The following is a 72089-nucleotide window of genomic DNA, read 5'->3' on the forward strand; positions in this document are numbered from 1 at the left end:
TCATGGGAGTTGCTGATTTATTTTCACTTTTTTCTTTATATAAGATAGAGGGAATGGGGGAGAGAGAAATGTAGTATAAAATATAGATGCTGTAGTCCTGGGCTTCACAGCTGGTCATGAACTATGTTTGTAAAAACAGACATTTTCATGCACTAATTATTGTATATCTCTTTTGCTTTTTTTCACATCACACATAAATTATGTACTTTAGCCAGTGACATAACTCAAAATTTTATATTTTCCAAGTATATGTTATTGTTGCCCACTGTTCTAGTCAAAGCCACAGTTCCTCAATGATCAGAAAAGATGGTTCTAAATTTCTTCTTATTTTCCAAATAAGTTTCCTGCTCCCTATGCATACACAACACAATTTTCCCTAGTAATAAAGATCAATTAACACTGTAGATTCATATTGATTTGTTGTTTAATCTGGAAGAGAAATGGCAAAGAGTACCTTTCAGTTTGTAATTATGATTGGGTTCATTACTGGGTTCCCTGATGGGTAGAGACTTCTTGGGGTAAATATGACTTACAAGTTCAACTGCAAGGTGATGGAAGCAATAAACAAACATTTCTCATGTAGATTATTAGGTTTAATGATGAGAGAGCCCACTTCTATATCAACTATTATTTTCAGGACTCAGGTTTCTAATTATGGGGAAACAGTTACGTTGACTCCTGATTTTAAAGAAATGTCACAATTTATAGGCTGCACTCCCGATATAACAGGTTCATATGGGCCACCTGTTATCACAACTGAGTCCTTTGAAGGTCACCAGATTGTTCTTTCAAATGAGTTGATTCTGATTGATGAGACACATGACAAAAACAGTGAATTCCATGCACGCAAATATATTGCATAATTTTTTTGCTATAAATTCCCTGGTAAGTAATGTCATGTGCATACATCAAAATGAATATACTATTCTATGAACCTATGCATGGTAGTACACAAAGAAGTGTTGGATCTAAAAAAGATATATGTATACCTAATGATAATTGTGTCATTGAGAAGATAATCACTACTGTGATGGGAGTGTGTGCTAATGTAATCTGCCACAAGGATGCAGGTTGATCCTGCCTGTGGAATTGTGCCAGGCTAAGGATTTGCTTGGCATTTCTACAAAGATATCCTGAATTCAATCAGTAATCACTAAGTCAATCATGGAATATACATTCTGTCATCCATCCACCTGCTTAATGTTGTTTTTTTTTTTATGTTTAAAGAGAGAGAGAGAGAAAGAGAGAGAGAAATTTTTTAATATTTATTTTTTAGTTTTCGGCAGACACAACTTCTTTGTTTGTATGTGGTGCTGAGCATCGAACCCGGGCGGTGCATGCCAGGAGAGCACGCTACCTCTTGAGCCACATCCCCAGACCTTAATGGTCTTTTTTTAACATCCTAATCCATAACATATCTGTCCACTTATTTGCTCAAGCTAAAAATCAGATAGACATGCTTTACTCATTACTTTATTTTATTATGTATATTGTATTAGCAACAAAGTTTTAAAAATTATATTCAAAATGTCTAATCGAATCTTTCCCTTTTCTTCCTTTTCTAACTCACAACCTACTCCATAGATTGTTGTAATGCTCCTTTCACCACAGAGATACTTTCCTGTATAAGTGTGCATTTTCCAGCCCCTTCCCTCTCCACACTTCACCAAGCTTCTTTCCCCAACAAAATACAAATATGTCACTAACTTCATTTTAAATGTATCTACTTTACTTTAGGGCTGATTACAGCTTTAAAAAACCCACTAAAATCAATCCTGGCCCTTTCTTTCACTCATGTCATGTATGTCCCTTCCATGTTTTTTGGCATCTAACCCCATTGCTCTACACTACTGAGTGTCTTGAGAGTCCACAGATAATATATTATATGTTTCTGGTATAATGTCCCATACATTGTGATTTTTCATTGTACTCCAGGACACATTCGATTAGGTATAATGAATACAATTTTAAATTAGAGAAAAAAAATACAATCAGAAATAATAGATATATTTAATCTACAATATACTACTTATCTTCAAAATGAGGAACCCCAAGAATGTTTTGTAGCCTTATTCAATTTGTCAAAATAATAGCTTATATTAGTAATTTTTCTGCCTAAATATTTATTTCTTCTCATTTAGTCAATTACTATGTATTTTTAAGTGTCAGAAATTCTATAACCTCACAAATACAAAACTAATACTGTGCAGAATTAGTCACAGTCACATAAAATGTATAGATATTTATTTTTAAGCAAAGGTATTAAATGCAAAAAAAATGGTTCTTACAGTCTCAGTATTAGACATAAATTGATCATCTGAGAAGCACATAGTAATGCTGATAAAAAGGTATATAATATATATGTATATATGTATATACACCCCCCACACACACATATAATGCTATTTATTTTCACACCTTGTGTACACAATATGATATTTAGTATCCGGTCACCTTGTGTAAAAGGTTTTGTTTTGTCTGGTCTTGCTTTTCCTCCCATTGATTAGAAGGGTATGGAAGCAGAACTTCTTGTCACTTCACTGGAAACTGTCTGGATAGCAATGGAGTGTATCATAAATCAATTCTATCAGGCAAACCACTCACAACCAAAGTCAATATCACAGTATGAAGTATGCGTAACAGAACTCAGATTGAATAAACTTCAACTCTTGCTTCATCAGAGAACTTCAGTATTTTTTTAAACACTTACAATAATATGAAGAAGCTGTAGGTATATAATTTTTATCTATAATTAACAAGGCATGTAACTGGTAAACATATTTTTTAAAGTGAAAGTAGACAAATTAATTGACCACATTCTTAAAATTTTAGCCATTTTTGAAGATGTGTATCATGCCTAGATGAAAGTTCTAAATATGAATTATTTAGTACCATGACCCACTAATAGGTCCAAGTTTTTTTTAATTATGTTAACTATTTTGAATTGTATATCGTATATATTTTACCTATTATAGACATTTTCATATACAATATATTAATTTCCCCACATATTCTTTATTTAGTTCATATCCTTGAATTATTTGATTTCTCTATAAAAATCTAAATTTGAACACAGGCCATTTTATTTTGTCATAGTTTATATTTTAAATATGCACATAAAAATTGAATGGAGAAATATGGGTCTTGCATGAGAAATAAAGTTGAAATGATTCAATAACACATACTTTTTATATATATATACAAATTGTGTATTACATAAATTTTAAACATAAAATAGTGATTAGTACAATATACCAGTCACCCAATTCAACATCAGCTAGTTATTTGTCATTTTCATTTATTCTGTGCTTCCACTTACTTCCCATCTGAGCTCCATTTTATTTACTTCTGGGTTAGGTTAGATTACAGGTATTGTATGTAATAAATATTAATTGTATGGTTTTGACAAATACACCCATAATACCTTATTGCTGTTAAGCATAGAATATTTATAATCTGTGTTCCTACACAGGCGACTTTTTCTATCTCTAGATGTAAGTTACTGTTAAGTGTCTGAAATTCTATAATCTTACAAATATAAAACTAATACTATACAGAAGTAGTAACAGTGACATAAAATGTATAGACATTTATTTTCAAGCAAAGGTATTTAATGATTTTCTAACCATAGGTTCATTTTGTCTGAAATCATGCAATGTATATGATTTTGGTACAGCTGTCTCAGCACACAGAGCTTTTGAAATTCAACCTGGGTTATGTGCTTCAGTAATATGATTTTTGGTATTGTTGAACAGTATTTTATTGTGTGAGTACATGACACTTTGTTCATGCACTTCAGTATTGAAAAACCTTTGGGTTATTTCCTGATTTGGACCATTAAGATTATAGGGTCTATTAACATTTTTAAACATGTACCTGTTCTACTCAGTTCAGTTTCTTCAAGTAATGTTAAGAAGTTTTCATTTGTAAAGCATTATTACTATCATTTATTCAATGATTTAAATATTTTAGGCACATAGAAAAAGAGAAAAGAAAGATCATAATTCTAAAGAGTAAAAATTTGATCATTACAATTGCTATGATGATTAAGTAATACATAATTCTAGAATCAGAATCACACAAAGATTTATACAAAATAGGTTAGTTAGTAGAGACACAAAGGCAAAATGTTTTTATCCACTTGTTTGGAAGGGTATTTTTTTTTAATAGCAAAGTTTCTTATTCTTGACTTCTTGTCTTTAAATAGATGTTCAATAAACTATGTTACTGCTGAATAGTTCTTAAAGCCAGGACAGGACTTTGTATATCATTAAGAAGGTTCCTACTATAATAGACTAACTCTGATTGCCTTAAACTTATAAGAGCCAATGGTGAAGTTGCTCAAAAATATAATGATTTTTATATTACTAGTTCTATTCTGTTCCTCCTGCTCCTGATTTTTCAATTTTTACTACTTGTATTGTAATTTATATTACTTTTATTATTGATATAATTGTTATTATTGATATCTAACTACATTATGTTATATAATTGTTATTTTTGTTTTCATTATAAACCAGTAGTCTTGAATGTTTATTGAGAAAAATATTAAATTTCAAGTGCTCTGTGAAACTAAGAACATATACAAATATGATTTCAAATTTAAAAAAAACAGCAATATAATATTCAGCCTTCAAATGTCATTTGCTCTTGGCCAATGCTTTTGGCATATTCAAAATAAGACAATAATATATAAATAATATAATAAATATTATAATATACATTATAATATATATGAAAGGCTATTGTAACAATTAAAATTATATTAAGGATTTTTTATGTTCAAGAAAAAATTTTGAAAATTATGCTAGATGTACTAAAAAATATGATGTAGCTACTAAAATGATATGTGGAGATATATTATTAATATGAAAATGTGTGTTTCTAAATTTAACTCATGACATTTACTGACTGAAAAAGTATCTGTAAACAAAAAAGGTACAATTCATAATATTATTTAGAAGTTAATGAAAATAAAAAATCTAAACAAAAGATCCATCAAGTGTATTGATTGTGACAGAGTGCAACCTCTCTTGACAGATTATGGGAGTCACAAAATGTTACAGTCAAGACAAAATGTTCACAATAAGAAGAAATTAACCAAGTCAATAAAAGTTAGGAGAAGAGCTTTTCATATAAACCCATCACTTATCTTAAGCTTGTGATGCTATAAGGGGTTTGCCTGGATGTCCTATTTAATAAAGTAAGGCCTTGGTATAAGGAGACTAAAGAGGAAATTAGAACCAAGCTGGTCATATTGGACTACAAAAAGGATTTTGGATTTGATTATAAGTAAAATGTATAGCTGTTAAGGTCTGTAAACAAGTCTGGATGGCGCCTGGCATTTTGCCAGAGGGAGTGGTTAAAGTTAAGGTCTGTAAACAAGTCTGGAAGGTGGCTGGCATTTTGCCAGAGGGAGTGGTTTGTGAAGTAAGGCCAGGGAGCCATTAAGTGTCGAGATTCCTTATTGGTTGACTGCTGTATCTAGTTTATGTTAATTAAGATAAGCTGGGTGGAATGTATATATACTCCTCCTGTCCTACAATAAACGGCTCCCACTCCTGCTGTATCAATCTACACAAGTTCTTCCTCACCCCCCCCCACCCCCCGCTATTTTGCTGCAGCCTGACTGCGGCATATAGCAATCCAAAATTTTTAGTCTAAGAGAAACATGATCAATATTCTTTTTCAAAGCTTATCTCTTACATGAGAGAGAATAGAATTAGAGTAGTGGATTAGGGAGGGTCAAGAGTGGACTCAGGCATAGTGAAGGAGATGAAAGTGACCCAAACAACAGGGCAGAAACAATAAACAAGACATTTTGTGGGTACATATGAGAAGACATGGTGATAGGTTGGATTTGGGGAATGAAGCAATGACAGACCTTTTTTTTTTTTAATTCCAATATTAAAACTAAACAGCATATAACTACATGTTATATTAATAGAATGTTGAATCATTATACATGAAAGTGTTAATAGAGCAATTACTGTTTTTACTCTTTATGCATTTTAAATAACATTTTTCAAAAATCAGTTCTGAGCATTCCAATCTGATTTTCCATGTTGGTAATGCATGTAACCCAAGCTGTACATTACTCCTATCCCAAGGTTTTGATTGGTGAATTTTGGTTTTGTTGCATATGTTTAATTAAGACTTTTCATTAGCACTAATTAGTCTAACTGAATGTTCTTAACTCTGCCTACAGAGTTGAGAATGGGTTAGACTGGAAATACAATATCTATGCTCAAGAGAAAAGAATACAGATACCACTGTACCATTTCTGACTCTAAGTTTATGAAAGTCTCTGTTTTATTTATTATTTTTGTCTCCAGTATATAACATGTTGAATTGCAATTACTGCAGAGGCAACATAAAGGTATCTGGTTCCATCGGTGTTAAAGCAAATAACAGTATTTTATTCTTTCTATTGCTGAATAGTATTCCATTGTATGAATGTACATTTTTTTCTATATTCATCATCAAGATGAGCATTAGATAGTGTACCTTTTTTGACTTTTATGAGTAGTGATGTAATAAACATGGAAATGCAGCTTTCTCCCCCATATCTATTTCATTTCTTTTGAATATATGCCCAGTAGTGGAATTGCTGGATTCTATGCTAATTCCTTCTTCAATTTTCTGAGAAAAAAAAAGTTGTCCAAAATGGGTATAGTAATTTGCATTCCCACAGTGTGCCAAAATTCCCTTTTTTCTGCATTCTCACCACCACCTATTATTCATAGACTTTTTGGTATTATTCTTACTGGGGTAGGCTGTTATATCATTGTGGTTTTGATTTACATTCCCTTGATGTTTACTTGTGTTGATCATATTTCATGTACCTGTTAGAAACTTGCACATCACATATATTATTTTTAATAATGTCTATAGTCATTGCCTATTTTTAATTGAGTTATTTGTGTTGTTTGTTATTTAGTGTTAGGGTTTCCTTTTATATTCTAGCTATTAATTTTTTCTTCCAATATGTAGGCTGACTCTGTATTCAGTTGAGTGTTTCCTTTGATGTGCAGAAATTTTTAGTTTGAAATAATATTATTTGTCTATTTTTTTTTCTTTCATTTCATATGCTGTTGTCTTTTTCCAAAAAAAAAAAAAAATTCTTGTCCATTCCAATGTCCTAATGTACTTCTTCTATGTTTTCTTCTAGTAGTTTCATAGTTTCAGGTCTTAATTTAACTATTCAATCATTTTGAATTGATCTTTTCAAGTGGTGAAAGAGGGAGTCTAGTTTCTGTGTGTGGATATTCAGTTTTTCTAACACCATTTAATAAAAAAGACTGTCCTTTTTGGGCTGGGATTGTGACTTAGTGGTAGCATGTGTGAGGTACTGGGTTCAATTCTCAGCACCTCATATAAATAAAATAAAATAAAATAAAGTTAATTGAATGTGTATATATATATATATATATATATATATATTAAAGACAGTCTTTTCTTCAGTGCATATTCTTAGCACATTTGTCAAAAATAAGTTGTCTTCAGATGCATGGATTTACTTCCAGGCTTTCTATTCTAGTCTTTTGGTCTATGTTTCTGTTTTAATCCCAATAAGATGCCATTTTGATTACTACAGCTTTAAAGCATGTTTTGAAGCCAAGTAATATAGTGCATCTATACTTTTTGAGTCTATGAGACAGTTAAGTTTTTAAGACCATTATATGACAAATTCCAAGGGATTCAAAGTTCCCTTTGAATTTTGTACATGGGCTTAATTCATTTGGGTGCATATGGATTTTCAGTTTTCCCAGCACCATTTGTTGAAGAGGCTATCTTTGCTCCAATGTATGTTTTTGGCACCTTTCTATAGCATGAGATAACTGTATTTACGTGGGTTTGTCTCTGTGCCCTCTTTCTGTACCATTGGTATAAAAATCTATTTTGGTGACAATACCATGCCATTTTTGTTACTCTTGCTTTGTGGTATAGTTTAAGGTCTGGTATATGGAAGAAAAAGTAGGTTCAAATCTTTATCATGTCAGATTAGGTCCTGACTTCCTTAACAAGACTACTATAGCTCGAGAAATAAAATCAAGAGTCAATAAATGGGATGGACTCAAGCTGAAAAGCTTCTTCTCAGCAAAAGAAATCATCAGTGTGGTGAAGAAAGAGCCTAAACTTGGGATCAGAATTTTATCACACACACACACATTAGATAGAGCACAAATCTCTAGATATATAAAGAACTCAAAAAACTTAACACCAAAAAAAAAAAAAAAACAAATAACCCTATCAATAAATGGTCTAAGGAACTAAACAGATAATTATCAGAAAATAATATACAATTGATTAACAAAAACATAAAAAATGTTCAATATCTCTAGCAATTAGAGAAATGCAAATTAAACTATTCTATCATTTCATCTCACGCCAGACAGAATGGCAGCTATTAAGAATATAAGCAACAAGAAGTATTGAGGAGGATGGCGGGGGGAAAGGCACACGCATACATTGCTGGTGGGACTGCAATTTGTTGCAACCAATCTGGAAAGCAGTATGGAGATTCCTTGGAAAATTTGGAATGGAACCACCATTTGACCCAGCTATCTCATTCCTCGGTTTATGCCTAAAGGATTTAAAAACAGCATACTACAGGGATACAGTCATGTCAATATTTATAGCAGCACAATTCACAATTGCAAAATTATGGAACCAAGCTAGATGCCCTTCAGTAGATGAATGGACAAAGAAACAGTGCCATATATACAAAATGTAATATTACTCAGCATTAAAATAGAATAAAATCATGACATTTACATGTAAATAGATCGAGTTGGAGAATGTCATGCTAAGTGAAGTAAGCCAATCCTCCAAACCCAAAGGCCAAATGTTTTCTCTGATTTCTAGATGCTGAACCATAAAGGAGGTGGGGGGACCATGGGAGAAATGGAGGAACTTTGGATAGAACAAAGAAGAAGGGAGAGAAGGAAGGGGCATGTGATTAGGAAAGATGTTGGAATGAGATGAACATCATTACCCAAATATACGTATGAAGAAATGAATGATGTGACTATACCTTGTGTAAAATAAGAAACATGAAAAATTGTGCTCTATATGTATACTATGAATTGAAATGCACTCTCCTGACATGTATAACAAATGAGAATAAATAAATATATAAAAAAGTTCCCTTTAAGGACAAATAATGCAAAGATTTTCATCTAAAGCAAAATATATGAAAAGGAAATGAATGCTATAAAAATGATTAAGTGAACAAAATAACAACTAAATTGCAAAAAATTGTTAAAGGTCATATATTCCATAATATTGACCATTTTGAATATTTGGAAGCCCCAGATACAAGCAGAGCCTTCATACAACAACCAAATATTCTCCATAGCTTAGTCTCAAAGTATGTGGGACACAGGTCAGGAGACAGAGTCTCCTTGAGTCTATAAATATATATAGCCTACCAGAATTTGAGTTTGAACCATTAATATCCAGAAAAGCTCATATGTACTCAGACTCTACATTAATTAAAGGTGTGACTGACCATTTGTGGAATCAACAATGTCTTTAAATTTATGATATAATGCCAAAGCTCTGATGTTAAGGCATGGCAAAACCTAATCCTTCTTTGATAATAGACAAAGATATCTAATACTGGGGGATGGCCAGGCAGTCCACTCTTCACATAGTCTCAACAACTGGCTATCTACTTGTGATAAAGGTAGAGAAAAACTTCCTCCCTTGTCTTCAAAAAATTAAATTAAATTAAATTAAAAAACTTTAGCTAACACTTCTGTTGGCAGTAGGGCTGGAACTTTATCTTGATACACAAGATCAACTCCTGATCAGAAGACAGAAACTGGCACTAGCACTAGCTGTACCGGCCTGAAAGAAAGAGAAAGCATTCCTGCTTACTTTGACACACATTCATCATTCTACCAAAAACTATGACACGTCAAGAAAAAGGATAAATAATAGAAATTGCCATAGGTAAAATATCAATATAATAATTACACCCACCAATGAAATAATTTTTGGAATTACTATACAAACGCTGGTTCTGTACGAACATTATGATTTTTATGTTTAAAAATTTAGTGAGCTAGATGGACAGAATGAATTTGCAAAGAGATGGAAATTACAAAACTGTGCTAGAAAGAAACTCTAAAATTTAAGTCCATGTAAAACACACACACACACACACACACACACACACACACCTTGAGAAAAGAGGATGGACTTTTTTGGTAAGCTTAACAGAAATACTCAAGATAGCAGAGCAAATAATCAAATATTTAAAGAAAGGTTAATGATCAAAAATGAAAATATAAAAAAGTGAAAAAAAAATACAACAAAAACAATTATTCAACAAAAGACTAGACAAGACACCACTGAGAAAAATGCTATGGTTAATTTTCTAAAACTAATGAATTACCAACATACCAGAAATACATAATTCAGTGATCCTCAAGGAAAATAACAGGAAATAAAATGCACCTAAGCTCATCATAGTCAAAGTGCCCGGAATAATTAAAAGAAAAAGGGGGAAAAAAACATGCTTGAATATAGCAAAAAAAAAAATTTAAAAAATGGGCAATGGACAGAAGACAAAATGTGTCATTTCCTTCTTTCTTCTAATTATTTAAAGACATCCAACATCCTAAAGCAGCAATTATAATGCTGTATTCTTATTATTTAATATTTATATCTATAACTTTATCTTCATAATTAATATCTCAATAATAAAGTTACAAAGTATGTGTGTTCTAAAAATATTTCTGTATATAAATTTCAACAACTGGAAGAATTCAAAAGTAGAAAGATAAATTGAATTATCTTATTCTTGCCGATTCAGAATCCTGAGTCCAGAATTGCATAGGCCTCTTATAATACTGAATGCTATTCTTGTATTTATGAACATATTATTTTTAATAACAACATAGAAACCCCTGATGTAAGTCAATTGCTTCAGTTGTTACAAAACAGAACAAAAAAGCATCTATTTCTACATTGAGTAGAAACTTGGGTGACTTACACAAGTGAATGAGAAAGAAATATGTAGATTCTACTTGGAAACTTTCTAGAGCTTTGAATAATATTGAATTTGGGTGATTTCTACCAAAAGTTCAGATAATTTTTTCTCAGCTATTGTTTATCAAGAATAATTTTGGCTTCAAAATTAAGTTCTCGCACATAACCAATATTTCACTATTTAAAAAGAAGCATAACTCTAAATCAGTTAAGTCAACTACCATTATCATATTAATGAATGTTTGTTAAGCAGGTTCATGAAATAGGTGCTATAATTATGCTCAAACTGGAGACTTGGAAAAGAAAAGAAGAACACTATTTCATTTCACTTTATTGCCTTCATTGGTATCGCTTATTTCTGCTGAGTTTTCTGCAATATTTTGTTATATTATTTTCTTTGAGTTCCAGTTTCTGCAAAACTTTATTTCATTCATTGCTCAGACATTTCCCCTAATATTTCATGTGTATATGACTCACATTAATGTGAGTTTACATGCTCAAAATACATACCAAACAACATATTGCAAACATTTATCTCTACCAACACAGATTTCTATAATGTGTTCGTAGAGCTAAATTTGTTAGCCCTGGCTATATACCTTTACCAATATTTGTCCTTAAAATATGTTAAAATTGTTGTCCCTATGATGTTTTATTAATATTTATATATCCTATAGTTGCCAGGAGGACTTTGAAGGGGTAAATTCCTCAGGTTCCTCTTGACTATGGATCATACAGATTTTAATTGACTTCAGATATACTATGTTGATAAAATTAGTACCATAAACATATTTAATTGTTAAATACAGTAGTTTTAATTTTGGTTAATTTAATATTTAATGATAATCAATGTTTTAGCAACTTTAAGATCATTTTACTGTCGATTCCATAACATTAAAATATTTGATGGATCTATAGCTTAAATAATTTGATCTATGGCTTAATAATTTCTGATTTTGTGTGTGTGTGTGTGTGTGTATATATATATATATATGTATATATATATATATATACATATATATATATATATATACATACATACATAGTTATAGGTAGACACAATATCTTTTTAAAAAAAATTTTTGAGGATCAAACCCAGTGCCTCATGCATGCTAGGTGAGCGTTCTATCGCTGAGCCACAACCCCAGCCCTGATTGGGTATATTTTATATTTGAGAAAGACTTCAAAGAAAAGTAAACTTTTATATAATAGATAAAAACATAAATAAATCTATGTTGTAAAATATTAGTCTGTGGAATCACAATCTGAACACTTGCTACTATTTAGTGTATTTATTACCTTCATTGTTAAAATAAATTAATAAAAGTGAAGAAATATTTCTTTTCAGCCTGATATATATATATATATATTTATATATATATATATTCTTCCCTTAATATTTGTAAAATAAAACAGAAACCAGGCCCATATTATAAAATCAGAAATTATTAATTTTTATATTTATAAAACAAATTAACCACAACCTTTATTAAATCAAAATGATTTATTTCTAACACATTTAGAATCTGCTTTTACAAAATTTATAAGACACAAGTAAAGATAGATATATAACAATTCTTTACTGACAGTAATGGTTCAACTGCATTAATAAAAGGACATTTACTTTTAATATTTCCTCCTTCACTATTGTGTAGCAGTGACTCTGACATGCTTTTAATTTAGAATTTTTATACCATGAATATTTTATTAAAATTTCATGTGAAATTTCAGCAGCATCTTCAAGCAAGTTGTCTTAAAATATCAGCATTGAAACACTTTTAAGTTGATTCCATTACTAGGGAACAATTTTGTAGGTAAAGTTGCTTCACAAGGATACAAAGAAAAACTTCAGGGAACTGGAAGAATTTGAAGCCAAGCTGTTTTCTAGTTTTTACTTGTAAGTTTAGAATCCACGGCTTGCCTCACATTGCACTCTGCACCACTGATAGTATCCAGCCACCGCTTCAATTATTTTTGTTCAGACTCCCTAGGCCTATTTAAATGCACTTCATCACAGTGCAGTAATCTCTCATAGTTCTTCCTCGTTAAAACATGTCAAAAAATCAGAATAAGGATACACACTTTGAATGTCATCACTCTTATATAAAACTAGTAAAGGAATAAAGCAAAAATCAATTTTCCAACAAAAAGAATTCAAAAAAGAACTGGGCCATCATTATGACCCAGTTCTCTGTATTTAGTAATTTCTAACATCAAGATTATTACCTAGTAAGTTATTTTCCTAGCATGTGCTATTTGCCTAGCATGTCTGAAGCATTGGGTTCGACTCTCAGCACCACATAAAAATAAGCAAAATAAAGGTTCATTGACAACTAAAATATATATATTAAAAAAATATGCCAGGCACAGTGGCATACACCATTCAACTGTGAGCAAAAATGTTGTCAATGTCTTATTGTGACTCTCCATAAAAAACACTGTGCTAACAATCAATTCTTAATTTACAGTTTAAAAAATTATGACTCTATGATTGCAATTACTCTGAGCAATAATGTTTTCCTCAATATAATAGTATTGAAAATTTCAGTAATATCCTGTTCTTAGGCTTTGGATATAGAGCTATAAGTACATTGTAGCCCGGACTTATTTTAAAGCTATTCTCGTTGAGTTCACTTGAAGATCAGCACAATACATTTGGCATGCATTTCAACATTCTTCCATTGTTCTACAATTTTCTGGTATTCATTTGTCACACTGACAGAAACCAGTTTAAAATTTAAATCCATATCCCTCCTGAATCCTGTAAGAGAGTTTGTAGGCCAAAGCCCACACAGTGACTGATGATGCTGCTGTCAGGTGCCAGTAGAGGCAGCGGAATTGCTCAACAAGTTTCTTAACACGATAAACAATAAGGCAGATTACAGAAAAACAAATGACTTATCATAAGGTGGCTTCCATGGCATTCTTCATATTTGTCCCCTAAAGTCATTTCCACAAATAAAGTATTTCAAATGTAGGAAATATTGCTACAAATAGATTCATATTTAATTCTCTTCTTCATTTGGTTTAATCTTTTAAATAAACCATGTCCAACTGAAATACAAAATAAATGATTATTTTAAAAGACTTCTATAAACAAGTTGCTTTTCTGTATCAAAGATAGAGATTGATGGGATTTGACTTTGGGCTAACTTTACTGTGAGTTTATTCATCATTATGACCTAGTTCTTTGTATTTATTAATTTCTAACATCAAGACTATTACCTAGTAAGTTATTTTCCTCTAAGCCAGGGTCTCTCAAAGTCTGAGCTATGGAGGAATATTGTTGTTTATTTTCATATCAACACAAGCCATACAGAACTGTACATTATTCACACAGACTTTAATTTTTCCCTAACTAAATTTTTAAGTCTATAATAACAGTCACAAAAATTATGCACCTTAAAGAGCTCCATTAAGGATGTTCCCTAAGCACATCATGCTCTTATGTGCACTCTGTCTCTCATGCTATAATATATGCATATACAGGTTAAACTCTTAAAAAATGCACTTTTTATCTGATCTAAAGGGCTCTATCATTTAACAAACAATTTGACCAACTCACCCATGTTAGTATCATCTATGAAAAATTAAATTTACAACATAACATTCATGCTTTCATACCTGTTATGTTTGTCTATTTAATGAAGCATAGCCACTAGACAAAAAAATTAAGAATTTATATTCCTGAATCTTCTAGAAGTGTCTGACATAATATTTAAATGTACACCAAACCATATTTCCAGGGGAGTTCTAAAGATAAGCTTACTTATTAATGAGAATATAATGTTTTAATACAAATTAGAAAAGCAGATTAGCTTAATGTTTGATACATTGTCTCTTCATTTACTACATAATATTTATAGTATCTTAGATAATATGAAAACTGTGAGTTTAGATACTAATAATTCACAGGAATTTTCATGAAGAATAAGGTAAAAAGTTATAAAAAATCTAGGTTGATATTGGATCATAACCAATGCTTTACAGAAAAGAAATGAAGCAAATGATTATTGAAAGCTTGTTTGGGGAGTAAAACTTAAATGGGACAATTGGTTGTTAATGAATATTAGAAGCACATTTTCAACTTATTCATAAATACATTATAATTGCAAAGAAAAAATGTCATGATTAGAAGTCCAATTTGTGAACCGAATTTATCTGAAGAAACTTCATCTTTATTAAATATCTTGTAGACTGCTTGACCTAGCTGACCAAAATGTGATTCTGGAGAGAAGAAATACTGTAGATCAAGAACCCAAATTAGGGGATGGATGGGATTATGGCTCAGTGGCAGAGCACTTGCCTAAAATATGTGAGGCATTGGGTTTGATTCTCAGAACCACATAAAAATAAACAAAATAAAGGTTCATTGACAACTAAAAGTATTTTTAAAAAATCAAAATTATGCCAGGTATAGTGGCTCACACCTATACTCCCAGTGGCTCAGGAGCCTGAGGCAGGAGGATCCTAAGGTCAAAGTCAGGCTCAGCAAAAGGAAGCACTAAGAAAGTCAGTGAGATCCTGTCATTAAATAAAATACAAAATAGGACTACAGATATGGCTCAATGGTTGGGTGCCCCTGAGTTCAATCCTGGTACCACCCCCCCACACTCCCCCCGCAAATAAGAAAGAACCAAAATTATCTTGAGGTATTCTAGGACCTTTATTAGACATTTACCTTCATTTTTGTAGCTGGCCTAACATTTTCAGGACTATGATGTAAATTTCTCAGAGTGTAACAGTAGGCTTAAAACACATCTAGCCTTCACGAACCCTAACACTAAGAGTACTGACAGAAAGCATCAGATGTAGGAGAGATTTCTCCACCTTGCTGCAGCCTGCCTACCTGGTGTTTCTTCCCAAGTAACTGGCAAATGTAATGATTTATGATTTTATTTTATTCTGTGACTTTGAAAGTTTTGTGTCACTTCTTCCACAGTGGAACATGTCATTGAGGTTAAATTGAATATATGTTTCCAAGGCCATAGTAAATTTTGCTTTACTTAGAATAAACAATTTTTTCATTTGTTTTAAAAAAGAGTTGTTATTTTACATCAAGAAATTACATCAATCACCTAACGTGAATATGTAACAAGTACTTGTACTCTTTGATGTTGTCTGCAAATGTCCTGTGAGTTGTTAAAAGCAGGGCTAAAGACTTGGTACTTCTGGTCCCTTTGGCCTTCCTCTCCTTTGGTCTGTGTCACCTTGGATTCAAGGAGCAAGAACTGATGGCATAAACATCTCATAATGAACCAAAGCTGCCATGAGGAAACAGCAACTCTCTCATTGAGGACAAGGCCCTCTGTATCAAGGCTGAGATAATGACGAACAGACAACAGCTGGTCAAGATCACCTGCATTGGCCACTGTGAAAATGTTCCAGCTGTATAGCCCTGAACCCTTGCTCTCCTTTCCATTTCTATAAAAATTCAAAGTCATTTCAGCACCTTAAAGACAGGGCCAAGGACATGGGTCCCTTGTCTTTCCAATGTATGTACACTGGTTTACATTCTTTTCATGATTTTCAGCCTTAATGTTTTTGTTTGGTTTTTGGATTTTGTTGGATACCCAGTCAGACCTTTAGCCTGGAACTTTTGTAAAAATTATATACATAAAACCAATTCATTGAGTTAACAAAATCCCATAATGTAATGTCTCTGATGAAAAAAAGCTTAATTATATGAAATAATTTTTTAAGACAAAGAGATATATAATCTGGAACACATATCCAAAACATATGACAAGGATTTCAAAGGCCAAATGGCTGTGAAGTTTTGTTGCCACATTTGACAGTTAATGTTCCTAAAAATAATGTCACAGCTAGAAATATGTGAGAACTTCATCAAAAAGCATGCCATCCTTGTCCATGAAATTGTTACACCATACATAAAAAATAGCTTCATTAAGTCAATAAGAAAAGAGACAAATTTGCTTTTGCAATAGAAATAACATAAATATAACTGCATTTTCCATACCTCAGATCAAGTCCACCCAGTGTTGACACAGTGAAAATCCATTATTTCCTTTGGCTATTATACCAAGAATTCAAAACACAACATTGCCTAGGCGAATTTTCTATTCTCACCTCACCTACAATTATTTTTTATTTTAATTAAAGTTAAATATATTTTATTACTTTTACCAGCTCAATATTATTGATTTTGACTTTTCGTTTATTCTCACATCTTTGAATTTAGTTATCAGTTCGTTCCTTCAAATGTTTCCTGCTTCCAAATCCTTCTTTTTATTACTTTTATTTCTGTAATAACTTATGAATTTATGATCTTGTTACTATTTTATTGTAAAATTATCTTCTGTATTTTCCCAGTCTCTTGTCTACCCACATTAATATTTGACCCAACTGCTACTGAAGTAATTATCATGTATTAATCATTCTGGGCATACCCCTGCTCAAATATTTTATTGATCTTGCTTTGTTATGGGACTTAGGTCTGAAAGCTCATTCCATGGAAAACCAATGTCCAAGAGATGAGTTTGGGGAGAAAGAAGGTCTCTAGTCAGTGGCCAAATAGTGGAAAAGCAGGAGATCTGGTTGCAAATTCACTTCTCAAACTCAGAAAGTTGAAGAGCCACAGAAATAGGGTAGGAATGATGAAGAAGGAACATACATGTCTTTTCTGGGAATAGGTGGAGGTCTTCCAGGAAGGTGCCACCATTTTTTCTCCTTTCACAGTCTGGTGTTTCTAGTCATAGCAGCTAAAAGGTGTATTTTTAATCTAGAGAAAGAGGAGAGATACTTGGCAAGACCAGGTTAAATCAGCTCCATATAATAATTCTGGGCAAAATGTTTCTGGAGGATTGACATATCTACAAAAAGTTAGGAGCAGATATAAAAAGCAAAAGTTAAGGCAGTGGATGAAACACAACATGGAGGAGAGAGACCAAATCTTTTTATCCCATTCTTGTCACTCATCAGACATTAGCAGGCCCAAGTAAAGAATCAGTTTTTTTTTTTTTTTTTTTTTTTTTTCAGAAAAAGTGGGCTTCAACTTCCTGAAAGATAACCTTGGCAAACATCATCATCTTAATCCACATGTCAGAGGTGTTATCTACAGGAAAGCCAGTAGGAGAATAATGATGTACTGCCTAGTGTGTGACCTCTATTTTCTGTGACTAATAAGTCAACTAAGAGCAAGTGATGTTAGAGGGCTTATTTAGGTTTTTCCTTGGTAACACCTTAACAAGGAAATATGGTTTAAACATTTCCACTAACCTTTAAGAATGTCCAAATCAGGCCTTTAAGAAGCTGTGCAATGAAATGTGTATTCTCACAAATGAAAGCCATGGGATAACAGCAGGATTTAGGATTAGAAACAGTTGAAATTAATCTAGGGAAGTATCAGTTATTCAGTTGCCAATTTTGCTATTTTTCTCTATATTAATTTTCTTTCATGTCATTTTATTGTCAGATTTTGACTTACGTTAGGAATTCTTTTTATAAGAAAGAACAAGATTTCTTTGAGCACACTGACTTTTATTATTATTTATAAATTATTTAAGATTATTAAAGACAATATGTTAGCTTCCCAGAATGCTAGGGGGCGTTGAATGTTAATAAGGACTATATCAAAAAGGGAGTGATTTCTTGTATGTTAGAATTCCATGCTGGCTGAACATTTCTGGAAGCATGAAATGTTGGTGTTGGTAAACACTACCTCATGAATATTTTCATGTTTCTCCATGGTCAGGGCTTTCAGAGCAAGGTCACTGGTATCTACATTTAGGAACAATTTGATGACAAGCAGGTCTTGGGTGTCAGAGAGTGTGCTTTACTTCAAAGGTATGCGAATTGTCCTCTCCCTTGGATCATTTGCCTACATTCTAAGAAATGAATCCTGAATCACTGCTTTATAATTAAGGCAGTGACATGCAGTTAGAGACTTCATACTCATCCCCCTCACCCCACCCCGTCTAGAATTGATTTGTTTACATTTCAGAGCAAACTAAGTCTCCTCCACTTAGGCTCCAGAGAAATAATAGCCAGTCAGATGTCCCGGCTGCCCTGCATAAGCTTTAAGTTTCATAATTCTAGGATCTATTTCCTCTGGTGCCTTCCCTGCATGCACAGCTGACATTTCAATCTCACTGTGCTCCCTGTGGAATACAGGGACATTCTAAGTTTACTTCACAAGGTCTCTTCTTGATCTAGAACTGTGGTGCCTTTATTAATTACAGATAGATACAGAGGTTATATATATATGATATATATCATATATGTGTGTGTATGTGTGTATACACACATATATATATACACTCTATATATACACAAATACTATATGCATGTATGTTGCTATGTATACATGCCTCCATATTTATATTTGTATATATATGTGTGTCTATTTTGTATATACATACACAAATGTATGTATGCATGTGTATATATATTTGTGTGTATATATATATATAATCATATATGAAATTGTGATGAGATATTATATTAACTCTTTTACATCCAGAATAATATCTGATTTAACAGGTAGTAAGAAGATCATACTGATGAAACAAAAAATTCTAGGTCCTGAAACATAGAAAGCATACAACAGAGGCTGCTGGAACAATTAGGGAAATAAATGTGAGTTTGACTCACAACAACAGGAAATTCAACTTGTTCAATTTTGAAAAAGAAACATTTCTAAATGTTTTGTCCTTAAATTAGGTTAGGTGTAGTTTATATTGAAAAAAATAAATTGTTTCATATATATATACACACATATACACACACACACACACATATATATATATATATATATATATATGTATGTATATGTATATGTGTGTGTGTGTATATATATATATATATTTTTTCCCTTTTATAGTGACGTCTATATGCATCTGCCTTCTACAGATGTTTCCTGGTCTTCATGCCACTTATGAAGGTAGTAGTTTGTAGTAATTAAATATGTTGAATTAAATAGTTTTTAGGATTCAGGAGGCAGGAGAATAGGGAAGGAATACAAGCAAAAGTCTTTAGTCTTAGTGTTCAAACTAAAGCAAGTAACTGTGATTATAATGTTAATTTTTAAGTAATAGTCTGTCCTATTTTAAGCAGTAGTTTCACTGCTGACCTATACACCACACTTTCTCTTTCTCAAAGAAAACCCTTATTAAAACTGCAAACAGAGAATACTCCAGCAAAGTAGTAGTGGAGGAGAAATTAGAGAATGATGTGGGATTCTTCTCAAGTCTTAAACATGATGCCACTGCATAAAGGTCTAGTCCCCATTAGGCTAGCATTTGGGACAGTGTTTTGTGGGATTTCTTTGGTTAATCTTGGTCTTAAAAAAAAGAGTGGTTTATAGAAAATCGATCATGTCCTCCACCTTTTTTCAGTTGGTTAGGTACTTGAGCCACAGAAAGTCTGAGATAACTTGGAGAAAATTGTGTGACACCATATATGACCTTCATACACCTCACTGGGGAACAAATAAAATAATTTGGCATGAACAAGAAATGAATGACCTCTGTGTGCCATTTCTCTCAACCACTGTCTTTCCTGTGCCATGCATGCGATGGCTGAAAGTGCTGTTGTGCATCCCTTTTAATCCATGTTGCCTCCTGCATCTTTAAAAGAACTGCAAGTTCAGCAACGGCAGGATCCCAAATGTGCATAATTAACATCAGTAGAGGTTAATTACAGCTGCCCATAAAGCTTCATTAAAATCTAGCAGAGAATAAAACCAATCTGAATATTTTATTATTTTATAAATCACAATTATCTAGTCAGGGTAGTCAATGTACAATAGGGCTGGACTCTTCTTCTGCAAAAGTATTTTTGAAGCTGTGGTCTAGTTCGTATTCATAGCAGCACAACTTAACTAAGACTCATACAGCTTCAATGTTCACTCCTTTAGATGATAGTGCATTCACTGAATATAATGTTAAAAAAGTAAAAGGAAAATATGCATTCTACTTTCTTTTTAGGCTTATTGGTGACCAAAATTGAATTAATCATAATTTGTGTTCAGAGTTACATTAGTGGCAGTGCACATGTGCCCTTTTTATGTATCTATTTGTTTTAACACTGAAGAAAGTTGATAATCATCTAGTAACTAGAATTTTAACTATAAAATATATCAGTTTATGTGATCCTCAAAGGGAGAATTTTCAAATATTTCAAAGTTATGTTCAATAGTGGATTGTAAAAGACTGAGCTTTAAATTTTAACCCTCACTGAGAAAAACAAAGATAAAATATTTCAATTAAGGAATGTCTTAGAAAGTTTTCTTAGACAAAGCAGCATACATTGGATTATTGATAATTAATGCTAGATTATAGGATATTTTGAAGTAGTAGGAAGAAGTAAATACTAAGTAGCATGAAATAATTAGTATTTGTAAGACTATATCATAGAAATTTTTCACATCCAGATAGTAGCTATTTCCTAGGTTCAAATTTTTCGATAATGCTTTCTAAAATATATGTTGGGTTACATGGACCTTGCAGGATGAATAGAGTAAGCTCTTTTCCAGCCCATTTTTTTTTTTACCAGCTCCTAGTCATTTTCTTTTAGTAAAATAAAGCTAACACAAGTATTATAAAAATCCTTTTATTTGTTTCAGCTAATAACAGTAATTAAGTCACTTTTGGTTTAGTCATAGACATTCTAAGTATGGTATTGTAAAAATGCCTATAATCTCAGTACATACAACTTTTTGTAATTTGATTTTGCAACACCATACAACAAGAGGAGTCTATTTCTCAATATCTTGAATGTGGCATTGGCCACAAAATTCAGCACAGCTTAACTAGTAATTGGTACAATACTTGTACATGATGTAAGCAGAGATGTGATATGTACCTATGCATTATGATTTGACATCTTCCCTGGTCCTTGAAATTCTGTGATCACCTCATGTGAAAACCCCAGAAAAACCTGCTGGGGACTGACCCAGTTACTTCCATTAACTCTTCTGAGATCCAACCAACCACCACATGTGTATATACATAGGAACACAGCCTGTCAGCTGACTACAAATGCAAGCGTAGTGAGTTAAAGGCAAGTTATGCAAGCTTAGTCCCACGTAAGTTATCATTCTGCAGATTCATGTGCAAATACATGGTTATTGCTTCAACATATATATTTAAGAAGTGTTTTGTTTTTGTTTGGTTTTAGTTTAGCAAAGACTAATATATATTATGCTATATGTGTACCACAATGAAATAAAGAAAAGTCTTCCAGTGTTATGCAAATTTTTACACATTTTTGCATTTGAATACGATAGATGGATATATAATTTAAGTTACTAACATTATGTAAGAAATCAATTGATAGTTTGGAAGATGAAAGAATGCATAATGAAAGAAATGAAGTCCTCAGTGAGGTCATATTATTAGAGTAGTGTTTTCACAGACTCTGGAAGCATTTCAATTACAGACTTCTTTTGTAAATATATATTATTTTACTTTATTTTTATTTTTTGATCATCTTTACTTGCAACAAAAGAATAGAATGGTAACTAATACAAAAGAGTTAGTTCCTTAAACAGGAATTTTCTTTTTTTACCTGAAGAAAAATATAACTTAAAAGAACTAGAATCTGAAAATCCATTCATGGCCTATGTCAGAAAAAAATGCTCCTTGGAAAAATATGTCATCAGAACTTTCCATGATTGCTTAAGCTGGTATTAAAGTGTTTAGAAACATGAAGGCTTCAGGCATATTGCCAAGTGTCCAATATAAGGTGCATTCCAAAATATGGAGATACATTGAGCAGTAAACTGAAAAGCTTTGCAAAAAAACTTTTGAGAAGTTCAGTGGAAATTCTCAAAATATCTTTGCTTTGAATAAAAATACCCACCTAGCTGGCAACTTTCCTAGATGCTACAATGAATCGAAGATAAATTCAGTCTTTACCAAAACCACAAGAACCTTAACAAATTCAGTTCATGATTCAAATTGTCTCTTCTTACTGTCTTAGGAGAAGAATCATTGAATTATTCCTGATGGAAGATAAAACAATTAGCTTTCATACTTCTTTATATATATGATCCAAATTTAATAAAATAATTACCAAGCTTGAAAATAAATGGGAATGCATAACCTGCAAAGGAATAAGCAACAAAACAAAAATAACAGAATCTGTCTCTGAGATGTTTCAGATAATGAAATTACCAGATGAGAAATTAAAATTCCTAACATTAATATGAGTAAGAGAAAATATTCAAGAAATATAATAAATCTAAGCAGGTCAAATGTAACATATTCCCCCCCCCACACACACACACGATAAGCAAATTATTAAAAGTCAATACAAGACAAGGAAGCCCTTGAAATAGAGGTGAGGAAATGAAGGGAAAAAGGTGGTAAGACAGTGTAAAGGAGGGAAGAGAGAGACAATTTGGAGGGCTGCTGCCTTTTCCTTTCTTAGGGTTGGATTGACTGAATCTGAGCCCTGTTCTGCATCAGAGCAGAAACAATATATGGCTCCATTTGCCTCTCTTCTTGGGGGTCAATGTGGAAAACAGCATTCTTATTTTCTACCATGGCAGGGGATACATGAGTCTATGTCAATTCAGAAGACTATATGCTATCCATTTGCTGGAAGGCTATTTTCTGAAATATGAAGTTGTATTTAGGAATTTCTCTCTCTCCTCTTCTACTGACTGATGCTGTTTATTCAGTTCTGTCAAGAGAAAAGATCTCTTTTTCCTATTAGAGCTCCCTAACATTGTGGAGAGTAGGGTGATCTTTTTGGAAACCAAACTTCAATCATTAGCTTAAAGCTTGAGAGATTTTTAGTGCCATGAGATGGTTCTTTAGGGTTTCAGAACTATGGAGTATTACCAAAATTTTCTGGATGGAATAAATATGGGGTAAGCATGACCTCCTGATGAGGGCACTGGATTTACTGTACAGTTTGGATTTTAAATGTACTCAAAATTCCATGAATGAAAGACTTGGTCCTCAGCTTGGAATCACTAGAAGATGATAGAAATCTCTAAGAGGTGGGACTTAGTGGAAGGTCTTAGGTCACTATAGGCATTTCCTTCAAAGGGACGGGATGGTGGGAATCTGATTCCTTCCCATTTCTTTTTCATCTGTCACCATAAGTAAACAGTTTCACCATGTCCTCATGTCCTGTTGCCTTGCCATAGGCCCAAAGTAACAAGGCCAATGGGGCCAATAGATCATGGAGTAAAACCACTGAAACTGTTAGTCAAGATAATTTTTCTTCATTTATAAGTAGATTATCTCATATATTTTATTCAAGTTAAAACTGTACCAACAGACTGATATTCATGAACTCGTGAAGAGCTTCCTTATCAATTCACAATCATATCAATCTTAGTTTGACTTCAAGCTCATCACCTGTGGAATCTGATCTGGCCACAGAGGGAGTCCACACATTCATTGCCTTCCACTTCAGTTACACTACATTTACCATATTCTGCTACTGATCTTGTGATACTCCAAAATATTAAGCCCATATTGAGATGCAATATCCGTCTTGTCCAATTCTTCCCATTCATCTTTTTGTGAAGTTTAAAATCTATCTTTGATCCTAAGCTCAAACCAGCAATTTTCCAAGACCCTGTCTCAAAAAACACAACAAAATGGGCTTGAGTGTGGGCTGAGTGGCTGGATGCTCCTGGCTTTAATCCCTTGTACCACCCCCTCAAAATGGAAAGCTGTTTCATTTGCCTGTCTATACAAATCCTAAAAAAATGAGATTGAATAGCAGTATTCTGGATGTCCCTTGAATATTACAGTTTCAGTTAGGTGGTCTTCAGCTGTATTGAGGCAGACTTCCTTGGGTATCAGAAAGTATGCATAATTATTCTATATCTGTATGTCATATAATATAGCTCACAGAAGTTATTACAGAGTTAAAAATGGAAGCTATTAGAAACCCTGACCATTCCAGAGCCATATTTAAAGAAAACCTTAGATCCTGACTGTGAAATTCCTATAAGTAGCCTTTGGGTATCCTTCATGTGTCCTTTGGGGAAAACGAGTCTATTCCATGCCTTGTGTAATGTGTACACATTTTCAGTGTTTTAATGCTACCATTATCTTCAAAAGAATGAGAAGAAGCCCACCTGGATTGGTCTAATATTAAATGAGTTTTTATGAAAAAAAAAACAACAAACCTCAATGACTATTCTGATGGTAATGATATGAGATTCTAAGAAGACAGTTCTTCATGTCAAATGAGACTGTAAAAAGCTATCACATAAAATAGAAAATTCAAGCATCCTTTATAAGTCTTGTTCATTGATTATAACCAGTGAGACAATACAGAAAAAAGCAGATGTTATTGGCCCAATAATAACAAACTCTTCTACTGAAGAGGAAGACTCTTCATCAAAAAGAAAATAAATCTTATGTTACAAACACAAAGGCTTAACCAAATATAAAACAGAATCTTTGGTAAGGTATACAGTGTGACTTCTGTTGGTCCTGCTGCCATTCTGCCTTTGTCACCATATGACTCAGTACCATTCTAGCACATGACTATTTTGAGCTTGTTCAGGAATGCAAAGAAATGATGTTAATCATGAACTACTTGGAATATGTTCTGCTAGCGTGCAACAATGGATATAAGATGAGTCAAATAAGTTGTATTTACCAAATGGAAAATATTTTGCTTACTTCAGAATGAAAAAAAACCTGCCTTGTTATGCTAGTACTTTATTGTGAGATGTGAATGATGCTCAAAAGTTGTGTCATAAATTTTAAAAGTGCTAAACATTTTGTACATGTTCCATTCATGTAGCAATAGTGTTTTGTTAAGATTTATGGCTCCAGTATAAAATATGTTACCATCATTGTAGAAAAAAATCTAAATAACATGTCTATTTCACATTTCAACAAAGAAAGTCTTTAAAGCAGTCATGGAAAGAAGTCAAAAATAGAACCAAAACCAACAATAACATACAGCTGACCTCTGGGCAGAAATGGTGGAAGAAAGATTATTTTGGCTATTGCCAAAGTAGAATTCCCTCACCAGCCAAAAGATCCTCTAAGACCAAGAGGGGCTTGAATAGGGCTGGGGATGTGGCTCAAGTGGTAGCACGCTCGCCTGGCATGCGTGCGGTCCGGGTTCGATCCTCAGCACCACATACAAACAAAGATGTTGTGTCCACCGAAAACTAAAAAATAAATATTAAAACTTTCTCTCTCTCTCTCTCTCTCTCTCTCTCTCTCTCTCTCTCAAAAAAAAAAAAAAAAAAAGAGTGGCTTAAATAGAAAGGAGAACAGTAGAATAGAGAAAGGGATCAAGAGGAGGGAGGAAGAGGAGAGGACAAAGGGAAGTACTGGGGAACCAAGTCACTGAAATTATGCCATGTGCCCACCTGAACATGTCACAATGAACACTACAATTATAATGTAAATCAGATAGAGACCTCTAAGATCCTAGGAAGGGGATGGGGAGATGGAAGTACTGAGAAATGAAATGGAGCAAAGTTTACAAGTGTGCAAGTATGGATATGTCCTGATGAACCCCATAGCTCTCTGCTATTATAAAGCACTAATAAAAGCATAATTTTAAAAGTGAATTGAAAAATTGAAAGGAAACTTGCATAAAAGGTATAGTGCAAGTTTTTCATACATATGAAATAATCCTGCACAGGAAGAAAGTAATGGAGTAAAGAAATGGCATCAGAGAAATTAAGTATAGGTACATTCATAAATTCAAGAAACAACATTAACAGCATTCTCTATAATTTAAAATAAATGTAGAATTACTATTCTTGACAGTCCTGATGTAAAAGGTTGAGTGTAACATTAAGGAAACAGGCCTTTATGTGTGCTAAGAGTCCAAAGGGAAACAGGTCCTTGAACCCACACTTTTATTATTCCTGAGACAAACTAAAAATTTCTTTCACTTTCTAGAGATAGTGCTTTTTTATTTTGCTATTTTCTATCATTTTATTTTATTCTTTACCCTGTTTTTCCCCCAAAATCTTCATATATATACACTACTACCAAGAAGCATATTTTAAAATAAAAATAATGTTTTCCATAGATGTATATCTGATAAGAAACAATATCAAGATTTAAATACAGTTGTTTTGATTCCAAGATCAGAGTTCTTTTCTATCCCTTGGTTTATGTTTTATTAATATTTATTGAATTTTTCTCAGATTTCATGAAAAATTAGCTTTAGTGTTAATCAGACTTTGATAGATTTCATATGTAGGAATTATTAAATTAGCAGAGTTACACCCCCCCTTTAAATCTTAGAACATATTAATTTAAATATTATGCAAATTTTGTAACTGATGCACTTGTAACTTAAAATTGATTTGTTCAGTTAATTATAGTTGATATATTTGTTGTTCATGTCTTATAATTTGATTTGGGTTTCAGAAATAAAATTTTGCTGTTATCTGAATACTAGTAATCAGGTGAATAAATTATTTTCCAATTTATTTTTTGTAGGTGCATTGTAATTATACATTAATAACAGTGTTTGTTGTTATATATTCTTACATGCACTAAGTACAATATAATTTGATCAGTTTTATTCCCTGGTATCTCCTCTTTCCCTCCATTCCTCCTCCACTTGAATATAAATATTTAATGTCTTAAATCTTTGCCTGAAGATTTGAACCTCTGTAACATAATAAAATGCCAGACAATTGTAATCATTATAGTTATAAGATCTCATTAAATAAAAACTTAGGTTAACATATGAGTGAAAGTCAAATAACATTAAACAGAAGGTTTTAATCATGTTTTTTCTTCACCATTCTAAGATTTGTGTATTTTATTGTGAATCTTAATATTTCATGATCTATATTGAGAATTTACAGTATGCTAAACAATGTTCCTCAGGCTCTTTTATGTCCATGGCCTGTCAGTTTTGCTTTTAAATGAAAAAGAAATTATGCAGATATAAATTAAAATCCTTGAGTTGACAAGCTTATCCTGGATTATGTGGGTGGTTCTGATGTTTTCATTGGGGACCTTAGAAGAAGGACATAATTAGTCAGGAAAATCCGAAATGTGACCACAAAAATAGATTTGAGGATGCTAAAATTGTTGACTTTAAGATAAAGGAAAGGACAAAACAAGAAATTTAAGGCATATAGCTCTAGAAACCAGAAATGACTAATAAAAATAATCTCTCCTCTGAGTCTCCACAAGGAATCAATATTGTCATTAGCCCAGTGAACTGGAAACAGACTTCTGACCTCCAGAGCTGAAAGAGAATAGATTTGTGTAGTTTAGGCCACTGTTTAAAGTAATTCTGACAGCAGCAAGAGGAAACGAACGAAAAACTGTTAAAAACTGTTTTCAGTGTATGAGCTTAAAGTTTCACATACATAGATGATTGCATTTTAGTAGGATTTGATTTCAAATTCTTGTGCAACTTAGTTTTATTTTATAATACTTTTTCTATGCAGAATTTTATCCAACACACTTATCAGTATGTTTCAATTCCAGCATCTTAAAAATAAAAAAAATTTGTTATCAAGTGATGGCATATGCCTATAATCCCAAGGATTTAGGAAGCTGACACAGGAGGATCATCTGTTAGAGGCTAGACTTGGCAATTTAGAGAGAGCCTGTCTCAAAACAGAAAGTAAAAAGGGCTAGTGATGTAGTTCAGTTGTAGAACACTTCTGGGTTCAATGCATAGTATCAAAGAGAGGAAGAAAGGAAGGAAGGGAGGAAAGGAGAGATAGAGAAAATTGTGTACCAAGCAATCTCCTGTCCAGATTCTCTTAACAGAAGAGCATTATAAAAATTAATATTCAATATTGGTTAATAATATAAAATGAATTGGGGCAGAATCCAATGGCATTCTATACAGCGGCAGAAATGACTACTAAATTGATATCCTTAAAATTTCTTAGTCTTGAGTGAGAGAAAAGGATGCAGTTCCCTGCAGGCCTACAAGAAACACAACACAAGGTCAATGCAAATCTGAGTAGTTGCTCCTCCAGCAGCCTCTGCCTTCAGGGAGCTTTTAAACTGAGAAAAAACAAACAAAAAAGTTTCTTTGCATTAGCTTCTATTAGACCATGCGCCTGTGTCACAATCCCCAGAGCATGAATTTTTGTCACCACCTGAGAAAATAAATAAAGTAATAGAATTTATTACTCAGGTTGAAAGATCCTTAAGGCAAGAAATGTGTTTTTTACACTCTACAAGCCACCATCAGAATGTGCCATTTGGCCAAAGGACAAGGAAATAGAAAATGTGAGATATCACAAACACAGCTCGTATTACATAATCAGGATTTACCTGTGTCTTAATTATTACCAGTCTCCTCTAAGGAAATTTTATTTTCTTAAAGGTAATAACAGAGGTTGTACTCTTCTTGAGCAGAATGGCTCTTTTGAAGAACAAGATTAAAATGACTATTAAAACCTAAAGCCTTAATTCATGGCAAAATGCCTTTAAAACCATTCTTGAGAAATATCAGATTCATAACATTTCAATTTTATCTTTACTCTGATATTTTATCCAAATTCAAACTTTAATTTTTAATTTTCAACTTTCTTGTAAATATAGATAGACAAGAAGCCATTCATTACAGGTGATTTTCAGATTAGGCAAATGTCACAGATACTCCACATGATGACTTAATCAAAGAGAAAGATTTAGCCTTCTGTTTGTACCCCTGTGCTATATGCTGTGTTTGATCGATTACATTTATTTATTCAACAAAAATTAGGTACTCTCTGTAAGAGAGTAATAGATGCTTGGTATATATATGTATGTATATATATATACACACACACACACACACACACATACATACATACATACAAACATACATATATATGGTCATGTGAAGGTATGGAATGAAAAATGAGGTAGGGAGAAAATTAGAATAAAACATATCATGTAATTTTAAGGAAATTTGAACCAAGTACTGGAAAATCACATGCAATTTATTCTAGTGATGCTGTTCTCAGTGTCAGAACTTAAATATGTCCTTTATTTTTGGAATAATCTGTAGGTTAATGACTTTAGATATACGCTTATAGATAAGTTAGTTTATTATTTCAACAAACATTTCTTAATTTATTCCAAAGTATTAGAAAACATCCTTGAAGTGGAGAGTAAAAATATTAAGAGAAAATGTCTTACAACTACTATGTACCATTCACATAAAATGGCCTGTTTTTAATATAATTTCAACATGGTTAGAGGTGTAATCTTTGTTGCCAAACTATTTTTTATAATAAATATAATATATTTTTTATAATAAATATAGTAAATCTTGATGTTGGTATTGTCAGTCTGGGATGTGGTAAAACCTTTTTCCAACACTCTGTCAGAATTCTCCACTTGGGCTAGTTTGGTGGTATTAGTAGCAACGCACAGTTCAGATTTCCCTTGAGGAAAAGCTAAAGTTTCAGCTGAGAAAATTGCAGTTGGATGAGGGCATTCAGCTACAGAACCTTCAGGATCCGCATTCACATCAAACTCATACTCTTCTTGGACAGGTTATGGAATTTAATGAAGCAAGAAATTATAACAAAGTATAAAACTTTACTGCTTCCCTAAGGTATCATATCATTGTACATTTCTCAATGTTATTGCAAAAGCAAACAAACAAATAAACAAAAACTCTATATTTGATGACAGTTGTTAACACCTGACCTGCTTTAACCTCACTAATAAAGTAGAAACCAGTGTTTGTCTACTGGTTAGAATATTTCTTAATTCTTATTAAAGCAACAAACTTAAGCACAAAGGGCATTGCATTTAAGTATGCAGCTAGCCATTGAACTTGCTGGCATTCAGTAAATTGGCTCTAGGATGTGAAATTAATGGACTATAAAATTTGTCCTGAGAGAACTTTAATTTTACAAGGATAGCAATAAAGTCCATGTTATTATTTTTCCTACATGTACCTTTTAGTCATAACTGTGCGTCTAAAACTTAACAGCAATCTATTGGTGGACATAGTCAGTGTCTATATATTGAAGGAGACTTCCTATTAAAAGTAATTATGCTATTATTAAAATATAAATTGATAAAAACAGTAGTGATAGGAGCCACTTTGTATGGTTTAGCTCCCTTGAACTTTACTGTTCTCGATCACATTTAATTTTTAGAACATTACAAAAGAGATTTTGTACACATGAGATATGTGAAGGATTGCCAATTATGTAAATATTACAAATATGTGAATAATATTTTCTTGTTAATGGCAAAATCAGGATTCAAATCCAGTTTTATCTAACATTATAGTCTTGTCTTTTTCTCTCACTATGCCACACTGATTCTCAAACCTATTTATTCAACAGGATACTTGATGAAATTGTTTTACATGTGATAATTTCATAAAGTTTCATTCTAATATTAACCTCATATTTTCATTAAAAGATGGATTTCTGCCTATTCCTAAGACACATGGAGTAATTAAATTGTTTCCTTTCTTTTATATAAGTTAGCCCTTCATGCTGGTTTGACGTCTGTAACTCCCCTTGAACACATTCTTCGCCACTACATCTTACCCAATACCATTCATTCATCTATAATATTTTTATATCTTGAGAATAAAACCTTCACAACTTTTCAGTTATGAAATGTATTTATTGACTTGAACAGGAAAGTAAAACAAAATGAAGAAAAAAATAGTAAAAGAAAAGAAAAATTTGCCACGGTGGTGTTGGTTGTAAGAAAAAATAATAACGTGTGTTCAGTGTTAGAGTATATTCAGTAAACATGCTAATAAGCATCATTATTCTTCCCTCCTCCCCAAGCACTCCAAACAGATCAAAAGAGAAGTTACAATTCTGAGAAAAAATAAGAAACTAGTTAAGTAAATAAAAGGAAAATATCATTTTTTATATTAATAGGCTATTATCTCACAGGCTCACTTTGCAAAATGAGTATGTATTGTTTATGTTTAATTTTGGATATTAAGTAGCCATACTGGCAGTAGATACATAGAGTAGAATATATCTATCTAACAATATATAATGTATATTTTCCTGAGTCTTTGGGTTATATATATTCTAGCAGGCAAATGAGTCTTGAAAACAGTTAAAATGTACTAATTATCCTAGCAGATTAAAAATTTGTTCAAAAGGCTACTTAGTAATGATATTAGAGTGAATTTAAAATTTAAATTAATTTCCTTACTATATTTAGTAGAATTATTAGTCAGTTGACTAACTTAAATACTTTTTAAAAAAAATTCTGCCAGAGGTAGAAGCATTAATCCAAAAGAAATAATCAAAATATGAGTTTAGAATTTTAAGGATTTCACAGAATTTTGTGAAAACAAGTAAAGGAAGCAAGTAAAAATTGTATGGTAACGGCATGGTTCAAGAGGATGTATAAATTCAAAATTGTTTTATAAGTAAAAGGTATTGGAGTTAATTGATTTAGACCTTTGCTTCATTTATTCCAAGATATTTAAAAATTATATATTATAAATATGTAAATAATTATAATTATACTGAAAAGAAATAAATATTTATAACAAGTAAATAGCTATTCAAACAGACTTTGATCATTTTGGATTTTAATATTTTAAACAAAAGAAAATATTTTTGAAAAGCAATCAACTGAAGTAAAATAAATTTCCTCTAAAATTAGTTTACTTAGTTAAAATAACTTTCAAACACTTTCAAATGTTCAGTACTTGTTATGAGATAAAATATATATTAGATAACATCTAAAATATATATCTGCTTTTTATTTTTACCCCTCAGTAATTAAAGCTTTTGTTTGTTTGTTTGTTTTGGTTTTGTTATCACACAATGAACCCAGGGCTTTCTATCATGGTGATTTATTTCCTTGAAGATTTTCAATTATTTTAATTTTTTAATTAAATTTAAATATTTTAACTAATATATAAAAACCATAAAATTGTATATATTTATGGAGTATCATGAAATTTTGATAGGATCACATATTATATGTTGTTTAAATCAGGTTAATTATACTTATACACTTAAACATGTATCATTTACTTATAGTAGAAAAAAACGAAAATTATTTAATATACCTTTTTGGAATACACTCAACACTGTTATCTGCAGTCACCCCACTATGCTATAGTACAAATAGAATTCCTGACCACTAACTGTAACTTAGTATGAATGGTTATCCTTTCTTTATACCTTTTCCCCGCTCTCAGCCTCTTATAATCATTTTTTTTTCAATTTTTCAATAGAGATTATATTCCATAGTTTATTCTAGTTGTACTTCTTGGTACCCATGGTTATAAAATCATTTTTAAAATCCCATCCCAGTTCTGTGAATAATCTTGGCTTGTATCTGCCTTGTGATTTATGAGCATGTATATACTATATATTTGAATAACACATGAAATGAAATCTCAAATTTTCATTTGCAAAGTGTTTTTTAAATTTTTTGTCTTACAGAGAATATATTTATGCTACAGTTTTCTTATTACCCAACTGAGATTTTTTTTGTGGTAAAGAATATATAACACAAAACATATATTTATTAACCACTTTTAAGTAGGCAGTTCAGTGACCTGAAGTACCCTCAATGTTGTGCAACCATCATCACCTTAGTCCTATTCCTGATACAATACTTTCTATCCTTTATCCCCAACCACATCATTTATGTTCTTATAAATGCAACAATTCTGATACCTCATATTAGTAAATTAATAGAGTATTTACCCCTTTTTGAGGGGGGCTTGTAGTACTGGGATTCAACTCAGGGACTCTTGACCATTGAGCCATATCCCCAGCCCTATTTTGTATTTTAGAGACAGAGTCTCACTGAATTGCTTAGCACCTTGCTTTTTATAAGGCTGGCTTTGTATGTACTCATAATACTCCTGCCTCAGCCTCCCAATCTTCTGGGATTACAGGCATGTATCACTTCACCCATCCAGTATTTACCCTGCTGTGTCTGCCTTGCTTAACCTAGTATGATTTCAAAGTTCATCCATGTTACAGCATGTGATATAATCTTCTTTTGGGGGCTGAATAGTATTTGCTGCTGTATCTACCTCATTTTATTTCTCCACACAACCATTAATAGGTGCTTATGCAGCTTTCAGTTTTTTATTATTGTTGCCTGATGTTACTATAAAATTTCTGTCCCGAGATTCTGCTTCCTATGATTCCTGCAAGTGGAATCGCTAGACTCTAGGTTAATTCCATTTTTATTTTTTAGGGGAAACCTCCACACTGTTTTCTGTGTTACTAAGTACTATGCTGTTTGACGCCCTCCCCAGAAACACACAGATTCCAATATCTCCATATCCTTGCCAACACTTATGTTTTCAGACCATTGCTTTTGATTTTAATAATAGCCATCTTAATAAGTGTTATGTGTTATCTCCCTTTGGCTTTGATTTACAATTCCTTAATAACAATTTCTTTTTATGTGCATATTGGTACATTTTTATCCACTTTGGATAAATATCTATTCAAATCCTTTGTGCATTTCTGATTCGATTTTTCATTTTATGACTGTGGAGTTGCAGAGGTTCTTTGTGTATTCTTTGTGTACATTTAGCAGATGTACAATTTGCTGGTATTATTTTTTACCATCACCTGAGTTTCCTTTTCCTCTGTTTGTGTTGATATACAAAAGTTTTTCCTTAGAATATTAATGAAATCCAACTTATGTATTGTTTTATTGCTTGAATTTTTTGTGTTATATACAAGAAATCACTGCCCAATCCACTACTGTGATGCTCATCTATGTTCACTTCTAAGAATTTCAGAGCTTTGGCTCTTCTGTTTAGATTTTTTATCCTTTTTGACCTAATTTTTGTATATCTTGCAAGGTTGGGTCCAGTTTCATTTTTTTGTATGTGGTTATGCAGTTTTCATAGTATCATTTATTAAAAAGTTGGTATCTTTCCCCTTTGAATGATGTGGACGTTTTGGTTGAAAATAATTTAGCAATACATTTAAGGATATAATCCCAAATTTATTCCCCTGGTCTATATGGCTGGTTTTGTACCAGTATTGTACTGTTTTTATTACTACAGTTTAAATAAATTGTATTTATTCTTCAATCATAGAAGAGCATCACTTTAGTGGTGTGGATTGTTATAAGGATTTTACTTCATATCATTTTTTGGATGTTATAATCCTGGAAACATTTGTGCTGCCTGGAATTAATACCAGCAATATGTTTTCTTTTCACTTACAGGATCTCAGTACTTCTATTTCTTTCTGTACTCCCCCCTCTTTTTTGTGCAAATTCAATTGTTCTCCATTTCTAATTCAATATTTTATCCAGAATTTTAAAAGTATTTATTGTACATTCACAGCAATTTATTCATAATATTTCTGGAAATGATAGAATATATGTATTATTTGAAGAGTTCCAACTAACAAATCAAAATTTTAAAAACTTCAGTAAGTCATCAGAAAATATAGAATATCAAGATCTAAAGATTCATTGGGCAGTAAACAATATTTAATTATCTGCTTTTAATATATGCTTCAAATAAAAATTTAACGTCACATTATATAGATATATAATGACATGAAATAGTTTATCACTCATTCTCATATTGAAAGTATATTTGTATTTAAAGCATGTATTTGTTACAGAGGATGAACTCTGTTTTCTTCATGAATGAAATGAACTGTTCTTTGTTAGACTGTGTCTTAGTCACCTCCAATTCTATAAGCTTTATGAAAATACAGAGAGTATTTTAGAGACTAATATCAGTAATAGTATCTTTTAACATTACTTTCATCTATATAAATTGATCTAAAATTATCTTCATTGGAATAAAAATGATTCAACATTTATTTGGTATTATCAGAAATTGAAAGGTTAAACTAGAAAATAAAACAAAATATTTAATTTTCATTTCTCAGGAAAAATAAGTTGATGTCTCAGATGCTCCATAATTTTCCCAATATTTGTCAATCAAAAAGTCTGTTCAGGGGCTGGGGTTGTGGCTCAGCAGTAGATCACTTGCCTAGCATGTGCAAGGACCTAGGTTCGATCCTCAGCACCTCATAAAAATAAATAAATAAAATAAAAGGTATTGTGTCCAACTATAAGTAAAAAATAAAATATTTTTTATAAAGTCAGTTCAGCTTTATACCACAATTTATCATATCTCTGATTGTATATAAGATATGTTGACACCAAATTCACACCTTCATACATGTATTTTGTAGAGGTGTATTAAGAATTGTAATGCAAAAAAGAAATAATAATAATAATAATAATAATAATAGAGCTCATGTATACAGGCATAATTTGGAGTGAACATACTTTATATAGAGAGTTACGAAAAATGGTGTTGTGAATGGATAATTATGATTGTAATGCATTCCACTATTGTCATATATGTAAGAAATTTTTTAAAAAAAGTCAGTTCAGGCAATGATTAGGACTATATAGAATTGTCAAAAAATCATAATTTCATGTATCAAGGAAGATTAACCAAGAAGTTATGAGCTTTAAAACAAGTCCTCAGCATTTTCATGGATAGGCAGTTTTGCAAGAGAAGAGAAAACACAGGATTCAGTATTGTCATCCGTGGCACTCCAGGAATAGCCCAAGTCTTCTCTTGCTAACGGAGTGCATAGCACCTCCCTCCTATGTTTCCCTCATGTGCGCAGACTTTTTGGAACCAACATTTGACCCAAGTATCCCTCTCCTCTGACTATACCCAAGGACTTAAAAACAGCCTACTACAGGGACACAGCCACATCAAGATTTAAGGCAGCCAATTCACAATAGCTAAACTGTGGAATCAACCTCAATGTCCTTCAATAGATGAATAGATTTTAAAAATATGTCATATATACACAATGGAATATTACTCAGCAATAAAAGAGAATAAAATCATGGCATTTGCAGGCAAATGGATGGAGTTAGAGAAGATAATGCTAAGTGAAGTTAGCCAATCCCAAAAAACCAAATGCCAAATGTTTTCTCTGATATAAGGAGGCTGATTAGTAGTGTGGTAGGGAGAGGGAGCATGGGAGGAATAGAGGAACTCTAGATAGGGCAGAAGGGTGGGAAGGGAAGGGAGGGGACATGGGGTTAGATATGATGGTGGAATGTGATGGACATTATTATCCGAAATACATGTATGAAGAGATGAATTGGTGTGAGTATACTTTGTATACAACCAGAGATATGAAAAATTGTGCTGTATATGTGTAATAAGAATTGTAATGCATTCTGCTGTCACATATAAATAAACAAATAATTATAAAAAAACCCAGCAGAATGAACTGCCTAGGATTCACTGCCCAGAAGAAAAACAGTGTTTTAAAAATATGAACAAAAATACATAAGGATAAAAGAGTAACTATGAATGACTTCCTCTGTGTTGAAATTTTTAAAATAGAGTGATCCTTTACTTTCCATATATTTGAAACTTTAAAGTGTTGGTTCTACAAATAGACATATTATAGTAGATAACATTTCAATCTTCTACATATTAAAAAAAATCTTTTAAGAAAGTATCATAAAGCTCTGACCTCATGAAGTCTAAAAATTTCTCAAGTATGTATAGGGTATTTTTTAAGGAAATATGATTTTCTGATATCGATGCATGTCCTGATTTAGTCAATGAATTATAATGAGACAAAATCAGTTTTTTTCAATAAAACAATGAAATTATATATGTTGGCAGGCAATCTACTAACAAAAATGATAGCCATATATTATAAAAAATAAAAATTTATTTCTCAAAGGAATTTAGCATTTCAAATATTTCAAAAACATTTTCTTTTGAAGCAACATGGACACAATTTTAAAATTCTTCTCTAGTTTTGCCAGTCATTGTTGATGTCATTTAACAAACTTAAAACATCCAGTGTTTAACTTTTATTTCAAGTTATTTATCAACTAGGTCACTACTTAATAATATATCATGCATTCTTCTTTATCTCTAATTGTGTATTATTTTTCTTGGAATATAAAATCAATGACAATAACAAACATTATAGAAAAATTTAAGACAATGCTGTTTGTTTCAGGCCAAAACCAAATCTGTATTAGGTTGCTGCAAATAGCCAGTTCTCTTGTCTCCAAATATAAATTGTAAAGAAATTTCATTAATTATGATACATTATAACTATTCCATCCTGTTATGATGCAGCACAGTAAAAATTAGTATTAATTATCAGTGTTTTTGTCTTTATTTTTCTTTCATTATACAGTAGACCAAAATAACTTGAAAACATTTTTCTACAATTACCATGACACAGTAAATTTAATTTTATTTTTATCAATGAAGTATTATCTTATTGAGCATAATTTAATAGCTATTATTTTTCTTCATTTATTAGCCATGATAATAGTAATATACAGCTATGAAATAATTCAAAGACAACAGGAAATATAAATAAAAGTTTTTTTTAAAAAAAGCTCTTTTCCTTGCCCTGGTTGCCAAATCTTCCTTGTAGCATATAACAGTTTTGTATTAGTTCAAAATCGTTACACACACAGAAACACATACATGTATAATTTTTTGAACAAAAAGAAATTTGCTTTCTGTACTTAGCCTTTTACCCCTTAATATATTTTAAATATACATTGTATCAACAAGCTTGATCCATTTTAAAAATTGATCTTAGTCCATTTATTTATGTATATATATATATATATATATATATATATGGAATATATATTCTTTTTGAGTGAAACAAGCTCTAAATAGCTTATTTATGCTATTTTTTACAAAAATAAAACAGAAAGCAAGATTTTCACATCTTACATACTTGTCTACTTTCATTATTTTTTTCTTAAGACTATTTCATGTAAACCACTTTGGCTTATACTCTGTTGCATGTCCTGGTAGCAGTTTATTCTATTCAAGGAACAATGGGTAAGGTATTTTGAAATTAAGTTTAGAGAATCACATTTTTTTGTGTACAACTGATATTCCATTGGCAAACATTTTTTCTAATTTTTAGGAAATTAAAAGTAGTCTCATGTATATATTTGCTTAGAGAAATATTTTAAATATAAATGCCCTTTAACTTTTCTGTTTAGATTCCAGATAGCAGTATATAATGGAGAAGAAATGTATGAATATTGCAGAATCTTCTCTTTCAAAAATGCTCCTATTCTTCACATTTCTGTAAAAAGGATTCTATAATTTGCTTCCACTGATTTGCTGTGTGATGGTATTTTCCCTCTTTGGGGGATAAATGTTATCTTACCTAAAAGGAAACATTAATCCTTAATTTTAATACATAAAAATGATTCAAGAGAAATATTTATTTCTACAATTTTAATTAAATTATATATTAAAATATGTAACATTAAATTTTAAATGGTAGGAGGTAAAGTTACATTATTTAATGCTCATGAATGGGTAACACATTTGGAACCTCCATTTTATTTGTCTTAATCTAAAAATATATTACTTCTTTAATTTACTTCATTTGGGACATACATTTCATTTGTTTTAATGTAAAATATATATTACTTGCTTAATTTACTTCTAAAACTCTAACCTTACCCCTTCTAAAAGCCCCAGATATCAGATATGCCCTAGTTTTTTTGTAAATGAAGGCTTCTATAAGTATAAAAATTGAACACAATATTCAGAGAGGATGCTTTGAAAACAGTGTTTATCACCTTTGGCATCTTCCTCCTAAGAGTTGAGATGGCAAAACTTATGAATTGACTGATTTGCTAAATAATGATATCATTGCACAGGATGAAATAGAAAAATTGATCTTTTTTTTTTCTTTTTTTGCATAGCTGGAAATAAAGACCATACTTTGTATTTTCAAATGCCACTCTCACTGAATTAGCTCATATTATAAAGAGGTGCATATCCGTAGCCAGGGCTTCTTGTTTCCAGGGATTTGAAAACAAATGGGATTCCACCAATATTTAAAGAATATAAAATAAATCTTATAAAAAATTTTTCAGAACAGAAGGATTACATAGTTATTTCATGTATTTTTAAAGGTCTATCAAGAGGTCATTTAGACAGTATCCTGCTGTTTAAGAATCATCTATCTTCATTTACATTTTATTTCACTTCTCCCATTCTGTCTTAGTACTTATCACCATAATTATCTTGTAATGTTTTTTGACACCTAGAGGAAGGAGAGGAGTGAAGGTGTCAGTAGCAATATAGACATAAATTCTACTAAAGTTTCCATTTTAAGTTGACATGTCAAAGGCAATTTGAGCATTTTAAACTGCTTATTGTAAGAAGCATCTTAATATATATGAAGACATCCAAGGAAACTATAGGGAATATGTTGAAATATTATAAAAGTCTTACCTTTTGGAGCTTGATCATGTTTTTCTTGTATTATATTGACTTTACATTAAGAAAATTTAAATAGTATGCAAGTCACTGTTTTATGATTTGTGGCTGAAGAAACAATCCCTCCTTTTTGGGAAAGATTATGCCTTATGTGCTTGCAAGATTGATATTTGCTTTTTAGTTCATCAGCTCATCCTAGTTTAATGGACCTCTAATGCATGAAATAAAATGTGTATCTTTTTGTTGACCCAAAATCTGTCTCTGTAAATTTTGCCCATAGTTTCAATTTCTGTTGAAATACTCAAAACCAGAATGGAACCAATTTTGTGAGGTAATCTTTCAAATAGCTGGAGAAAACTATCAATTCTTCTGGCTTAATCTCTTCTCTAAATAAATCTTCTTTTCTGTCAATTACTATTCACCTAACATAAATTCAAGTTTCCTTATCAAGTTAGACTTTATCATTTCAAGAAATTCAAACTATCCCCATGTCTTTGAAATGTAATATGAAATTTTATTATAACAATCTTTATCTAAATTACTCTGTGTGCTATTGTAGTATAAATTGACATCTAGGGAAGTTTTTTTGTCATGTTTATCATACGTTTTATTCAGTTTTTATATTGCTGTGACATTGTTGTTCTCATAAGAACAATAGAGTTTTACTTTTAGAATAGTAAAAGTGTATTTGATGCTGCAGGTTACAGAGGTTTCTGTTCATGGACGGTTGACGTCATCTGGGCTCAATGTGAGGCAGAACATCCTGGTGCTAAGGGATCAGAGAAAGCTTTGCCCACCAGGAAAAAAAAAATATAAACCTCAAAGGCAGACCCCCAGTTACCTAACACCTCTAGTCACATCTCACATGCCTACATTTACCACATACTTAACCCCTGAAGTGGGATTAATGAACTGATTATATTAAGGCAAATAATTTTATTTCTAAACTTTCTAGCATTTTATTAGACACGAGATTTGGGGGACACGTTGTATCCAAATCTCAACAATACAGCATTATATGTTTTCTCACTTTCAAAACACATACTCTCTAGTATAAATTATAGCATTTAAAATTTCGGTTTCCTTACAGAAATTGTATGTGTTTGATGTCATCATATCAGAACATTTTTAAAAATATGTATATTGAAATCAAATACAATGAAAATGAAGACCTGTTCTTTTAAAATAAAAGATATAAAAGTCATGGAGTTTTTTTTTTTTTCCCCCAAAAGTAGAATAAAGGAGGATTGCAGGTGAAAATCATTCCAAAGAGGTGAAGGTATTTATTTTTGTAAAAGATTTAGGATTTTTATAAGTAAGGCTTCTTACTCAACTAGAACTTGTTATTTTCTGAATTTTTTGTCTTTTTATTTTTTATTTTTTTATTTGTAGGTGGATACAATATTATTATTATAATTATTATTATATGTGGTGCTGAGAATCGAACCTAGTGCCTCACACATTAGTCAAGTGCTCACCACAGAGCTACAACCCTAGCACCTTTTTGTGATGTTTGAATGTTGAAAATAAAAGTATAACCAAAACAACCATTTGGTGTATGAACAAAGGTTAGATTTGCAGAATGAAGCTACAGATTTCAATCCTAACATAATTTATCTATTTCATCAACACCAATAAATACATGAAATTCAATGAGTCTTACTTTCCTCAATTGCAAAGCCATCAAAGTCTGTGCTGAACCTCTTTCTTGACCAGGTCCTTGAAATAATTTTGAAATGTAAAGATTCAATGCCCCCAAATCCATGTAGTAAGTAAAATAATGAATACTATGGTGATTGTCATCATCTAACATACTTAACTATGATGTCTTTTTGATAATCAATCATTGCTTTAGCCAGCTTTTCATTGCTATGACCAAAAGAACTGTCAAGAACAACACAGAGGAGGAAGTTTATTTTTTGGCTCATGATTTTAGAGAGTTAGTCTATGGTTATCAGGCACCAAAGCTCTTGACTCAAGATGAGGTAGCACATCATGGTGGTAGGGCATGGCAGAGGAAAGCAAAGCAGCTCAGGACTGATACTAAGGAAGGAGCGAGAGAGAGAGAAAAAAAAAAGAGAGAAAGAGAGCTCTGCTCACCAGGTACAAAATCCAGTCCCTAAAGGCATAATCCCAGTGACCTACTTCTTTCAGTCACACCTACCTGCCTATTTTTTCCTGCCCAATCAATCCATCTCAGTAGATTTAACTACTGATTAAGCTAAGACTCTCATAACCTTATTATTTCACCTCTGGAAATGCTTTCATTGTATTTCACGTGGGCTCTTTGGGGATCTCATATCTAAAAAATGACACTCATGAACCAAATATTTAAATTCTAAATATGCCACACGTGACTGATACTTTACAATACTTTCTATATTAAAGAATAAATTAGCAAAGTCAGTGAAAAGAGAAATGTTAGTGTGGCCAGAGGATAGGGGGATTTCCTTCATGGATTTCATTGACTTGTAATATTAAGAGTCTCATGTCTACATTTATTCTTATAAACTAAGTTGTATGCTTGCATGCTAAATGAACTGGAAAAAATGAGAAGGCTGACTGTCATATACAATGTTTGTTTGTGGGTATAAAAGACAATTTGATGTATGCAAATTTAATTAATCCTCACCTAAAGCATACTGAGTGCCCTGGTAATTAATGTACTGGAAAAATGCACATAGGATTTCGATACTATCCTGTACTACTGAGAAGTAACACTGTACTGTGATGCTATATTAATAAGTCACTTAGACAGCTTCCCAAAAGGATACACAATCATACATTCTAACTTTAAAATGAGAATCAATTCCCAGAGTAGAATATGTCTTTATGATTTGAATTTTCTCTCAAATTTTCTTCTTTGGTAATCTGTGAAACAACTTATGGATGAAAATTTGTATTTGAAGGAATCAGTGTAATAGTGGAGGGAATCAGAAATAGATCATTCAAAATAAAATATCGAATTTACAGATAGCAGCATGCTATCAATTTCACTTGTGCTGTGCAATTATGCAATTTCTTCAGTAACGTTTTTATGAACTTGATGGGATTCTGATAACTCCCCTTAGCTAAGAGCGAGTAACTAATTGCTTTGCCTTCACTATATTGGCTGAAGGGTAAAAAGCTAAAACCCAATTTATCCAGTAATTGCTACATTTGTGAAAAAAAGCATCAAAGCCTTGATGTGTTTTACTGTAGTCTCTTGGGAAGGCTCATGTCTAATTCTTATGCTGATATGGCTCATAATATAGTCCTCTGACTCTTCTATTTTCTCTTGCAATTACAAGGTTTCTTATTCCATTGTGAATATTCCTCTGAACTAAGATTAGCTTAACTGAGCTTCCTTTGAAAACTTGCCTACCCATCAAATGTGTCAGGCCTAATGCATTCAGTAGCCAGAGAAAATCAATGAACAGCACACTTTTCTGCTTCCTGAAATGATCAATAGGATTCACATAATGGGTGGAAAATTTTTAATCGTGACAACTCTGAATCTTCTTAACATAAATCTTCCCTGCATTATAACCTCTGCATTTCCCAGTTCTTGAATTTGCAGACTCCAAGTAATATCTCTATTGAAGATACATTATGAAGAGTAATATAATTATAACTTCACACTTCAGTGATAATGAGTTTAGATCCCAAAGGACTATTTTCTGGGCAATGAGAGGTCTTATATATATTGTTTTGGAAATCTAAAAACTGAAGATATTTTGTCAGATTGCAAATATTTATTTAAATTCATTTGTATTCGCCTATGTGAATGTTTAATAATTTCCTACTATACTAACATAAAGAATATCAAATTATGTTATAAATATCAATTCAATCAACTAAATATTTTATTGACACTATATGAAATTGTATTCACATATGCACATAGAGAGAAGTAGACACTGCTATGATATTTTAATAAGTTAGAATTATCAAGTTATTTAAGGTTTTTGAAGCTGGGTTTATTTTTTTAGTTTTTCTAAGAATATATGCATCATCAAACATAAAGAATCCAAGAATCAAAGAGTCTTTGGATTTGTAATGCTCAACAGTGGAGTTTGGGTAAATAAAGAGAAACAAGTTATATAAATAATTAAAGGTAAACTAAATGTGCTTAGAATTTAGTCTTTCTATCATGAATTTATTATTTATAAACATATTTATTAATTGATAAGTTAATTCATCCCCCAAACAATGTCTTCCTTGTGTATTCCTGTGCTGAGTTAACTATTGGGTACTAGACATCAAAGACAAAGGGTAGTTGTTGCTTTGAACTAATTTTACACTTACTTGAAATGGAGAATTCTAATTGAGTGAAGCCAGCCTATGTGTATTTTTACCAAATACACATGAAATTAATTTTAGCATTCTCTTTTCTGCCAGAATATTAAATCCAAAAAAGAATATCTGTTTTGAAAGAGCAATTATATATTTGTTTAGTAGTTTCTTATTGTACTAACTTATAAAGAACATAAAATTATGTTACATATAAATCTCTGTAAATTTAATCAGCTAAATATTATATTGATACTTCTATCTTGTTTTAAACTATTTCATGCTTTTTAAATAATTGAGCTAAATACATAAACAGTGTGACTATTATAACATCAGTTCAATCATTAAGAAAGTAGCTTAATACTTCCATATAAGCAAAAATTTTAAAACTCTTTATGCTGTCCTTTCAGTCTAAAATAGAGTGAGTCAGAGCCAGGTGATGAAAGGGCAGGTGATTAATGCAGTAGATTTTTTTTGTCTTATATATGAAAAAGTAGGAACAAAAATCACTACCCTTAATAAGAATAAATCAAAGTTAAAATAGGCCCCAATACAGTTCCTCCCACCTTACGTCACCTCAAGTTATCTTCTGTCACTGGTGCTGAGCAATCTTTATAGGGTGGCATTCATCAGAGCTGTCTACTGAACATCCACAGGGGTAGGGGTGTTATTATCAGCTATCCCCAGAGCAGCACACAGTTCAGTTTCTAATCTTAGATTATTTAAATATAAAACACAGTTTTGAGGGTGAATTCTATTGCACCTTTAAGAATTTAGCAAATCTATTGTTATTAACAGGATTAAAAAAATATTCACCCTTCCATTCAATATGGTAGGTATCCTGTCACTCAGACATTTGGATATCTTATACTTGCCATGAATTATGGAGCCACAGACTTCACTTTGGCCTTTTCTTATAATGCATCGAATTCAGTAGTTATTCAATTCCCTTCTCTTTTTATGACTTCAGTAACCTGTGGGGATAGAAAGAATTGCCAACAAATCCAAGTGTGAAATATTGAAAGGTCAAAGCTGTAAAAAACTCTACTCAATTTTTAAGAATATCTTAGCTCCTAAATTCTGCTACTACTGAATATTCAAGTATTAAAAATAATAAAAGTACTTAATACTTGTCCTAACAATTCAGATAGCAGGTTATCAATGGATATCTTATTTTTTCTAAATCTGAGAATTTCTGTTTTCCTATAAAAATGTGTTAAGTACACTTTTTCTTATTCATATTTGTTCCCACTTTTAATGTACCTTTATTAGCTTATACTTGAATGAGGAAAAATTCTGTAAATTCATTTTTATCTACACTTCTCATTTGAGAAACTGGTAACAAAATCTCTACTGTTAAATCTTTTTATCAAATTAAATCTTTTTAACCTTGGTCACATTTCTCCCTTTCTAACAGTCTCAATATTTTTTATTTGCAAAATTAGTCATTAAGTAAGTTATCACTAACAGCCTTTCCAACTCTGAGATTTTTCACATCATTTATATTTGAGTGAAGCCTGCAATGTCCTTGAAATCATTTGTTAAAATTAAATGTGAAGGTTTGTTCACCCTCTTCTGATGTCTGTCCCTTTGCCCAAGTTAACATTCTCTTCCAAGAGTTCACAGTCTTAGATCCCTTGTGGTTTCTGGTTAGCAGGACTAGCCTCCATTATCATTGGGGAAAATTCATTCTCTACTTTCTATGCCCCAAGGACCTGGAAGCCTCCTATATTTACCACTTCTCTAAAAGCAGATTCATTGTGCCTTCAAAGATGTTATTTCTCCAACCTAATAAATTTAATCTACAAAAATGTATTAATGAATATAGAATAAATTACTTACAGGCTAATGATATTGATTCAGCTTTACTTTGACTTGCTAAGTAAAGTAATTTCACCTCTATTTTATCAACTTGTAATAGTTATTTATATTTTTTTATAATTTTGCTTATTAAATGTCTTGAAGAAAAATATGGTATAAGAAAAGGCATCATATATGCATAATTCATATTTTATTTGTGTGTGTATATAAGGTATTTTATATGGTATATATCATATACTATTACCATTTTACTGAGGTCACTTGATTTTATGCATGTTATAAATCAGTTATTACCTGGTGATTAATTTGTGGCCCTTTTGTTACCCCAAATTTCCCTATCTAGGAAACAAATTTTATCATTACCTCCCTATTACTTCCTTTATATGCAATTCGGCTTACAGTTCTCATAAGTCATTACATAGACTAAAGTCATAAAATTAATTTCTCAGCATATGTATGGAATAAGACATTTATATAAGTTCACTTCTCATCAAAGGAAGCATAAAAATTGGGAACAATGCCACACCCTGTAATCCAGCAACTTGGGAGACTGAGACAGGAGGATCACAAATTCAAAGCCAGCCTCAACAACTTGGTGAAGCCCTAAAATACTTAGGGCAACTCTGTTACAAAATATAAGAAAGGCAGGGGATGTGGCTCAGTGGTTAGGTGCCCCTGGGTTCAGTTCCTGTTCAAAAACAAAACAAAACAAACAAACAAACAAAAAACAAAAGAAAGGAAAAAATCATAAAAGTTTCTGTGATATGAACCACCTTCCTTAGATTTCATATATATATATATATATATATATATATATATATATATATATATATACCTATCTTGAAGGAAAAAAAAAACAAGCATCTTTCTGTAAATGGCTGAAAAGCAAACAAAATGATTTTACTTGATGGTTGAATGCAAAAGAATGATTGAGGAATTCTTTTTAATTTGTGTCCTCTAAACTAAAATGAAGAAAATACATGACTTTCACTGAATATTCTGTTAAGCAATTCACTATGTATTTTGACCAAATTTAGTGGAGGATCACTGTAATTATGCCCTGCATATGCTATTCTGATCTTAGCGGCATGGCACAAAAATACATTGACATTCTCTGTTGCACCCCCCACAAAACAACAAAAACAACAAAATACATGCTACATGAGTCTAAAAATGCCTATTAGCCTACTGTCTGTGAAAAATGTATATTGTTACATGTTTTGTATACAGAAAAAGTAGTTGTTGGGGTGAAATACCTCTTTGGAAAGAAATAAAATAACCAACATTTTATATGTAACTTTGAAAACATTATTTTTTTTCCTGATGAATGAGTCATTATGTGGGCCTACTGAAACTTATCTTCCCACATGCTTTTTAACACACATAAATAGTTTCCTAGTAATAGAGGATGCATATGTTTCAGATTGATCAATTTGCTGGATGTTAATCCAATGATGAACACCATTTCCTTCCTTGCAAAATTGTTTCCTGTCGATGTCTAAAGTCTCCTAATGGCTAATCATCTCTAAAAGCTACATTTTCCCAACCATGTAAACCTCTTTATACAGATTCAGAACTTTAGTAAACCATAATGTAAAAAAAAATAATAATCTAGTGCTCTATTTTAAGTACTCTTTTACTCTTTTGTTTCAAGCATATATTATATGATGGTTTTAAAACAGGTATTGTCAAACTTCATATATATCTCCCCAAGGAAATTGCCAGGTAATATAATATGACCCATTGGATCCTAGAAAGGAAAACAAGACAATATTTTGCAAGCTACTATATATTTAATTTTTGTTCAGGCACTAACCAATGACATAATGCTAAATTATTGAGAAAAATAATAAAATAAAATCTCCCTTTTAAAAACACCTCAATACATATCCTAGTTTAATATTAAAATGTGAACAGGAACAATGAGTACAAATCACATGCAAGTTACTTTTTTAATACAACTGCATGTAAATAGCACCACAAAATAGCCCAGGGCTTGAGGGGGTTTGAACATTTTCATGTCAATACATGTACCTTCTAACATTTTCTCTTTTGACATTCGGTTCAAGATTATGTATTCTAGATTTTTAAAAAGAAGCATTTGTATTTGTCCTAGAAGAAAAGAAAAAATAGGGATAATAAAAGGGAATCTATATATCCAATGGACACTTCTTACTTTATTCATTACTAAGCCTCCGTCTACTTTGTTGAGATCTGCCTGAATATAAATATCTTGGTATTTTTCAATCCAAGTACTCTCTTCCACTGAAATTTTTATTAGAATTGGCTTCTTATTTCTCATATTTCTCAAAATGAAACAGCTCAGTTTCTAGTTGTTCAATCCATGGACACCAGCATGTCTAATTGTGTACAGTCTTCATTGCAATGGCAGAGTGAGCCAGCTGGTCCTCACAGCACATCTTTCTTATCCTTTACATTCCAGGTCTGAGAGTTAATCATATTTACTCTATACATCCATGATAAAATAATAAATGATTTATCTTAGGAACAATGAATGTGGTACACCATTATCAACCATCTTTTTGCTGTCAAATTATTTATTGGAAAATCTTGTAAAAATTAACTGCTTGTATTTTTTATTATTATTATGAGTTGAACTATCTCTCTGGAGAATGGCTATGAAACTGTCCAGATGATACCTAGGAATTTTGCTGTGGATGCTTAACAATGTACAAAGTACCTTTCAGGAAATAACTATATTCTTGGTGGTCAATTTATTGCTTAAATGTCTGACCCATGACCAGTGTCCCTCTCATAAGAAACTTCTCTATAATGACAGATGGCTTTTGTATTATCTGTGCCCAGTTCATTCCCACCAAGAGAGTGAATCTGTAGGAGAGCCTTCCCCAGAAAAGAAGTTAGATTTGATTGTGTCCATCAGGTACCACAAACAGGAGGTGACTAAAAAGACACATGAAATAACAGAATCAGTCCCCCCCCCCGCCCCCGCCACACACACACACACACACACACACACACACACACACACACATTAGAAATTCCAGACAGGAGAGGGCAAGAAGGCAGAGTTGTTACAAATAGGGGTTTTCATCTGATATGGCCACACTCAACAAACAAAAGAAGAGCAAGAAATTGAGAGAGAAAGAGAAGAAGATGTAAGGGCCAATGCACTTACTGGGCCCCATGGCAATACACAGGTTTCCATTTGACAGGGAAGAACATTGCAATTACTGGTTTTAGAAAAGACATGAGATCCTCAATATCAAACTATGTCTGGGTCCTTCCAACCTTGAAGCACACTTGTGCAGTTCAGGCAGCTTGTGCAGATCAGTGGGTGTATCAAAATCTGGACAATGGGAAGATGGTCATCAGGAGGCAGAGTTATTATGTAGTTATAAACCACCCTGAGAAACAGAAAAAATTGGAGAAACGGAAGCAGTGTAATAGATGACTAAATCTTGCTTCTAGAATGAGAAAGTTAAACCTCTAATCAAAATGGATGCTGAAAAAACAGTATAAAATTATAAGAAATTCACTATAGGTCCTATGTCACGTAAGTTTTGAGAAGGGGAATGAGAAATAAAGTAAGATATATCCCAAATGAAGGTATCATGTCTTAACCCAATAGTGGACATCTAAAAAGTGCATGCCGGTAATGGAAACCTACTAGGAAAAGACACATGAAAAGAAAGTAGAAGTTAGTAGTGCTGAAGCTATTAAGTGTGCTGACATTGATTCCAGAGAGCTATTCCTAGCTGTAATCATTTGGCAAAGATACTTAAACTTTCTGATATAGAAAAAAAATTAGTCAGTAGTTGGAAAAGAAAATGATATTTTTAAGGGATATAATATTCCCTGTTTCACAGAGAAATCGGTCATCATAGCTTTATCAAAATTTCAAATGGCCTATATAAGAAATATAGGCACACCCCCTGTGATTTATCGTAGTAAAATTAGTGGAGACTATTTTAATGTCAAAATAGATGCAACCTTTAAGATATATATTAGCCATAAATTTCACACCCCATTAAATGACCCCCAGTTCCTCATAAGGGTAATGCCAGGCTGAAGGAAAAGAAGAAGAGGGGAGCGAACATAGCATGTCCAGTCACTGCGAAGGAACTTTATATTGATCATCCAAAAAACTGAAACAAATCGTTGAAATACAATGGAAAGACTTATAATAACCTATTTTAAGACATTATACATAGGTATGAGTAAAATATTGTCGTTTTAAGTAAGTTTTAAATGAAATAAATTACAATATAGGTAAAATATATAATCATATGGTGCATACTACAAAGGAGTATGATAAATGAATAAGTAAAATTGAAATGATTATTTAGTCAATGATATGAACATATCTTACTAAATGTGGAGGAAGGGAGATGAACTAAATTTGTGCATAGATAATGGAATGTTCAAAAGAAATAATACATTATTCACTGATTTAATAAATAATAAATGCTATTAAAGCTCATCAGTATAGATGTAAAATTATTTTGTAGGATTTTCTTTTAGTTTATAATCACTTAATATAACTTTTTTTTGATCAACAAACATTCTAATTTATAAAATTCCAAAATTCTGATTCAATTCCTCCCCATTCAGCCCCCCAAAAGCAGAAGAGTATGGTCCCAGATGTCTTTTAGGTTTTACATGAAATTAATATCGCTGAAAGTAAAAATTTTGACTGATTTACAAATATTTGCATGCAAGATCTTCTTTGTGAATTAAAAATGTACAAATTGAGTATTATAATTCACAGAACAAATATGACACAAATAATTTTTTTCCTTACCAATATTCTGGAAAGAATTAGCAGAAAGTTTAAAGTTAGTATTTATTAGCAAGTAAGAATGTTTTAAAATAATTGCTACCTTTTAAACTTAATAGCTAAAATTTATCATATAAAAATATTAACTATCAAATATTTTGTCAATTGCATTGTTCATTGCTTAAATGTAAAAAATAAGTCATTCACATTTGAAGAGTGTTAGTTCTATTAAATTTAAATTTAAAATTAGATGTACTATTTTTAGAAAATAATCAGTATTTCTTTAGGAAATTCTACCAAGAGATTAGCTGATTATTGACATCAAAGATAAATATATATTAATAAATCTAAAATGTTTCAAAGGATATTATATTTAAAAATATCTACTGCCAGTAGGAATTTTTAAACATAGCCTATGTTTGTAAAACAGAAGATAGTAATAAAAAGTAAGTTTGATAATATTTATGTATAAAACATATAGAATATTTGCCCATATAAAGTAACTGCAATAAGTAATAACCACACTATGAAGGAGTTTACTGTAAAGCCCCTGGGCACCAGGACATGAAGTTGTTACTACAGATTGCACCCTTGTGCCAATAGCCACCCTTACAGTCTTCTGAGCCAAAATCAGCATAAAAATAATCCTTTGCTTCCTTCTTACTAAAATCCAGTTAGTATATAGTACGCCTGAAAAAATACAGTTCCAATATGATTTTAGTAGTTATGAATACTTGGATAGTAGTAAATTTTAAAATATCATATATTGCACTATAAAATTTGGGAGTCATAAATAATGTTTTGATAAAATGCAAAGCACAGAAGGTTGAAGCAGGGGATATGTGACACATTTTGTTTGAATAAACATGTCATCGTCTCTCTTCCATGCTAAAACAGTGAATTCTTCCCCCCTTGTATTTCTCAGTGTGAACTGAAAAGTTAAGCTCAGCAAAGCATATTTTCATGGATTTGTGAAGCAAAGAAAAAATATTTTCCAACTGAGTTAAGGTCAGGCTGAACTAGCAGTCAACCAAAAGATAATATCTGATAGATACGCCATGAGAAGTCCTCTATTCATAACTTTCTTCTAGTGCCTCTGACCTGCTCTTTAGCATGGAACTTCTCTCTTGCAGAATTGTTACTTTTTGAATAAATAATTCCTTCCATAAACACAAAATATTTCTGACAAATTTATTATCTTTTAATTCATAAAGTATTCTTCCAAGAACTGAAGTATGCTAAAGAGTTGACATGAATTTACTAATGCACATAAGTGAGGTTATTGGGATTAGGAAGTCTAAGAACATTCGGTACCTGACGGTATAAAGCAGTATATATTGAGTAAGGAGAAATTAGCAGAAAATGTAAATAAAAATAAAGGAAAACATGATAGCTTTTCTCCCTCCTGATTCCCTCCTTCCTCCTTCTCTCTCATAGATGTTTAATATAGCACATTATAAAATATTATTTTTTTATTCTTAGTTAAGTGATTGTGAACCATAGCAGCAAGCCTTATGCCCCATTTAAAAAACATTGGGGGACAATCTAAGAGGAAAATGGCAGTTATGTATGATTCTCCTGATGTCTCTATTTTCAGATGCTCTTCATAAATTATACTCCTGGTCCCTCTGCCAACTATGACTCATAATTACTACTCTGGTTTTTTTGGCTAATTTTTTTTCTTTTTGGAGGTGGAATGAATATTCATCCTGTGTTCATAATGTCATTGAAGAAGGGCTTGTTTGGGAGGAGAGGCAGCCTTTAAGTTCCACATAACAGGAATTTTGACATATTGCATGTGCAATTTGTGTGTCCTTCAGTTAACAGTCTATGCATTATCTCACTTACTGGTCCTTACCAAATTTTATTCCTGGGTAAGAATTTTAATCCCTGAGGAAAATATAAGAGCTCTCTAATCATTTTAACCACAGAGGGAAAAAATAAGAAATAGTTACAACATGTCTGTGGCCATATAGCCAAAAAGTGAAAGTGTTGTTTGAATCAACATAGTCATTGATTGGAATCCCGGTATTGTTCTGCTTCTGTGAAATCTATACAATTGAGAAAAACAAAGAACTGTTTATTGTCACCTGTTAAGTAAGACTGATGATACATACCCTGTCATATCCATATCTTCTTGTGAGCAACCTCTGGTTTTCTTTCTTTGTTGCACTATGGAGTCACAAAGCTGGTTTCATGATGACTGGTATGCTAACACACACACACACACACACACACACACACACACACACACACATACACAAACAATTTGAGAAAGCCCTGGAGGATGTTGATAGTGTGCTGAGCTTGCAGCTGGAGCTTATCTTCACAGACAGGCATGTGTACTGTGCAAATTATAACTTCTTTTACTGTTTCCTTTGTTTAAAAATATCACAATTTCTTTTATTTAAAACAGTTGTAAATCTTGTTTCTATGTTTACTACACATATGGAATAATCAACCAACATAGGTCTGAATGGAAATGATAGGTCAAATATAATGATCAGAGTTAAAATCATTAGCTATTGGAAAAGAATAATGGTAGAAGGCTCTTGCAGGGAATTAATGCACCACAGTATGTCATAAATAATACTGATGTTCTACCTCAGTTATGAGACATGGGTGAAGTCTATAGACAGGACTGCAACTTCAAATGTGCAAAACCCGCTGAGTCACTCGTCCTATCAGAAACCCAGGGAAAAACATGGAATCGCGGAGATTTCTAAAGAAGATTGAGTAGTCAGAAGAAAATACGTAAGGATTCCATAAACTTTGACATACAAAGAAATATTAAGTAAGAAGTAACCCAAACTATCATACAAGGTGAATACTGGGAGATTAAATATCTTCAGTCTGAGGGATATACTTTATTTAGTCATTCTCTATTGAAAGGGTACAATACCAGAGAAATTTTACTACAAACTTATATTTAGCTAAATGAGTTCTAAATCATAAAAAAACATAAATAGGTATGTTTGCTCTTTTAAAAAGAAAAATATGAATGACAGAGTTAAAGAAAAAAAGAGAGTCTCTAATATTTGCAAAAACACATTTCTACTTTTTAATTTTTGTGTTCTTGTACCTAAAGAAAGTCTCAAATTCCTACTGACTGATAATTCTGGTAAATATATAGTCAACAAGCAGGAACAAATGGAGAATATGCTATGAATATTGAAAATCAACCAAAATCCAATGCATACATATATTGTAAATATTCTGATATGATAACAACTAATTGAATTTAAAAGTATTAAATGTATTAAATTACTTAAATAGTATGTCAAGGTTGAATTAGGTCTTCGTAAAAAGTTATGTTCAAATCATAACCCCCAGAATCTTAATATGACCATATTTGATGTCTTTATGTATGTAGTTACCTGAATTGATCACTATCCAATGAAAACAGGAATCAAAACATCGGATTGTAACACATTAGTATGTTATTTGGTATTTTTGGCATTCACCATTAAATATTGACATATGTATAAATATGTCAATAAAAATCTTAAAAATAAATACAAAAGAAAATATAGAAAGAGACAAGATATCCAACTTGACTTGGAACAATAACAAATTTGGACTAATTCCACTACTAGACAGGTTTCCTAATGAGTCCTAATAACTGAACCAGTGTGGCACTAGTAGAAATCCAGGAAAACAGACCTAGAAAACAGAAATAGAGGAGAAGAGGGAAAAAGATAAGAGAGTTAATTTTTTAAATCATCTTTATGTAGGGACTATAAATACTGATTAGCTAGTGATCTTGACTGAAAATAAGCAATAACAAAAAAATCAATCACTTTAAACTTTTATCATTTCTTTATAGTGAGCATAATTTCCTCTCTTTCAACTTTTTAAAGATATATGGTATATTATTGCTAATTCATATTCACTTTGTTGTGCCACAGAACATCAGACTTTATTCTTCCTCTTAGAGAATAGCAGTGTACTTCCTTTCTGAATGTTCCTCTATTCTCTTCCTTCTACTGTCCCCAATGTCTGGTAAGGACCCTTTGATACTCAATCTTTATGAGATCAATTATTTTATGAGCAAGATTATTTCTTGTCTTTCTGTGTCTGACTTATTTCATTTAACATCTTTCAGGCCTATCTCTGTTATAAATAACATGATTTGTTGATTTATGATTGTGGCTGAATAGTATCCCATTGTGTATACATGCCACATTTTCTTTATCCATTTATCTATTAATAAAGATCTAAGTTGATTTTGTATCCTGGCTATTGAAAATAGTGCTATCAGAATATTGAAACTTTTGCATATTCTGTCTCTAATTTCTTCTCCTGTTTCTTTTTATGGATTGAGATAGCCATTATCATATTGTACAGAATGGTGATAGTTGGTATTTTTTGGCATTCACCATTAAATATGAAGTTTTAATATTGATGCAAGATTCACTTCAAAATAATTTTATTGGATTAAATTAAGATTGCTTTTTCTATTAATTTGCAATTTTCAAATTCTCTCTATCACATGATAGCTTTCTGCCTCATTAATATTTATTCTACTTCCTTCCCTCAATTATCTTCACACTTTTAAAAAATTCTTATTTAATGACTTCTATAAAGTATGCTGGATTATTTTTAACTTTAATATTTCTCTAATAATACACAAAATTTTATGCATACCCTTCTCAAATCAACTTACTCTATCCCACTAGTTTATTTGTTTGCTTGTTTGGGTACTAGGGCTTGAACCCCAGTTTGCTTAACCACCAAGCCACATTCTCAGCCCTTTTTTATTTTTTATTTAGAGACAGGGTCTTGCTGAGTTGCTAAATGCCTTGCTAAGTCATTGAATCTGGCCTGAACTTAAAATCCTCCTGCCTCTGCTTCCCAAACTGCCAGGATTACAGGAGTGCACCATGGCACCTGGTTATCCCATTTGGTTTGTTAACACTATATTGATATATCAATTAATTTTCCCATGATTACTTTGTGTTTTCTAATTTCCTTTTACTTTGATGAAATGATTAGTTATTGTACTCTTTACTATAAGTATTTTCTGCAGAGTAGAACATGCACTACTTATTCATTGTAGTTTAATGCCCATTATAAATATAATTTTAGAATGAAACATATTGAGTGTTGTGTATCATGCCTACAATAGTCATCTGAAGGAAAATGGCTGTGTTACTATACTACATGGATGATAATATATGAAATGCCCATCTCTATTTTTATCTAACTCTTGGGTAGAATAGTAAAATTTAAAGTGAGAAAGGAGAGGGATGACAACATGACAAAATGTCAATGAAGATGAAAGACCCATGACAGAAAGCTGAACTCACAATCTGAGTCATGAGGAAGTTATATAATAGGTAACCTCTCTAATTTCTGCAGGCACATTGCTTTTCTGGCACTCTGAAGGCTTGAGTTTAAAAAAAAAATATTTGAGGTTTCTATCTCAGTAACTGAGCATATGAGAAGGTCTGTCAGTCCCATCCTCTCTCCTTGGGACGGACTTATTTGTGCAGTAAATATTAAGTTTAAGGACTCATGCATTTTGGGAGGCTGGGTCAACCCATGATTTTCAGGTTACAGATGCTTAGACATGAAGCTCAGCAATGAACCTAAAGTTAAATAACTCTTAGATTATATGATACATTTGAAATATGCTTAATACATAAAGTTATACTGTACTCAATTTTTCATTTTACTCTGATATAATTTTTAATTTTTTTCTTTTATACATAAGAGAGTCCAAATATTATAATTGATATCACTTTTTATCAATCTAAAATTGATTTCCAGTGTAACAATCTCGCCCCATGTGCAGTTTCAAGTTAAGTGTCAGCCCAGTGTTGCATCCAAATTAGTCCGTAGTTCATACAAATCTTTTAAATCTTAAGAAGTTGATTAGGAGATCATTTTAGCACAGAATATGTAGAAACACCTTCAAAGTCCTCTTTATACAACTTCCTTCAAAATATATTTATTAGGACAGTTGCTTCTCCTACAGTTTCCCTTCCCATGTTTTTAAGAGGGAGCTAAAAGAATAGGTTGTAAAATAGTTGCACACACACACACACATCAGTTGATGTTGATCTTATGATCTTCTGGTGCTCATTACTGTGTTCTTTTAGCTGCCAGGAGTTGTGACTATACACATCTTCAGCTGAGCTCTTTCTGAGACATATTGATATGCCTTTTAGTCCAGGAGTGCAATCCTTCTCAGAATATCCTACAACCAATCCTTGATGTGCAAAGGAGTTTGTTTACCTGGATATCTTTGTCAAACTTAAAACAGCTCTTCAAGTCCATTTGAGCCTCAGAAACCCCCAGGAGTTTTCCCAGGGCAATTGTTATGCATATATCACAGTTATAATTCTCCTTGTGCTTAATATTACAAAGAATATGCATAGAAAATCATTTATAGTAATGAATAACTAGGAATTCATTTGCTGTAAAATTTTTATAATAACAAATCCTCATTAAATAATATTTCAAATATTTAGAAGTCATCAGATTAAAATTGCTACCTAGCCTATCTGTATCAAATTTGCAAATAGTAAGAAGTATCCTAAAAGCCCAGAAAAAAAGAATGCTATGAGTAGACTATTTCAGTTCCGTAGAAAATTTCTCAAGTGTGTGATATTTTACATTGTCATTGTACAATTTAAGGGAGAAAGTTTGTATAGAATCTGAAGCATAATCAATTTACCCTTCAAGAAAGAAGCACTAGAAACAGCATTGCTTTTTTTCTTTTTTCTTTTTTTTTTTTTTTTAAATGCTGATATTTGGAGAGTACCTTCCATGAGTGTAAGAAAAAGCAGGTCCTGGATGTATGGTAGTAGTATTTTTTTATAGAACTGTATTTTTTAAAGACTAATAGTTTAAACTTCAAAATTTATGATCATTCTTACCTGAAATTATATCTTACTAACAAAGTGATAAGTTAATAGATTATATGAAAGTTCTATTTATTTGGGGTTCTCCCATGTTTTTATGATTTAGATTGAGGAGTCCCCCAGAAACTCATGTGAAAGACTACGTAAGAAAGTTTAGAGGTCAAATGATTGAGTTATGAGAACCTTAACCTAATCAGTGCTTTAATCCATTTGAATGGATTAGCTAGATGGTAATTATAGGAATGTAGGTTATAGCTGGAGGAGGAGGGTCACTGGGACGTGCTTTTGGAACATATATTTTGTCCTTATTAGGGAAAGCTCTCCCTGTGCTTCCTCATGGGTTATCTTAAGCCACTTTTTTCCCACTACATTCTTCTACCATGATGTTTTGCCTTATCTTAAGTCCTGAGAAATGAAGCTGTCTATTTACTGAGAGCTGTGAAACCAGGAGGCCCCAAATAAACTTTTCTTTCTCTAAAATTGTTCTTGTCAGCTCTTTTGATCACAGAATCAAAAAAGCTGATGAAAGCCCATATAGACTATCTATGATCAAATTAGCATCTCACTAGAAGAGATTTACCACTAACCTCTTTCAAAGATGTATCACACTTCCTGACAGAAAACTAGGGTCAATGTAGTAGGTTTTCAGAATAATTTATATTTGTAAATGCACGTTATGAAACTTAAAATAACATTTTAAAATTACTAAATGGAAGTTTGTAAGAATATTATTAAGGAAGAAAGAAAATATTTTTCCAAATATAAAATGTTTTGGAATTCCAAATATAAAATGTTTTGATAAGCTTTCTATGGAAATATGATCATTGTAATTTCAATCTTTTATTCTATATAGGATAAACAATTTTAAATATTCCCTCTGTTTTACCACCAAGAAAACTTATAACAGGCTTTTCAGAATATTCCTTGGAGACTTCCTTTCTACCTGCTGTGTATAAATGCCCTTCAATTGAATATAGGGGACTGCATAGTCCTAATAAAATGATCATGAAAACATGACTATATAAATCTACTGAATGAGGGACTATGGGATATAGAAAGTGTGTGCTCCCACACTTATGTGATTAAAGTAAAAAAAAAATACAAAAAATCATGTCACATGCACATTAGGCATTTAACTCTTAAATTAGAAAGTGTCTGACCAATTTTGTGGTAACTTGAAATGTATAGTCAATTTAGCACCTTTGGCCCCTGGGTCACTGTTTTTTTTTGTGATCTCTAGGTCCTGTTGAGTTTCTATCATGGTATGGATAAATGCAACTCTTGCATAAGAAATACTTCAATACTTTATAAGAATCATAAGTATGGGGAACTCACAAGGTCATATGAGAATCTATGAAGATAAGTATCGTGATCTGGCAGAATATATTCCTAAAAAGGCAACAGAACAATCAGACCTGTGCAAACATTAGGAGATACTGATCACAAATTTTAAGTCCCTCAAATAAAAATATGCTTGTCCTAAGGGAAGCAATATCTTTTGCTTCCTTAATTTAAATTTATGCACTAATAGTAGATACTGGGGAAATAAATAGTAGGTAGAACAAGAATAGGTTCAGAGGTGTTGTTAGAAGATGATAGAGATGAACATAAGAGATCAGACTTCTATCAACTTTGATTTTAGATTCTTACATAAAGTTTTCTACTTCCCCAAGTTATTGCTTATAAAATCAAGTGAATGGTTAGTTGATCAGTTAACAAACAGGATTCTCACATGTAATTAATTAATTTAAGGGTCTGGAGTCAAATTATGTGGACCAGAATACTTCAAGCACATAAGAGTTTGGTCAAAGTATTTTACTTCTTCATTTCTCTATTTGCTCATGTGTTACTAACACATTTATAGACTGAAAGTTTATGTCATTTCCAAATTCACTTGTTAAAGTCCTAATCCCCAAAGTGATGGCATTTGTAGATGGGGGCCTTTGGGATATAATTATGTTTAAATGAGGTCACGAAGGTGGGGCCTTCAAATACTGGCTTGGTCTTCAGAAGCAATGGTGCTATACTAACAGTTTGCTCTTAGTCTATATTACTGGCAGGACAGACATTAAACTTCTGCCCTAGCTATATTAGACAAATAAGAAGGAGTGAATGCTATTGAGTTTATGGATAATCTCCAGACATTTGTTAGGTCTCTTCCATTCAGAAGCTTACAGAATTTGCATAAAACAAAATAAATATACATTAACATTATCTACTTGTCCCCAAATTTCTAGTAGATTCTTTGTCCTTTGACAGCTGCTCACACAGTTTATGACCAAAAAAAAAAAAAAAAAAATCACAAAAAAAAATCTAAATTACTGTCCAGCATCAGATAGAGGACATCTTTTGTGTCAGCAAAATCCTGAAATTTCATGGAAAGAACATATTAGAATCATGCAGGTGAGTATCAGTACAACCATGAAGCCGGGTGGACTGGGGAGGTGCCACACAGGAGGAAGGGGAAGCAGAGGATCAGGTGGTTTGAAAGAGCCTCAGAGAAGAGCTCAGAAGGTCTATCTGGTCCAGCTGGGTCCTCATTACTCTAAATTATTTTTATCATGGAAAATACTACAACATATTTTAATCCATCATCTATTTTTTATTTTTTTATTTTTTTTATTTTTTTAATTTTTTTTTTATTGGTTGTTCAAAACATTACAAAGCTCATGGCATATCATCTTCCATACATTTGATTCAAATGGGTTATCAGCTCCCATTTTTACCCCAATTACAAGTTGCAGAATGACATCGGTTACACATCCACATTTTTACATAATACCATATTAATGACTGTTGTATTCTGCTACCTTTCCTATCCCCTACTATCCCCCCTCCCCTTCCCTCTCCTCTTCCCTCTCTACCCCATCTGCTGTGGTTTAATTCTCTCCCCTTTTTTTTTTCCCTTTTCCCTCACAAACTCTTATATGTAGTTTTATGTAACAATGAGGGTCTCCTTCCATTTCCATACAGTTTCCCTTCTCTCTCCCTCTCTCCCACCCCACTCGTCTCTGTTAAATGTTAATCTTTTCCTCATGCTCTTCTTCCCTGTTCTGATCTTGGTTGCTCTCTTTATATCAAAGGAGACATTTGGCATTTGTTTTTTAAGGATTGGCTAGCTTCACTTAGCATTATCTGCTCTAATGCCATTGGAATGTGATGGACATCATTATCCAAAGTACATGTATAAAGGCATGAATTGGTGTGAACATACTTTATATACAAATAGAGATGTGAAAAATACTGTTCTGTATGTGTAATAAGCATTGTGATGCAATCCATCATGGATTTAAAAAATAAAAGCAAATAAATATATATATTCACTCCAAAAAAAAAAAAAAAAAAAAAAAAGAAGCTTACAGAACAAGCACTAGATGGCCAAGGGTAAAGTCTGATGAATAACTAATGACTAAGTAAATCTGTTTTATGACTGTTTAGCACTTTTTCAGTGATTGCAATCAGGTGGGCATTTACTCTTTCTACAAAATATCCCCAATACTCTGCACTTGCACTTGTAGGATCATGTAAATACATGTTATTTTCCAGATATTCTTGCTCCCCAATTTTTCCAATCTGTTTACTGTAGCCCTTGCAAATTGAGAAGCTCATTCACCATTGTCTGAAGTTCTTCATGTATTTTCTTAGGGATACTCAGTCACCCAAAATTAAGAGTCTAGCGTACAAAGTTCTGATGCTTGAAATGATTTGCTTTCTCAGAGGCCCTGTTGGTCTTCATCTTCAAAATAATATTGTTCAACTTCTCAATTTTAGGGGCAATTAAGGGACATGAGTATGGAAGTTTGCAAGACAGCACTTTGTAAAAATAATTTCAGATCGTCTCTTTAATCTCTCAGGTTCTGCAATTTTCATTGATTCACCTTTTGTAGTTATAAATTATTTTGATGCATTGCTGTTTAACATTGTCTTTGTTCTCATTCTAGTTCCTATTAGATGTTTTGATTTTCTATATTTAGCTTTAATTTTTGCTACTTTTTGTTTTTTTATTCTGTTCTTTAGAAGAGACTGCTGTGTTTTTAACTTAAAAATGAAACATGCTTTTAATTTTAAATGCGATGTCTTGCTTTCTTATTGGTCCTTTCTGTAACTTTCAAAACTAATAATTCTTTTATATTTCCTCTTTTGTCTGAGTACCTGTGATATATGTAAGTCTTCTACTCTGATTAGTATCTGATCTCAATTTGTTTTGTTCTCTCTCCTGTTGGAGGCATTCCTCAAATCTCTGCTGTTTGGGGCTGCCTCAATTATATTAATGAGAGACTCACAAAAGCTGGGTGCAATATTTTGATTTCACTAACTGATATGTTTTATGATTGAAATCTGATTTTACATCAGAAATTTCTAAATTCTCTCATTATAGGGTTTTGGTTTCCCTGTGAAGAGCCAAGCTCCTCTAGAATAGGGTCTCTCATTCTTTGTCAGGCATGTGTGAATCTATTTGCTGATGCAGTAAAGCTAGGTAGAGAAAATGAATGGGGGAGTTAAGGAAGGTTCAAATGTCCCTGAATTATCATGCTTAGTCTGCCATATATCAATCCTTTACTTTACCATTTTTAGTAATTTCATCTTATTAAACACTTTTATTCAACATCCCCTCTCTTTAATACATGATTTGCTCTTTCCATTTTGAATTTTTATCTTTATACTATATGATCAAGGAAGCACAGGTCAGAAAGATACAGTCATGAGTCAAGCCATGTAGGTAGCTCTAGAAACTGGAAAAGACAAGGAACCAATTCTCTTCTAGATAATCAAGGAGAATCACAATTCTGCTAATACCTTGACTTTGGTCCCATAAGACACATTTTAAACTTCTGGCATATTAAACTTCTAAGATCATAAATTTTCAGTGCTTTAAGCCACTATATTTTTGGTTGTTTGCTACAGCAATCATAGAAATGTACTATATACAGCATTAGGCATATGAAAAAATATTTGATAAAATTAATTCCAATTAGAATGCTTTCTCAGTACTTTTTGTTTTTGTTCTGATCCTAGTTGCAAAGATTTAACAACAGACAGTGAAAGAGTAAAAACTCAAGATTAAGAAATGCATTTATATCTAGGAATGTCTGCTCTTTGCACAAAAATGGGTAAATTATTATGTTTATAAAACACTCTTTTCTTGGGCTGGGGTTGTGGCTCAGTGATAGAGCACTTGCCTTGAATGTGTGAAGCAATGGGCTCTATTTTCAGCACCATATATAAATAAAGTATTAAAGGTCCATCAACAACTAAAATAAATAAATCAAAATACTCTTTTGTCATTTTTGTTATAAAAGATTATTATTATATGTCTTGAACTCTTTTGCTGTTTCACATGGTAATATATGAAAATTTTTTGCTCAAGAGAGCCTGGCCCCATAAGAGTGATTGTGTGTTTTTAATTTAGTTTAAATTTAACAGTAATTGAAATGTATCTTAGTCTCTTTTAAAATGGAAACACTGAGATCCAATCCTGCTTTGAATTTTCTGTGTCTAATTTATTGCATAGTGCTCAATAAGTTTTTATTGAATGCAATCAACTATATGTGTGTGTGTGTGTGTGTGTGTGTGTGTGTGTGTGTGTGTGTATGCCATTCTATAACAAACAGTATTATGGGGGGAATGTTTTTAAATTTTCCTTTAGATTTTTGGGTAAACTTATTATTAATTTAAATGAATTGCTGTGAAAATCACATAGCTCAGATGTTGGGTTTGAATCCTAATTTCATCACTTATTTATTTACTGTGGAGTTTTGGGATAGCACTTTATCTCTCTTTAGCTATTTCCTATTCCTCAAACCAGGAACCAAGATAATTTGTTCCTCTTTTTTAAAATTAGATGAGCTGATTCATGCAGAGTTCATAGAATAAAATATATTATTTATCTGAATGAGTGCCTTTCATTTATAGCGAAAGATTGACTTTGATTATCTCACAACAAAGTTGTTTATAAAGAGGACATAAAAATGATAATTAAATAAATGTGAATATCCATTTCCCCAAATCCTCAGAAGCCTCAGAGAAACTGGAGATGGAAATCTTCACTGATACCCCACATTCATTTTTCACCACTGCTTACACTTCTCTTGCTTTGATCAGGACAATACCTATTCTCTACTCCAGGTATTTTTTTTTTTATTTTGCTGACCTGCACATTTGCATTACCTTAGACACTTTTAGAAAACCATGATGACCAAATCTCATCCAAAACAAGTGAACCTCAAATTTCTGAAACTTGGAATTACGCATCATATTTTTCAAAGCTCCATAAGTGGTTGCAGGAAAATCCAATGTTGAAAACAACTGTTTTACTAAGCACACTCATGGTCCCAAGGTTTCTGGTGACTCCCAGTTCCTATTCATATATTCAGATGTCTTATGAGCGAGGGTGTTACATGGGCAATTTGTGTAAATTTTTAAAACTCCTTTGATATTAACAAAATGCAAATTTTTCTAATTATAATTACTGAAAGCACTGTGTGATTGACTCTAAGCCACTGATTGAAAATATATTTCTATGCTAAGTAACTTCATTAGCCATTACCAGATTGTTACTAGATTATGCACAGTTAGTATATTGGGTCCTTATTTAATCACCTGTTGAAAAATCAGGAGGATATTTCTTAGAGATAGATGCTTCTCAGACGAGGTTTTGTGCTGAGAGCAGATTCCCATAGAAAGGGACCATATGGTTGGCTGTAAGCATGATGGGAGACCTCCACAAACTCATGTAAAGATGAGACTCCATCCATTTAACAGACATTAAAACCCTTCATCAAAACACTTCTTTTTGAAATATCTAGAAAGCTGATTTTGATATAGTAAAGTGGTTTTCTATCTTTGTTTTGTGTGTATTTTGTCTTTGACACTTTGATAACATAAAATTTGTTAGGAGAACATTTTAAGGACTTTGGTGAAAAACTGCCATACCAAGTGCTCTATCAATCATTAGAACATCTCTTCATCTCTTATGACATGATGTGGAAGAACTTTATAACTTTATCTCCATCTATTCTTTCTCTTTCTCTCTCTCTCTGTCATTATGTCAGTGATTCTTTCCATCTATGAATACAGGTATTAGTTTCATATTCTATCATAGGCAACAGACTTAACTGTTAAACTGCTTTCCTGGTCACTTAAATCTCTTCACGAAGTTATCCAGCCCTAATCTCAGAGTGATTTTGGTGCAGTAGTTACGACTAGAATTATGAGATCAATATCTATCAGCTTTTCAATAATTGTATAGAATAACTGCTGAAGACTTTTAAGAAGGAAAAATTGGTTTCATTGGCTGCTCTAAATTGTGCTTACTCTTTTATTACAACTTCTTTGAAACACTTTTTTGTCAGGATTATCAAAGACACATGGAGGAAAATCTGATAATGTGCCTTAACAGAAAAGAGCTTTTCTAAAATTCCCTACTAACAATTTTTCTTTTGTTCCTTGCTTTTCCTGAATTTTGGTCAACTCAAATAACACAATGAAGTTTACATTTCAAAAAATTAGAACAAAGGATTTTGAATGTTATCACCATTACAGTGATAAATGTTTCAGAAGATATATATGCTTAACCTAATTTAAATGTAACACAATAAGTAATTGTATTAAAATATCACAAAGTGTCCTATTAATATGAACAATGTATATTTTTCATGTGTTTGAATTTGCTCATTTATTAATTAATTTGAAAAAACTAATTATTATGCACTCAGTAGAGTAATATACAGCTTCTACTCTGAGAGAACTTACTGTGTATATGCAAATACAAATGCAAAAAAAAAAATCAATTGCTTTTAAAAATAAGTCAGACTCAGAAAGACAAGCATTAAATGTTTTCAATCATATTTGATAGCTGAAAAGAAGAAAGTTAGAAAAAAAAAGTGGGGAGGGGTGTGTGAGGATCTCATGAAAATAGCTCTCCTCTACCATTAAGGTAGAGAAAGGAGGACAGGGCGACAGATGAGGGGAAGGCAAGTGGAGTGAAATTGATCAAATTATGTTATATACATATGCAAATATGGCATGTTGAGACCCACTATTTTATATATTAATATATATCCCTAAATTTTTAAAAAGATAGATTAGAAAGAAAAAACTCATTTTTATAAAAAACAAAAATCAAATCATGCAAACCTTGTTTCTGAGGAAGTATGGTATATTTTTAGAGGTTTTCAGGTGATATTTAAGATACAGGAAGCATAATGTGCCAAGTCATTGAGGACCATAAGAGTTGGGTAGGTTGAAAACCAAACTGTGGGAGCCAGAAATGAGACTAGATAAGAGAAGGTGCTAGGCAGGAATATGGAAACAGATCAAGAAAGGTCTTGTTTAAAAAAAAAAAAAAAAGAAAGAAAGAAAAAAAAAGACTTGCAAACTTAAGTCTGTACTTCTGGGTTATTTATTAGTTTAATGACCTCATTTGCCCTCATTGTTCTCTTTCACACACATTAGTCCAGAGTATTGTTGCAAACATCTGCCATGATAGATATTGTTTCTATTATTCCATTTTTATTGCCCTGGTATTTAAGTTGAGTAAGATTGGATATGCCTAGTAAAAAAAAAAAAAAAAAAAAAAGTATGTTAAATTTAGAAACAAGTATCTGAGGATTAGTGAACATATCAGATTTATATTGTAGATACTATATTATCCATTTTGATATTTATGAGTCAATATAAACTGTAAAATTGAATTTCTACAAAATATATGAAAGCTCAATTTGGTTCAATATCTAAATATAAAACTTGTAAAATGTTCCTGATTATTTTCAGTACTTTTAATTCTCTGAACCAAGAAATTTTTCCCACATAAATTTTGCTAACGTCCATTTCTTTTGCAAATCAAGAACACAGGGACAATTAAAATTAAAAAAAAGGAAGAGAGAATTACCCTATGAATGAACATCTAAGGAAAGAAATTGCCACTTGGAAATAGAATAAGCAGGGAAAATTTTTCTGCTGTGCATTTGGTTGTGCTGTATTTGCTGACACCTTGAAATCTAACCTTTCTTTTCTCTCCATGTTCTTAAAGACTCTTCCAAATTTCCAACAACACATCTGAAAGTGTATGAATGCTAGAGACAGTTGTGATCTTGCTCTTAAACAGTCCCACCAGTATGAAATGTTATTAGCAAGCATACTCAATGGTGACTTTACTCTTCCCAAGATAATGACAATTTTATTTGATTAATTCATACTCTTAGCAGAGGCTAATAATTGTGTCCTGACCAAGCAAGCAACAAATGAGATTGACACTAGTGTTTACCAAATAATGACTTCCATTTTTTTCTTAATTTGGAGAAGATTTGCTCTAATGATGAGTATAATGGTCAGATGTGGGCATGAACATCAATATGGTAGTCCAGTGGGAGAATGTGTGATTGGTCACTAAGGGTTTGTGAAACTCATAAATCAAATTACTAAGTCTCTGCTTTATTCAAATGTTGAAAGATATTAATGGTATTATTCCATCTTATTAGTGTTTGTTAAAATTTAATTTCCCATTGGCCTCTGTTTTTTTTTTAAAAGTTTCTATATAAGGGACTAAATGGGGCAAGATAATACTTCCTCTAAAGGTAAGCAACAGCATCTATGATAGAATATATAGAATTAATTAAGTTAAATAAATCCAATGTGCAGAAAGTCAGTATAAGGAATCAAAGACAAACATGCTGACTCATCTGTCCTACATTCTGGAAATCTTCATGAAGCTATTTTCTAAACCGGCTGATCTCTGAAACAGGCTGTAATTATGCCAAGTCCAATGGTTCCTTCCCATTCACAATTATTCAACATAATTAGCAATATTTAGAAATTTAGTCAAGTGTTGCACATTTCCTTTGTAGGTGTTGGATTTTTGCCAAGTAAAAATTCAAGGTGCTACAGTCCTTAACACTTCAGAAAAGATGCCTTTCAAAGACAATGAGATGTCAATTAGTTTAATTGCTCTTTAGTTTTACATCTCTCTTAAACATCTATCATTTTTGACAGACTATGTTTCTGAGTGGACTCTAAGATAAAATCGTGTGCATATTTCCCCTTCATCTAATGATAGGGAACAGATAACAAACCAATTTACAACAATGTAATAAGAATGAGAGTCTAGATTTTGTGTGTTTGACATCTTTGCTGTAAGAACTTTTTATTCTCTAAATCAAATTTTGTCACTTGAAAATTACAATGTTGTTGGAAGTTAAGCCAGTTTTAAATGCATAACTTTCAAACATTAGAGCTTTTCCTACTAGCTCTAGTATGCAGATTTAGTATTAAAGTATTCCTTATTGGATTAGTTGATGCTTTACAAAGTGTGAAAACTTTCATTTGAATCATAGAAGAAAGTTTATTTAAAGAGAATACCACAAACCACATCCGTTTAAAAACCAGCTTGGTTAAGATTATTTATATATTATTTAAATCAGTGAAACATAATAAAGATAATCCCTCCATTTCATCATAGTGGGATTTGATCATTCTTAATGTCAGTCAAATGTTATTTTACATGAATATCAAAATAAGCAAGCAATAAAACTGTCCAAGAAAAATTTTACTGGACAATTTTCAAAAATATTGCAATATTCAAATATATTGCAATAAGGAAATATTTTCAAATATTGTAATAAGGAATATGGCGATATTAAAAAATATCACAATAAAGAAAGAGATTAAACCTACTTGTATTGAAACAAAAGATAGGAGGAATTTTAAGTGCTGGGATATAAAAGCAGAAATTTACTGGAGGATATAAATCTTGAGAATTCTCAAGGTGACTAGGCCATCTGTGTTGCTAATTGTTGCTTATTGAAGTTAGGTACCTACCCTTCTATAGAGACTGGAATGTAGGGAACAACTTTCTGGGTTTTCAAGTTCAAAGAGAGGGCTCAAAGGTTCTTGAGGAAGTTCTTCCCAGTAAGAGTCTGAAGAAGATTTATGTTTCAGAGTGGCAAAAGAAGAATTTGCCCTTGGTTTTTCTAAAGTAAATGCTGTAAAAAAAAAAAAAAAAAAAAGGGAAGTCAGAGATGAATGTTAAGTCAGGAACAACCTTCTTAAAATTTAGTCAAGTTGAGGAAAGATTTGAACAAAACAAATAAAAGCGAGAACTTCATTTCTCTGGAGCCTCTCTGTAACATGTGGCATAAAAGTGTATATGACAATTGCTTTAAGGATTATTAGAGAATTTTGACATTCAAAAATATATTTTAGAGTACTCGTTGAAATCATGATGTAAATCTTTTATATCACAATTTATTTGTAATATTTATTATGCTAAGAATTCAAGTATGTATTTTGTAAGTCAGAGGTATTTCATTCATTGTCAGATCCAGATAAATGTTGCTCATCATTTTCAAAGAAATCCTATTGTAATGTTATGTAACCTGTAACTAGTCATGGTAATTAGGAGACTATCACCTTTGTGTTTCACAACAGTTAGAGAATGACATTAGCAACATTCAGACAATTTCAAAGATTTATGGCAGACCTGTTAGTTTATTAAGCTTTAATAGGATGTTTTCTAGGCAAATGAGAGTAACTTAATTTAAAAGCTCTTGAGCGAAGCATGTTCCTTTAGTTCACTTGGCTAATTATAGTCTTAGAGATCAGAACATCCTTCCAAACAAAAATCAATTTTAAATCACTTTGACCTAAGGTCTTCAAGTAGTAAAATGAAAATATTGAGTCTCTGGAAATGTAAAAGTTATTGTCTCTAATACATTCATTTAAATAAATGTATTTCACCATTCTCATATTAATACTGATTTGGAAATCAATGTTTCTGCTGAAGAAGGGCCCAAAATATTTTCTAAAAGTATATACTTTCACAGAATAATAAACACAGAATAAGAATATGTAAAATAATGGTTAATATGCCTTGCGCTTTCTATATTCAAAGTAATAAATATTTTAGACATATTCAATCAATTATTCTGTCAACGCTTTGAGACAGGTGCTATTAACAGTCTCATAAGTAAGTTACATTGCTTATCCAAAATCACACAGTAAGTAGTAGCCAGGATATAAGAAGTCTGATTTCAGAATCGAAATGTTTATTATTAAGGTATACAATCGGTGCAACTCTGAAGTCAGAATTTTTCAAATTACTAAAGGTCAGAGTCTCTTTTATATTAAACAAGATAAAGTGTAACGTTATTTGTGTTGGTTTTTGATTTTCAAATGAACTTTAGAAATGTTTTGTGAAAGAAATGGAAGAAATATAAAAAGACTGAAATTATATCCAATTTTTATTGTCCTCATTGTAAATAATACCATTAAGTAAATTCATTACATTTTTAAAGGAAAAATAGCATTTTAATTGCATGATCTTCACATATTTTTCAAAAAAAATAGTAGAAGGAAAAAATTTACTGTAAGTAAAGAATTTTATTACTTTTTTCTTTTTTATTAATTATTGGTGCATCATAATTATACATAATGTTGGGATTCATTGTGATATGGTTGTATATAGAACTAACATAATTTGATTGATTTAATTCCCCAGTACCTTCCCTTTTTATCACCTCCTTCTTTCCCTAAATCCCATCCTATATTCCTCTACTCTACTGGTATCCCTACTATTTGCACCCCCACCTTGTTTCCTCCCCCGCCACCTCTAGTTTGTAGATAGGAGAGAAACATAGAGAGACTTTGATTTTTCTTAGTCTGTATTATTTCAGTCAACATGATGTTCTCCATTTATCTTTTCATGGGCACCTAGGCTGGTTCTATAATTAGGCTACTATGAAATGCACTCCTATAAACATGGGTATGCAGGTATTGCTATAGTACAGTGATTTGGATTCTTCTGGATAAATAGTGAGGAGTGGTATAGTTGGGTCATGTGGTGGTTCCATTTTTAGGTTTTTGAGAAACCTCTCTACTGATTTTCAGAGTAGTTGTATAATATGACCAGCAGTATAAAAGTGTGCCTTCCCCACTCCCCATATTCTTTCAGCATTTATTATCACATGGATTTTTGAAGATTACCAATCAGACTGAGATGAAATTGAAATGCAGTTTTAATTCCTTGGTAACCTGATTACTAAAAATGTTGAACCATTTTTTTTGTACATTTTTTGGCAGTTTGTGTTTCTTCTTTTGATAAATGTATATGTAAAAATTTGAATCTGTTCATTTGTGTTTAACATATGAACAAATATTGTACAATTAAATTTTCTTCATAATTACTTTTTCACAGTTTGCATAAATATTCATGTATGATTTGTCATATTATTCTAAACAGTTGTATATTTAGACAATTTGGCTAATTCTATTTTCCACCTCTTCTTATGAAATCCTTTAAGGATTTTATTGATATAGACTCTACAAAAATGTTATATATTGCAATTAAATAAGTTACATTTGCATGATGGGTAACAATTAATAAATTAACAAATAAAATACACAAGTTGCTGTAGTTTACTAATTTCACACAATAAAATGTGTTCTCTTTTTACTATGATCTCTTTTCTTTGATCTTCATTACTCTTCTCTCTTCTTTTTAAACAAGGTTTTGCTATATTATTTAGGCTAGTCTCCAATTTCAGGGCTCATCTGACCCTCTTTCTTACCTCCCTGGAGCTGGATCTTTATATAGCCTCATGCTACCATGTCCAGCTTCTTCACAAGGGTCTTCCATTTTTCTTTACCATCAGCATCGTTCTTTCTTTACAGTTGAATTATGGCTGAATTTTCTGGGTATACATAGTAGTAAGAAAAATGCATGTGAACTGATATATTTTGTTACAAATAACTGTGGTGGAATTTTTAAAGTTGTCTTTTATTCTAGTTAATATGTGTATGTATATCCCTTTCAGTGGGAATTAGCTAGAATAGATGAAAATTTTAAGGTGCATTTATAGACTTTTCAGGACATATAAAAAAGTGTCACATTGGTAAAACTGCAGCTTTGTGGACTATTTTCTGCTCTGTAGTCTAGGAAGATTCACTAGAGAGCATGATGTAGACTTATTCACAGTAATTCAATATTGGCCATTTATTGAGCATTTAGTGTACATTTCACTAAATATATGAATCATTTTGCATGCACTTACTTCATTAATATTTAAAACCACCCAATGGAGTAGAACTCCTTTTTTCATTCTTTAAATGACTTAAAGATGACTAAACCAAAGCTTACATATATTAAATAGTTATGCAAGATCATACAGCAAATAAGGCTGAAATACAGATTCCAAACAAGGACTTCAAAGTCCATTACT

Source organism: Callospermophilus lateralis, chromosome 9, assembly GCF_048772815.1.
Source record: "Callospermophilus lateralis isolate mCalLat2 chromosome 9, mCalLat2.hap1, whole genome shotgun sequence".
Classification (NCBI taxonomy): Eukaryota; Metazoa; Chordata; class Mammalia; order Rodentia; family Sciuridae; genus Callospermophilus; species Callospermophilus lateralis.